Source organism: Nomascus leucogenys, chromosome 13, assembly GCF_006542625.1.
Source record: "Nomascus leucogenys isolate Asia chromosome 13, Asia_NLE_v1, whole genome shotgun sequence".
Classification (NCBI taxonomy): Eukaryota; Metazoa; Chordata; class Mammalia; order Primates; family Hylobatidae; genus Nomascus; species Nomascus leucogenys.
In genome coordinates, this window is record NC_044393.1 from 24,002,347 (window position 1) to 24,074,435 (window position 72,089).

The window sequence follows — 72,089 nt, forward strand, 5'->3', positions numbered from 1 at the left end:
ACCCAAAGGACTATAAATCATGCTGCTATAAAGACACATGCACACGTATGTTTACTGCGGCACTATTCACGATAGCAAAGACTTGGAACCAACCCAAATGTCCAACAACAATAGACTGGATTAAGAAAATGTGGCACATATACACCATGGAATACTATGCAGCCATAAAAAATGATGAGTTCGTGTCCTTTGTAGGGACATGGATGAAACTGGAAAACATCATTCTCAGTAAACTATCACAAGGACAAAAAACCAAACACCGCATGTTCTCACTCATAGGTGGGAATTGAACAATGAGAACTCATGGACACAGGAAGGGGAACATCACACTCCGGGGACTGTTGTGGGGTGGGGAGAGGGGGGAGGGACAGCATTAGGAGATATACCTAATGCTAAATGACGAGTTAATGGGTGCAGGAAATCAACATGGCACATGGATACATATGTAACAAACCTGCACATTGTGCACATGTACCCTAAAACCTAAAGTATAATAAAATAAATAAATAAATAAATAAAAATTAAAAAAAAAGAATGCTGAAGTGATCCTTATAAAATGTAAGTCATGTCTTCTTGCTCCTCTGCTCAAAACCCATTAATTGTTGTCAAAATAAATGTCATTCAAAATAAGTAAAGCCCTTAATGACCTGAAAGCCTCCACTGTCTTGTCCCTCGGCACCATTCTGACTTCATCCTCCACTTCCATTCCCCATTGCTTTCTATGCTGCAGACACGCTGGCCTTCTTAGAAATTCTGCAGGCACACTCCAGCCGCAGGGCCTCTCCACTTATTGTAATCCACTATGGATCTTTCTGTTCTACACTGGTGATAAAGTAATACAATTAAGATGGAAACCAAAAGCTTTGCTTGTAATTTCTTTCCTTCTAAATGGGCAGCAAAATTAGAGATTAAAGGATTAAATTAAAACTACTGCCCAAGAAGTTCCTACACCCAGGAAAGACAGGTGGCCCTCACGATACCAGGTGCTACATTGAAGTCTTTATCTTACTAAGCACTACCTTGCACCTAGAGTTCTTTCTGTACTTCATATATGGCCCAGGCGTTTTCCATGATTCAGGTCAACAAGCACAATCTCACACATATTATGGACTAGATACCATGTTAGATGTTGGGGCACATACTCAATTCTGAGAACACCCACAATCTTGGGGGAGAAACTTGACGGAACAAACATGGAAAAATTCAACTTAACATAAAAAACTATTAATACAAATTAATACAGGAAGTAAAGATCTGTTTTCATTATATCCTAGCATAGGATACAAATATTTATTCTTGTTCGAGAAGAGGATACAGAGAAAGCTTTCTTGAGAAGACGGGATATAAAAGAAGATCTGAATGAAAAGTAATGTTAAGTGGGCACAGATAAAGGACATCTGTGGTATATTGAGTAGCATGGTTTTTGCAGGGCTCTTGAGAGAGTGAGGGGTTGGCAGTTGCAGGAGACATGAGAGAGAGTTATAGACCAAGTCTTGTTCAAGAATCTGGGACTTACTGGGTGGATGAGGGAGAGCCAGTGAAGGCTTCTAAGCAAGGAATTTGTGCGAATTCACATGGAAAAAGTTCTCTGTGATTATAAGGAAATAAATGTTTAAGAGAGTGACAGAAAGACCACTTTTGCACCACCAAAGTATGATGCCAATATAAAATTTTTTGTACCCTCATGATTGGAAAAAAACATCTTTTTTCTTCTTCTTAGATAACAATAAATTATCAGTTATAACTTTATTTCCACCTGTAGGTACTAACTTTTCTTCAGTGCCGAAAGGACTTTCTTCCTTCTCCCCTCCCTCCCTCCCTCCCTCCCTTCCTTCCTTCCTTCCTTTTCTCCTTCCTTCTTTCCTTCCTTCCTTTCTCCCTCCCTCCCTCCCTTCCTTCCTTCCTTCCTTTTCTCCTTCCTTCTTTCCTTCCTTCCTTTCTCCCTCCCTCCCTCCTTCCCTCCCTTCCTTCCTTCCTTTTCTCCTTCCTTCTTTCCTTCCTTCCTTTCTCCCTCCCTCCCTCCTTCCCTCCCTTCCTTCCTTCCCTTCCTTCGTTCCCTCCTCTCTTTGTTCCTTCCTTCTTTCCTTCCTTCCCTTTCTTCCTCCCTTTCTCCCTTCTTCCATTTCTTTCTCTCTTCCTCTCCCCTTCCCTCCTCCCCTCCTCCCCTCCTCTCTTGCTTCTATTCTTTCTCTGTCCTTTCCTTTCTGCTTACGTTTCTTTCTTCTTCTGATATGCTATAATATTCTTTCTTTGTCTCAAATCATATTCTAAAAGGAGAAATTGTTCATAGATAAAATTCCTATATTCTTATTCAATGTCTATCAGTTTATCTTTTATCATTTTCATGTATTTTTTTCTTCCACAGTTTTGGAGAACATTTCAAGTATGCTCTCCATTTCACTGATTCTATTTCCACAAGGATTCGTTAAGATATTTTCTTTCTCTCAATACAGATTTAAAAATCTATGGTAGAGATAAAGTCTAAAGCAGAGTGGAGATAAAAACCAGTCTATGGTACAGAGAAATATGCTGCTAGGTCTTTTTAATTTGATAGGTTTCTGGATTTCTGGAGAGTGAACAGAACACAGGAACGCAGTATCAAGCTGCCTTCTATGTTTCTTTTTCTTCGTCTTTGCTTTAACCCAGACTGGTCTACTTTACAAATATTGTTCAATCTGCCATTTTTCTAACACTATTTTGTCTTTTAAAATTATTTATTTACTACTTTTTAAGAAACAAGGGCTCACTCTGTCACCCAGACTGGAATGCAGTGGTGCAATCATAACTCACTGCAAACTCAAACTCACTCCTGGGCTCAAGAGATATTCTCGCCTCAGCCTTCTGAGTAGGTGGGACTATAGGTTCAGGCCACTGTACCCAACTAATTTATTTTTTATTTTTTTCTCTTTTTTTAAGAGAGGGATTCTCAGTAGATTGCCACACTGGTCTCAAACTCTTTGCTTTAAGTTGTCTTCCTGCCTCAGCCTCCCTAGTCACTGGGATTACAGGTGTGAGCTACCATGCCCGGCCTTTTTGTTTGTTTGTTTGCTTGTTTTTTATTTTTTGTCTTTAGGTTTTTTTAGTCTTTGTTGCTGTTCTTTAAAATCATTTCTTCTTTGTGAATACATTTGTAGGAAGCAAACATGTATTCAAACCTTCCAGCTAGATGCCATTTGAATTTAGATATCTGGGCATACATATTTAAGAGAGAATGAATCAGATGTGGATTTTAATTTGAGAGAATGAGACATAGTTGGAAGTAATTGGCTTCAAAGGCTTACATTAAGTTCAGTGAGAAGTTATTTGGAGATCAACAATGGAATGGGGCATAGCTAAGCACTAGAGGACCACCCATGCTTCCTGCCTTTAATACAGTCACCATTTTCCTGTAGTGCTCTGTCCACATTTAGTTCTTCAGAGTAGTTTCTTAAAACCACTGTATCCAGACTATGAGGCTGGTATAAATAGGAGCCACAGGAGATGAAGGCTTTCAGTGTCCAACATGGCCAATATGTATCTACCCAAAAGAAAAAAAGGTCATTATGTGGAAAAGACACATGCACACACATGTTTATAGCTAGGAGCACAATTCACAATTCACAATTGCAAAGATATGGAACCAACTGAAGTGCCCATTAACTAATGAGTGGTAAAGGAAATGTGGTGTATATACACCATGGAATACTATTCAGCCACAAAAGGGAACTAAATAATGTCTTTTGCAACAATCTGGATGGAGCTGCAGGCCATTATTCTGAGGGAAGTAACTCAGAAATGGAAAAGCAAACACCATACATTCTCACTTGTAAGTGGAAGCTAAGCTATGAAGACACAAAGACGTACAGAGTAATAAAATGAACTTTGGGGACTCAGGAGGGGGTTGGGGGTACAGAGAAGTTTGGAGGAGGTTGAGGGATGAAAGACTATACTGCTCAGGTGACAAGTCCACTAAAATCTCAGAATTCACTGCTGAAGAACTCACCCATGTAACCAAACACCACCTGTATCCCCCAAACTGTTGAAATAAAAATAAAAATAATAAAATGGTCATCATAATCAGTCAACCTACACCACTGGGAGTGCCCAGTCTCCCTACACACACACATACCCACCCACCCCCCTACACACACACACCACGTGGGGGTCACAAGCCCACCAAGTCTGCTACTAGAGCCGGACAGAATGAAGCTTTAGCCCCTTGAGCCATTAGTTCCCTTAAACCTGATTTGCAGTAGTCGCCAATCTTTCTATTACTGTAATTGCTGGCTGAATGAACTGTAATTGTATTAAGAGGTAACTCTGAAATATGTATGTACTTTCTGCTAATTCTCAGAATATGCAAGGAGAGGGGATTGATTCACTGCGTTTGGAAGAACCATTTGGAGATGTTTCCCCTGAGGTCTGTCATTTGGAGGCCTCCTTTGCATTTTGGAGAAAGTCAAGGCCAGATGCTTAAGAGTCTGGGAGACAGACATGCAGGAATCTCTAGGAATCTCAGGGGCTTCTCACAGTATGATTGTAGCAGTGATCTCCCAATGTCAAAGGAGCCAAAGATCAAGTCAGACTCCTCTTTACTCTTGGACACAAGAGAAGAGATTCAGATGAAAGTTCGTGTTCTGATAGCCTACTTTGCTAAGACTCGTGCAGGAGCTTTTCAAATATTCCTTTCAAATGCCCCTGCAGTGTGACTATGCTTGTTTAAAAAGTGAGGAAACAGAGGATAGGAGATGATATACAGCTTGTCAGTTCTTGCCTGCTGGTAATAGAAAATAGAGACTCATATCTTCGTCTGCTGAGTTCAAGTCCATAGCTACTACAGAGATATTTTCACTAACATGAAAGGCATTAAAAATACCTTCAGCTATGGCTCCGGCTAGAGAATAGTGGTGTAGGTTTATGTTTGGGTGAGTGTATGCTGAAAAATGAAGAATTCATTACAAAGAGTTCGGTGTAGTACGTTTGTTTATGATGTTGAATAATTAAATATATCAGATAACCCATAATTTTCATCTCCGGGGCCACCTGCTTCTTTGATAAAGTCTAAAATTCAAGTTTTGGAATTCCTGACTTCTCATTATGGCTGGCTATTGGGCATCCTCATCCTCTCTTCCCTTTAATCAGTGTAATGATACTGATGTCCTTACTTAAAAAGCCAAAAGGGATAAAGTGGGCTAGACTGTTCTGGGGGAAAAAAATAAACCTCAATGTATGAGTCACAGTGAGTAATAACACAGTAAAGGTAACCCAGTTCCTGTCTTCAAGGAACTAGAAATCTAGTGGGTGGAGCACAGAATCAATAAATAAAAAAGAAATTAAAACTCTGACTTAAATATGTTTTTATATGGTATGGCAGAGACTGCTGGCTATCACGCAACCTCTATGTACCTTTCCTTCCTTAAAAACAAGCACAATTGTATGTGGAACAATAATATGTCCAGCTAAAATATTGCATCTCCCAGCCTCCCTTCCAGCAAAATTGGTCATATGTCTGTTTCTGGTGAATGAATGTTCTGTGATACTTACAGGAAGGCTGATTAAATGAAGTGGACTCTTCTATGAGTGTTTCCTGCTGTCCACAAAGTAGCTGTGAGCTGGAATGCCAGCAGCCATCTTAAACTGTGAGGTGACCTCAAAAATAGAAGCCACTTGCAAACACCTAGAACTTGTAGGCACTTGAAGACGTTGCTATTTATACCCTTGCTTACCTCTAAGTTTATCTGAGGCTGCAGTGGATCACTCCTTGCATAATTCAATGGCTTGAATGTTTCTGCTTTTCTACCTGAGCAGGGCCACAGGGGCTTGGCCTGCTCAGAAGAGGGGGTTTGATGCCCCTAGGGGCAACTGCCAAGCAATTAGGAGCCAAAGTCACTGTACAAATCCCTGGGCTCTACCCCTTCCTCAGTGGAACAATTCTAGATACATTCTACGGATCCCTCTGGAGGATCTCCGTTTGCTCACTGGCTCATTCATGTATCCTCTATTGGCTTCTGCTATTCCTGCCTCACTGTTCTGACCCCCTTCCTTGTTCTTCCTAGGGCTACCTCTCAAACAAACTACCACTACTCAACCTCTGGTGTTGAGGTTGGCTTTGGGAGGAATCGTGATATGACAATATAGATTAAATACCGGCTTTGGTTGACCAAGTGACTTCCTCTTTGCCAGATCCATTTACTTTAGTTTGACCTTCCTCTTCCTCATTCTTTCTATAGTTTGTGCCAGCATTGATCTTTTCTTCTCTATTAAAATTCTTGTTTCCTTTGACTTCCACTTTCACCTGCGTGTTCATGCATCCTTTACTTATTTTAGACCAGGAGTCCCCATCCCCCGGGCTGTGGACTGGTACTGGTCCACGGCCTGTTAGCAACCAGGCTGCACAGCAGGAGGTGAGCTGCCAGCGAGCAGTACCACCTGAGCTCCTCCTCCTGTCAGATCAGTGGTGGCATTAGACTCTCATAGGAGCACAAGCCCTATTGTAACAGCACATGCGGATCTAGGTTGCACGTTCCTTATGAGAATCTAACTGAAGTGGAACAGTTTTATCCCAAAACCATCCCCCCACACTGTGGAAAAATTGTCTTCCATGAAACTGGTCCCTGGTTCAAAAAGTCTGAGGATTGTTGTTTTAGATCACTGCCATATCAATCACTCTAACTGATGTTCGACCTTTGAGGTCATTTCATTCTATTACAATATATACACACTCATATGTTTTGACATTCACTGAAACAATAAACACCTTGATTCTCTTTCCATAGCTCCAACCTACCATTCCAGATTACTTTTCTACATCCTCTATAGTATCCAAAGTGCCAAATATTTTTTGGCATTTCATTGAACAATGCCTACCTTTTCCTTCCGATGAGCCTATAGCCCTTCTATTTCTTGTTGCTAGCCCCTTCTTTTCAACATTGATTTATACCTATCCAAATCCTACCTGCTCCGAATGGTCTGCATCATCTATTTCTTCCCCCAGGGTGCTTTCATATTCTCCATCAAAAAGTGGCATGTGTTCCTTGGCATCATACTGTTCTTTGTACCTTCTTACCATTAAAAAATGTATATTTTTTTGACCCTGAGTGAGTCATCGATAAATATTGGTTGAAAAGAATTATAATTATTTTTAATAAAACTTGCCTCTTATTTTACCAACTTCTAGAGGAGATAGCTTTGCCCATAGAGTTTCTACTACCTGAATTTCAAAATCACATACAGGCAAATCATATTTCATCCTATGAAAAAGTAGTTTGAAATATCAGCATGTTAAATCCTTCTCCTTAAATTTTTTTCCGGATGAAACCTACTTTCATGCAGATGCATATGGAAAATCCTTCCCATGAACCTCTATTTTTATTTTATGTTTCCCCTTACAACCAACTAATTACTAATGATCATTCTGTCTCATCCATGAAATAAAATGTAGAGTGAAACTGACAGAGGGGGATAGAAAACAAATTTTATGTCTAACGAGTGGCAAAACATTTGAGTTACCAAAAATTTAGTTAAATGTTTCAAATCTTTAAATATCTGGGATAGTTTGAGGCAGGAATTCTCTCTCTCCATTTTGAAGTAAGTGTACTCATGTCATTCCCTTGTGTACCATGCATTTCTGAGTTCCTTAAGAATTATGATTATTGTGCTCAGGGATATGTGGGAAAAAGAATTATCAATTACAGAAATCAATTTTCTTTCCATCTGACCTTCCTTCTCAAATGTAGCATATAGGTTCCAATTAAAACCTATTTAATTTCCTTGTTCTGGATATGACTCTTTGTGTGAAATATTGTGGACTATTTTCTGATGTATGCTCCTGGTAAAATTAAATACCATACCCACTGGTCACCGGTTCTCCAGGGAGTGCAGAATAGTCTCTCTTCTGACACTGCCTTCTTCCCCCCTCTTCTGAAGGAGCTGCAGTTATGTTCAGTGAAAGAAGCTTCTATTGTTTGAAAGGGATATGAGGGGAAAGTAAAACATGAAGGTAATTCAGCCAGGAGGCAATCAAAGAGTACTGACATTTTGGATGGACACAAGCCAAGAATGGGGGTGGGGCTCAGCAGTTAAAGACAAGAATCTTATGAACTTGAACTTATTTCTCTTGCTTGATAGATCTGGATTCTTGTGTAAGTGACATATTGAGGGGTTGCTTTCAAGAGAAACCTGTAAGGCAACAGGGGAGCAGGATAGAAAAGAAAGAGTCCAGAAGGAGGTTCACCTTACTCCGATGCCACAGAGAGAGCCAGAGGATGAATTCTACTCAGAGAGCTCCCCCATCACTTTTCCACTCCCAGGGGAAGGGAGTTACACTCTTGTATACCTGCATCAGTTACTGGCAATGGGCCACCTCCAGGAAAAGGAATAAAAGTTTCCAGGTATATGCACAAGGAAGGCCCTAACAGCCATGGAAAATCCTCCAGAAGAGGATAAAAGTGTGAGTCATGAGCAGCCAACACCCCCAGTAGAATGAAGTTGAGGGCACCAGTCTGGTAAAGAGAAACTAGGTGGAGGATCACCATCACCTGTCACAGTAATGTATTGCTGAAATAAATTGGGCTGAGTGAGTTCATGCCGGGATTCCTACTGAAACTCATTCGTAGCTAGAGCTACAAATATCTGAGCACATCAGTAATAACTAACAAAATTGCTTGCTCCATAAGAGAGCATCCCACCACTTAGGGAGTTCATACAGAAGACATCTCTATGCACATTGGGAGGGTTCTAGGAAAGTAAGTTATGTCATTGCTCTGCCAGCAAGGGTTACTTTTCACACATAGGGAAGCTTCTGATCTTCCTAAGGATGTGTGCTTAAACCACCGACAGCTGAATTCTCAAAGCTGATCAATGGCCAGGCTCCAGTTCAGGTTATGGTCAACAAACACTATGTCAGGCCATCTGACTTCTGTTACTGTGCCTTGTCTCCTATGATTGATTCTGGAGATTCTTGCCAGCCTATCACAAAGACACCCCAAACTGCATCAGGAGTGGTATTCTCCAGTATCTAGGAAGTACTCATTTCATCACATCTCTGTCTTTGGGAAATGATGGTTTAAACTTACTTACCAGCTATGCCCACATGGGTCACAAGCTGAACTTGTCAGAAATACATTGAGGGTATAGATATGTACTCTGCGTATACACAGATGTTGCCTTTGCTGAGCCGAAAGAAACACTGTGGTCAGAAAGGGCTACGAAAGCCAGTTTTGCTCTGTGGCAGCGTATTTCTCATATGCTCAACCAAAAATCAATTAACCAAGCCAGAATTTCAAAATTTACAGTTTACAGAATGCCAGAGGTGACAAGAGTTCAGGGGTTACCCACTATAACCTTCTCATTTTGCAGATAAGGGCATTGCCATTACTGGCCGTGTGACTAGCTATATGACTATGTAAGTCTATTTTAGCTGTATGACTTTTGCCAAGTTACTTCAACTCTCTATGCCTTGGTTTCCTCTTGTATAAATGGAGTACTTAGCTCATTGAGTTGAAATATGAATTAAATGTGTAAAACTTACAGACTCCTTAGGACAGTGTCTAGCACAAAGGCCATATGTGTTAATTAAATATAAATAAATAACTTGCCCAGGGTCACTCAGTTAATTGGCTTTGTTATTAGAGGTTTATTAAGAGTTTTACTGAATTAATATAAACTATGAATAGACATCAATATTAATAATAATTTAATTATAAATAATTAATAAAAATGAACACACATAAAAACATGTCAAGATATTTTTATATTAAGACCCATCAAAGTTAGCCATAGTTAAAAGCCCTGGCTTTAGGTTCACACAGGGAAGAATTTTGTTTCTTCTTTGTGGTACTCACTGTGTGATCTTGGGCAAGAGGTTCAACTTCTCTAAGATTCAATGTTCTCAAATGTAAAATAGAGATAATAATAACAAAAAAAACCCAATAATTGTTACTCATGGGATTGCTTAAAGATCAAATGTGAGAGCATACTCTTAGCATATAGAACAAGTTTAATCAGTGGCAGCTGTTATTGTTACTATTATAATAATTTATAGTATCTTTCAAAGAATTTCTATTACTCATCTGTGAGCAAGAGCTATACATGCTTAGAGGTTTGTTGTTTAGGATAGTAAAATAAGATAAATTTAGCAAGCTCAGAACCTTTGGCCATATAAATCACTGGTCACTGGCCTATTTGTTCTGAATGCTTTATTCTATAAGTAAGCAAGAATGGAGTCACCAGAGACATCATTCTTAAAGTTCAGAGACAGGCAGTAGCTGCAGCCATAACTTAGAACTGCATGGACACCTGTAGTCCTATTTCCATGCTGGGCTGGCTGTGGACAGGCCTGTCAATATTGTGAGCATTCATTATTGAATACATTTGAATTCACACCATAAGCATTTAAATCTCTTTCAATTAGAAGAAGAATACAGAGGCTGCCCACCCACAATATATATATATTTAGATGGGAAAGAGACCACTTTGGGCCTTCTCAAATTTAGCTCTGGCCTGATGGGAGTGAGTAAAAATAAAAAAATGATCTCTATCCTCAGGGAAGGCAATCTACACATACCATATTCAATGAGCAGAATGTTGATCAAAGTGTGATGCCCATGCTGATGGTGGCACATTCAGTGATTTTAAGTAGAACAGAGATAAATGTCTCAGTGAGAACTACATTGGCCTCTAGTAACAGAAAACCTGATTTAGAAGTTGCTTAAACAAGTGGAGAGTTCATTTTATCCTTGCACAATAATCAAAGACCCTATTCTGACTATATTTCTGTTTGGCCATCTTTTAAAACAATTCTATTGACAAATAAAAAAAATTATATGCATATTTATCATGTAAAACATGGTCTCTTGAAATACTTTTATACATTTTGGAATACCCAAATTGAGCAAATAAACATATAAATTCCTTCACATACTTGTCTTCTGATGTGGTAAGAACACTCAAAATCTACTCTCTTGACAACCATCAAGAATACAGCATATTATTAACTATAGGTGCCATGTTGTACAGTAGATATCTTGAACTTATTCCTCTGACCTGAGTGTGACGTTCAACCTCATGCTGGTTGCCTCAGTGACCCAAAATTGCCACTTCATCTTTAACACTGTGACCGTTTTCAGGGCAGGAAAAAAGAGGACAGGCAAAGGTATACATCAGTTGCCTCACCCTCCTTTTATGGTTTTCCTGGAATCTCTTTTGAGCATCTTCTTTTTATTCTTGTTGCCCAGGACCATATCCACGGCCATCCTAACTGCAAAAGAGGTTGGAAAATGTAGTTTATATCTGTTCACATTGCTACTCTGGAAACAAGCAAAGCAAAACGAAACAAAGCAAAACATGGTTCTGTTAATATATTAGGTTAGAAAGTATATTGGGTAGGGAAAGAGCAATTAATAGTTATGTGTTTATTTAAATATATTTTTAATCTTATCTTTTATTAATGGTGGTAAGATTACATTTCCTTTCTGAAAAATATTTTTTTAAAAATATGAATCGATTTAAGAAAATAATTAATTACTTGAAAGTGCAAGTAATTTGGTAGTAGATGGAAAGTGCAAATTTATGGAGATGGTCTATGAATGATTGGGATTGAGTGAATAAATCCCATCAGAAAACAACAACTATGGTGGGCTTCTGAAGAATACAAGAACCAAAAAGACTTTCAAATTTGTGCTTTGGTCTTTTTTTCGTGCCCAAGACAAGTGGCAGGAAATACATCCATGAAAACAACCACTTTTGCACTAGACTGTAGAGAACAGCAAAAATGTTTGAGGGCGCAGCCTTTGCAAACAACAGGCTAAAACAAAAGCCTCTATAAACTGGATTTCTGAGTCTACAAATCTGTCCTTGAGTGCATTATGCATTATGACTGAAGGCCAGTCTCTGGTAAATGTCAGTGCTTGCCCAGTAATTTCCACTTTCATTGGGTAGCTATGGAGGCTGCTAAATCTCGATAAGAGGTAATGGAGAGGTTCTCCTCATTAGCTCGGCCTGGAGAGGCATCATCCAGTCACCTGAAGTGTCAATAAACACTGGCCTTTAATGGTGTTGGCTTAGTGATAACGACGCTGCACATTTCTGTTTGTCATTATGAGATTTAACACTGGCCGATTCCCTCTGGGTATGGGCTCATTATCAGGCAGGGGAATAGAGCAATTGGTGTCTCTTAGAATCAATCATTGGCCCCTCTACTCTATCTCTTCAGTAATGAATTTGTAAAAGCAAGCCAAGGATGTGTTTCTTATATTCACAGAAATAAACTGTAAGGCATTTAAAATGTAGTGGTTTGAATAAAATCTGAGTGGAGGATAAAATTTAAACTAGGCATGAACTACCGAAGGTATGGTCTCAAGGAAACAGCAAGAACCTAATTAAGAGGATACAATGCAGATATTAAGTCAAAAGTGCACCTAGAGTATGCAGAAGGAAAGAAAATAATAAGATGATCACCTCACCACATGCTGACTAGAAATGAAATATGTGTTGCCTAATAGGAACGAACAGCATTATTTGAATTGTTTTGGGAAGAAAACAACTCCAATGTTAGCAGTTTTAACACAGTCCTGACTAGAGTTCTAGATCCCATTTAACTTTAAAAAAAAAAAAAAAACTGCTTCATTGAGGTATAATTTACATACCATAAAAACCACCAATTTTGTGTTCAGTGTTTTTAAATTAATGTATACATTTGTACAACCATCACTCAATCCAATTTTTAGGACATTTCTATCATTTAAAAACTCTGTGTGCCTATTTGTCATCAATCCCCATTCTAATCCCCAGTCTCTAGCAATCACTAATCTGTTTTTTTCTACATATAGCTTTCTCTTTTCTAGAAATTTCTTATAAACGCAACCATACACTATACAATTTTTATGTCTGGTTTCTTTCACATAGCACTGTGACATAAGGTTAACTCACAATGTGGTATGTATCAATAATCTGTCCTTTTTTATTGCTGAGAAGTATTCCATTGTACGGATCACACTTTATCTGTTGACTGGTTGATAGGCATTTGCATTTTTTCTCACATTTTGGCTATTATGAATGATGCTGCTTTGAATGTTTGCTTACAAGTCTATATGTGAACACGTTTTCATATTTCTGCGGTATATACCTAGAAGTGGAATTACTGGTTTGTAAGGTAAGAATAATTTCAGCTTCTTAAGCAATCATCAAACTGTTTTCCAAAATGGTCGTATCATATCTTACATGGTGTCTATTGGTTAGGATTTAGGGTTCTCTCTCTTTCCTCCAACATGACTATATCGTTTTACATTTCCACTAGAAATATATGAGAGTTCTAGTTTCTCTGTGTCTTCACCAGTGTTTGTTATTGTCAGTCTTTATGATTATAACTTTTCTAATGGGTATGGAGTGGTATTTTCCTAATTGCTAACAATGTTGTGCAGGTTTTCATGTGGTTATTAACCATGTGTACCTTTGTTTGGTAAAATGTCCATTTAAATGTTTTGGTTATTTTAAATTTGGGTTGTTTTCTTCTTTTTGAATTGTAAGAGTTCCTTATGTGTTCTGGATACAAGTCCTTTAACAGATGCATGATATACACATATTTTGCCCCAGTCTTTCACTTGCATTTTCATTTTAATAGTGTCCTTAGAAGAGCAAAATATTTTCATTTTGATGAAGTACAATTTTTTATGTTTTTAATTTTATGAATCATACTTTTTGGTGTTATATCTAAGAAACTATCGCATAACCCAAATGCACAAATATATTCTCCTATGTTTCTTTTTCATTTAGTCACTACTTTTAACAAATAAAATGGTAAAACAACAATTTTTCTGATGTTTGGATCCAATGGAGAAAGTGTAGAGTAATTGACACCTAGTCTTCAGGGGGTCAGGGTGAATTATTTTCTATCTGTAAATCTATGAATTTTTTATAAAGTGTTTTATGAGGATGCTCAGAAGCATGTATTCTCAGTGCTTGCAGAAACAGAGACAAGAGGGAAGACTTTCCTGGTTCCTAGTGGCATTTTCTTCTCACGGCAATTTCAGAGGAAAGAGAATAAAGGAGATAATCGTCTATCCTAAGTGAAAACCTTTTCCTGACCAAAGGAAATCTTCTGTAATGTGACTTAGAAATGATTAGGTCTCCTGTAGATCATCTACAGGGAAATGGATGGTTGGATGAATGGATGATGATAATAAGACCATAACCAATAACACTCATTTATTATTAAAATCATATGCTTTAAAATATTCTATATTAACAAGATAGTTTACTATATGTTTGGCAAACACTGCAAAAGGCTTTCAAAACATTATATCTTATTTAGTCCTACAACATCTCTCTGAATTAGAAGTTTTACTCACTTTATAAAGAAGCTTAAAATCCATGAAATTACAGTAACTAAGTAGATATCTCATATTTAAGACATAAGAGTTGAGATTTGAAGCCTGGCTGGTTTCATTTCTGAGCCTGTATAATCAACCACTTCACTCTGCTACCTCCAGTATAAACTGAGGACCTCTCAGAGTCGCCCTCAAGGCTGATGACTCTAGGAAAAAGTCAATCTTTCACATGCTAGTTTACACACGCACACCCACCCACATCCACACCCACACACACATTATGAGAGTAAAGAAGGTGGATTAAGCTCTGTTCTCATAACGAATTAATTGTTAAAGAAACAAGGCCCAGCAATACACAGGCATGTGAGAACAACTGAACTTCTGGGTGCTCATCTTGGGTGAGACAATAAACAGGAACAAACCTGACCCTGACTTCAACTCATTTGCTGAATGTGTTATATATTGATCTTGGAGATAAAACTAGACTAATGATATGGGTGGGGCTCCTTTAATAAAATTCAAACACATATGGATTCAAATTTTTAAGAAAAGATAAGGGCAGATAATGACATTATTTGATTTTTCACTTATTCCTATAACCACTCTTTTGTTCCGTATGACTTTGCAGTTCCTTTCACCAAAGTTCCTTAAAGTCAACAGGCCAACTCTATCTCTTGCTTTTGGGTTTGCCCATGTAACTTGCCTTAGCTAAGTGAAGGAAGTAGAACTGATTGATTTCTGCTTCCTCAAGTGGTCTTACACATGCCTGCTTGCTTTGTTGAGCCTCTGTTATAAGCAAGGATCTGCCTAGACTAGCCTGCTAGTTCCAGGAGAAGGATGAGACACAGACCCAAGCCATTCCAGATATCTCAGAGGAGGCTAGCCTAGATATGCAGACAACCAATCCTCAGATGCATAAATCCAAGAATGCCAGATTTATTTAGCTGATCACTTCAGACACACGAACAATAAACACTTATTGTATGCCATTGTGTTTTGTGTTTGTTTGTTACACAGCGTCATTGTTGCAATAACCTATGCAAGATGGAAGTGAGTGTTGCTTTGGTATTTTATCTCTGAGAGATGCTTTAACTACTTTTCCCAAGGTATTAATATAAAATATCTGCTCCATAAAGAAGCTGCTAAATGCTAGAGCGACATGACTTTGGAGGCAGGTTCTTGTGCAGCAATGTATGCAAATAATTAGCAGCTCCTTCCTATCATGAAAAAATCTCAGCTTATGTGAATCGTGGGCCCAAGCCCATCGGAGAATTTGGACCTTGTACAGTCAATATTTTAAACTTTCCTTCTGCTACATCCTTGCTGATGAACAGGATCTCCTTTCCTTTATTCTACACTTAATGCTGTTGTATAATCTGTACTTCTGAATCTAAGTAAGAAACCTTCCACAATTATCTGATCATGATGGTGATGCTAATGAAAATAACCACAACAATAGCAGCTAAAAGTCACTTCTGAGCAGCTGTTTACATTTAACATCTCATTAAATCATCACATCAACTCTATAAGGTCATTATGATCAGTAATTTATAGAATGGATTTGGCATTATATTAGCCAGACTCCTATCCTAACTCTTCAGTTGACCATTTGTGTAACTTCGGAAGAGTTATTTAGCCATTTAGACACTCAATTGGCTTATCTGTAAAACATAGATACCTAATCTGCCTACCTCACAGGATGATTACGAGTGTGATACATGCTGATGCAGGTGAGGTTCTAGGCACAGTGTTGGCACGACCTCTGTTCCCTACGTGATAGCTATTACCATCTTTATTTCACAAGTGAGGAAGCTGAGATGTAGAGGGGGTAAGTAACTTGCCCATGTTCACAGGGCACGTAAGAAAGATTTGACTATCCCAACCAAGTACCTCCTACGAATGTGGGTTTCATCACACCCCCTTTCATCTGTTCAGACTGAGATGCCAGGCCTAATCAATCTGGCCTCATATGATTAAGACCATACCTACACAGCTTCATAAACCTTCCCCTTGCTCATCTAACCCAGTGAGGGCAATTACTACGTTCAACAAAAGCTTGTTGTGTTTACTACTTTTACATTCCTCTCTAACATTCTCCACTTTCTCAGGGCATCCTACAAAAGGCAGGTTTCCACGGCCGCTGCGTGGTCCCTGAGATGTCAGCCAGTTACAATGCATAGCACTAGAATGAGGTGGTGCCCTACGGCACTTTGCCTCCTGCAATCTCAGTGAACCCAGATGAGCCCCTCCTCTTAAAGAGGGCTCACTAGCTAATGCTTAGCTTGGCAAGTCAAGAAGATGTGACAAAAGGAATAATCTAGAGCCTGCTATGATCTCTATGACCTCTAGAAAGCCAGATAGACTGCATATACAAGGACTCATCACACCCAACTGTGAGCATTTCAAGTAAGAGTAGAAAACTTAAGTAATTTCAGGAAGAGGGACCAAACAATGAATGTGGCAGAATTGAGAAGACTTCGATTCAGGCAAGTGGGGCAGACCTGCAGCCCTTATGATTTTATGGAGCAATCAGCTGATTAGGCTCCCTCACATCTGTTGTCACTATTCTAGAAGGAAGAAAATGCCTAGATGAGTTTCGCTGCTATGTGCTTGGGTAGCCCCAGCCCCAGGTTGCAGTTACCAAAGCTGCTCCTGTGTTCAGAGGGAATAAGAAGGAATGGATCCAATATTTACTAAGTAGCTTTCCTGCAACTAATATGGGCTCCAGATCATTTCATAGTTCATCTTTACAAGAACACCATTGAGGAAGTTTGTATGACCTTTATTTTACAGATTAATAAGCATAGATAGAGAAAATCCACCAGACATACGTAGCTCCTCCTATACCCCCTATATGTAATCCCATACTATCCTGTGATTTCTCCCCTTCAAAGCAATGCATTCCCTTATGAATACATTTAATGGCTGTCTCTCCAATTAGTAGGGAGTGCCTTGAGGGCAGGTTTCTGTTGGCCATCTCTGCTACTAATTTCCAGGGTCTAGCCTAGGACCTGGCATAAATTAGGAACTCAAGCGATGACTACTGCCTAAATAAATGAATGAATGATAAATAATTCTCTCAAAGTTACATACCTAACAGGGCAAACCTGAAATTTGAATTCTGAAACATCTAACTGTAAATGTAACAGCTTTAGATGAATTATTGAGTCAAGTCCCATGCCCTTTCCACTATCTTTAGATAGATCTGGACCCTGAGCAGAAGCCCTTGTCATGTGGACATTCACAGGATCTCATATAAGTCACATACTTATTCAAACATGTATTCATTCATCCATTCCTTTGGTCAACAAATAGAATGCCTAATAAAAAGCATAGGTTTAAATCTGGAAATGTAACAGCTAACAAAGTATATAAGTCCCCTGAATTCGTGGGTCTTGCATTCTAGTGGAAAGCAACAAAAAACAAACTGGCAAATAAACAATAAACAAACATCAGACAGGAATAAATGCTATGCAGGGCATTAGCTTCATAGGAAGCTACTTTCTTACACAGAGACATTGATAAAAACTTTATCTGTTGCCCATCCCCTTTTTCTTTGCATTTTCTTTGGGTTGCCCTTTCAAAACACATAAAAGAAAGCTCATAAAGCCCTTATTCCAATGTTTGAGTACTAGACAGTCTTGCCATCCTCATCAGAAGTTGCACCATGCTCGCCTTAATTTAATGTGCAGGAAAATTGCAGCAATATATGAGTGGTCCCAATAAGTTTGTTTTTCTAAAGAGTAGAAGATTAGTTGCTTTAACCAGAATCTATTTGATTGATAAGGTACTTGAAATTAAATGTTTTATTTTCTTATGTGTTTAAATGTATTCTTGTCTAATTTTATAACATTTATATTTAAGATTGATACAATCAAACACTCCTAGATATAGAAAGTATTTTAGAAGTAATATTTACTTTATTTTTTTTCCCACTGTAGGCATACTTTATAAATCATCCTTGACAAATAGTTGAACAAGACCTACTGAAATTTATGGTCTGGGTGATTTAGAGGTTGAAGGTGTCACTAACAGGCAAGAGGACACAGGAAAATAATCAGATTTAGGCCATAGAGGAAATACAGGGAGGGCATGGTAAGATTTGTTTCAGAGCAGAGCTTCTCTGCCTCAGAACTGTTGGCCAGATAATTCTTTGTTGTAAGAGGCTCTTCTGTTCTTTTAGGATGGTTTGCAACATCACTGGCCTCTACTCACTAGATGCTAGGAGGATCTCCAACCCCAGTTGTGATCATCAAAAAATGTCTCCAGATTTTTCAAATGTCCCTGGGGAACAAAATCACCCCCCAGTTGAAAACCACTGATTTAGGCATTTTGAGATTGAGGAGCAGGAAGAGAATCCAGATGGGTATGTCTAGTGAAGAGTTGGTAGTGTTAGAATGGGGCAGTAAAAGAAGTTAGGATGTAAAGATGAGGAGACGGTCACCTGAAAATAATAGTTGAAGTCAGGAAATGATGAGACACTAAGGGAGAACTTGCAAATAGACAACAGAATAAGTCCAAGGTCAGTTTGCAGAACAGTACTTACTTTTGGAAGATGAGTAGAAAAAGGAGAGGAAAAGAAGGGAAAGGAAGGGGTGGTGCTGGGCTGAGGAGTCAGAAAAGAGGAGAGTTCAAGGTCAGAAAAGCCAAGAGAGAAGGGAGTTTCAATTATATTATTATGTATGTTCCAAGCATTTTAGAATATTTGAGCACACTTCTCTAGATTTGTGATTTTTGTTTTATAATCAGATGGGAAAAAATATATGGCTAAATATCATTTCAGTAAATGACAGTTGGTATGTAGGTCCTGAAAGAAGTAGGACTCCCAGGGTCACAAATATAGAAATCTAACTCCAGGTTGTTAAATAAAAAAAGGTGGCCAGGCATGGTGGCTCACACCTGTAATCCCAGCACTTTGGGAGGCTGAGGCAGGCAGATCACGAGGTCAAGAGATGGAGACCATCCTGGCCAACATGGTGAAACTCCGTCTCTACTAAAAATACAAAAAATTAGCTGGACATGGTGGTGCACACCTGCAGTCCCAGCTACTCAGGAGGCTGAAGCAAGGGAATCGCTTGAACCCTGGAGGCGGAGATTGTGGTGAGCCGAGATCGTGGCATTGCATTCCCTGACAACAGAGGGAGACTTCTTCTAAAAAAAAAAAAAAAAAAAAAAAAGGATAACTTGTCTTAGTAGACAATGACAAATAAAAAAATTTAGGCCTCAGAGAAAAGCAGAATGGGGAGTCACTCTTCTCTCTCTACTTATCTGTATTGTTCTTGTTTTTAGATTTTCTGCATTTTTAAGTTCATAGGGCAGAAAAATGGCTGCCACCCCTGGGACATTATATTTTCTTCATTCAACAAAGCATTAGGCAGATCCATATCTTCTTAACCATGATTCTAGATTCTCAGGAAAAGATTCTAATTGGCTTATGGTGGTGCCCATCCATGAACCAATGAACCATGGCAATGAATTCACAAGAAAATGTTCATGGTAATTTTGCCAATGGGAGGTTTATGATGGGCATAGAAGGAAAAAGAAATAAGAGGCAATTCCAAAAAGAAGGACTGAATCTATCTTCAGAGTTGTTATGAAAAGCTGTAAAGAAGGAGAAAGTCATTGAAAGTTCTGATCTATGGAATAAGAGTATGATATCCTGAAAGTTGAGTTTAGAGAATATGAGATGAGAAGTTGTCTATGGTATCAATAGAGAAGAAAAAGGTGCTGAGGGGAGGATAGAGATCCCAGGAGGGGACAATGAAGGCCTGTATATGGTGAACAGCAGCAGGAATGGAGGAGAATGGATGTTGACCAAGGACAAGTTCCACAGGGCTTGATGACTGACTGTCGGGTGTGAACAGGAGTAAGCATTCAAAGAGGCCTTCAAGGCATCTAAACTGAGTGATTTGTAGGAAGATGATTATTTGAACTTAGTAATGAGATAGAGGAACTAGAGAATGAATCAATTTGGAGAGTAAAGGCATACAGATGTAAAGGATCTGTATTTTTAATATGTGAAAATTCCAAATAAGAAAAATGGCCCCGCTTCAAACACAGATATTCGTCACAATTTCTTCTATTAATTGGAACTTTGCAGTTGCTTGAGAAGGACTTTGCATATGTCATCTTACTTGATGAAGGTAATGAGGTAAATGAAACTCAAAGAGATGAAGTTACTTGAAAAAATTTAGAAAGCCAGTAAAGGGTTGATGAAAGAAATAAAGCTGGCTAATCTGACTCTAAGGCGCTACCTCTTTCCTTGAAAACACAACTACCCTCACTGAAAACAAAACTGCAGACTTTCCCACATGTTAATCCTAAAAGTAGGCCCCTGGGGAGGGAATTTCAGCTGGGTAGGAAAAGATAGTCTCTTGTTTTAAAGCTACTAAGTTCATAGTAGGAGGGTCAGGCAGCTTGCCACCCTGAGGGCTTCAGGATGGGTAACCACAAGGCCATGATAAATGTGCTTATTTATCTTAATTGCCAATTTACCCAAAGGCAACAGCCATCTAAGGACATGAAGATCTGGCCAAGGATATGGTCATGTGGAAAGGAAGGGGTAGAAAGATGGCCACAGGAATGCCAGCTGTTTTGCCTAAGGCTCATAAATCTGTCTGCATGGTGACTCTGCTGGCCTAGAGATCAGAGGTCTCTGGCCCAGGGCACTGTCTCCAGGTCCTGTCCAGACATCCCTGAGCTCTCTTTAAGGACAGACTGTAGAAGCTAACCGCCAGGGCTTGGCTTGGCCCCAGGGTATGTCACAAGACCCAAGTGGGGAAGCACTGGAGCAGCCGCACAGCCCCTCACCCGATAAGTGACAAGAGTCTAATAGCAGGTTATGCTTCTTGGGATTTGGCTTGAGTGGATATTCAACCCTGAAAGTCCTCCAGGCCGGAATAAAAAGCAAGGCAGGCAGGCCAAAACCGGGTGGTCAACATGAACTAGCCTCTTTGTTAGAAAATAGGAAGCGTAGCTTTCCATCGAAGGACTACGTTCCCCTGGACTGTCCTGGTTCTGTGGAAGAAGGGTTCTGTCCTTTCAGCTTGGTAGAAGAAACAAATAGAAGTGCCTTTAATCTTCTGGTGCTTCAGCATCTGTGTCTCAGTGGATAACATACACATTTATGCACATCCCCATCATGCCTAATGCTGGCTTCACCAGTCCTCTCCATATGGAATCTAGAAGACATTACTTTTTGTCTATCAATTTATTTTCAGTGGCTGTATAACACACATATTGTAAAGGGCACAAATCTTAAGTATGGATTGATAACTTTTTTGTGGACATATATCCTAGTAACCACTCAAGTCAAGATATAGAACACTCCACCAATGTACAATGTTTTATCATACACTTCCATAATCAATACCCTCCCCCTATGCAAAGGGAGCTGCTATTTTAATTTCTGTCATCATAAATAATGTTTACATATTCTAGAACTTCATATAAGTGAAATAAGACATTTTTTATTTTGGCTTATTTCATGCAGCATAATCCCTATGTGATTCATGATATTGTGGCATTTATCAGTGGGTTGCTCATTCTTACAGCTATATAGCAATTCATTAGATAAATATGTAATGATACATGTATCCATTTCCCTTTTTATGGACATTTGGGCCATTTCCAGTTTTAGGGAGTTATGACTATGGGTGCTATACACATTCTTGTATAGATCTTTTGGAAGACATTTGAAATTTCTGGGCTATAAGACTTGGGAGTAGGTTTAACTTTAATAAATATTTAGACATTACCAAACAGTCCTCCAAACTGGTTAAACCAATGTGTACCCCATTAGCAATGGATGAGACTTAGAATTACTTCATCTCCTTGCCAACACTTGATCCTAGTTTTTCAAAATTTTAGTCATTTCACAAGACATGTTTCAAAGCTAGAAGAGATCTCATGTTATCAGCCTCTTTATTCCTTCTTGACATATATCTTTTATTTTTCTCTATTTTTGTCTTCTTTGGTGGCAATTAACTTTTTAAATTCAAATATAATTTATCCATTTTTGTAACCACAATATGGATAGAAAAGATGTTACTTTGTTAATGTGATGTTTGACAAATTAAGAAATAAATCACTAATTGAATGGATCCAGACTTAACAGAAAATAAAAACTGCCAATATGCTGTTGAGTTATACCCATGGTTCATCAACTGGGACAAATCTTGGTCTTTATGTCTGACAAATATTCTGTTAGATCAACCCTTGAAGAGTAAGATCATTTTAAATTACATTAGAGAGATGGACAAGAGTTAAAGTTTAAATGCTAGCAACTATGGTTAAAACTTTGCATAAATTATCTTATTTAATCCTCTCAATAACACTGAGTTTGGAATTTTTTTCCTCAACTTACACAGGAGGCTTAGGGTTTATGTAACTTACAAAGATCCCTCAGGTAGTGTGAAAACAGAGTTGCAACTTTAACTTTTTCTCAGTGTAAATGTAAAATTATTCATCTAAAAAAAAAAAGAAAGAGAGAGAAAAAAAGAGCTTTTACTATTATCTTGCTCGTGGAGATTCAGTCACTATTCATCAACTGTGAACATGTGATTAAGTATGTTGGATAGCTAGATATTAAATCAACTTCATGAGGCTTTAGATCATTTCAGGGCAGTTGTAACTATTGCCATTAAATTGATTTGCATTGTAAATGAATAAGTTATCATTTCAATTTTGTTAAAAAAGCTATCATAACACTATGGATTGATTTCAGATCATTAAACTGTACATAGTTGTTTCAGTTATTTATTACTGCGTAACAAATCACCCAAAAATTTAGTGGCTTAAAAGAACAACAACCTTATTTGCTCATGATTCTGTCATCTGGACTGGGCTCAGCTGGGCAGCTTGTCTCTGCTCCATGTGGCATTAACTGCATTGAGTCATGTGTTTGCAGTCAGTTGGCAGCTCTACTAGGCCTAGATGATGCAAGATGGCCTCATTCACAAGTCTGGCACCTCATTTGGGATGACTGGAATAGCTAGGGTCTGGCTGTTTTTTGCTCCCTTTCAGGGCTTCCATACCCACATGGCCTCTCCTGCTTAAGGAGTGTATGTCAGATTTTCTCATGACATGAGGCATCTCACTTCCGTTATATTCCCAATACAATGTATTCAAATTTTCATGAACAGTACACTTAAAATTGTTATGGGACTCTAAATTATTGTTTAGGATGATGATCCCATCTTTTGCAACCTAACAGGTAATAGGTCTTCCAGCAAAGAAAGCATCCCATCTTCAGCCTCTAGCGATGAAAATGGGTGTATATAGAGCATAATGACTGCATCTCCTTGACCTTTCCTGTAATGATCCCATCTTCATACGCACCATATGCAAGGGAATGATTGCATCTCTTTCTGCAACGTAATTATAACAAGTTTATCAGCAATGCAACAATCCTAATTTCCACCTGAAATGCAATTGATATCATCATTATGGGCAATATAAGGAGCATATCTCTACCATAAATGTAGATAACACATTGTCTTTTGCACACTAGAGATTGCATTTCTTCAGGAAATGCAATAACAGTTCTGTCTGTAGTGCAATGATCCCATCTATTTGTGCAAGTTAATTATCACTTTTCCACTTACCAAGCCATAATGATAGGTATTCCTATAGGCCAATGATTTCATCTCTGCCCTCAGGGTAATGATCACATATGCAATGTGAGATAACAAAATTGTCTTCAGGGCAATGATCAGATTCTTTTGCATAGGGTAATGATAACATATCCACTTTAACCTAAAGATAGTAGGCATGTTGTCAGTGCTGTCATGCCAAATTCCCATGCAGTGACTATGGGTGACAGACATTAATGCAGCATGTATTCACATCTACCTGGATGTGTAACAGTGAATTTTGTAGGAAGTCAAAGTCCCACTTAGAGGTAGCATAGCGACCGCAACAAAAGTGCTAAGAACAAATAAATATGAATTTAAATAGATGCCACCACGTAGTCCATGTGGGTTGAGGCCTATGGCTTAGCTTCTCTGAATCAGGTTGCAAAACTGAGAATGATAACAGCTTTTTCTGTAAAAATATTAGCATAAACATTACATTTCTCAACTTACAGCCTAGTCCTTAAGTCAAGTTTATTAATTTTCTTCTCCTTCCCATTGATCTCTGGACCATATCCTTGTCCAGAATCCCCCAGGATCTGAATCCATTAGCACCTCTCCTTAGTCCAGCATCAACTAAAATTTGCACATACTTATTCTTAAGCTCTTCCTCTTATCCTTTCTTCTGATATATTTTTTTTCCCATTTCTGCCTGCAAATGTGCTTCTGCCTCTGTATTAGTCCGTTCATGCACTGATATAAAGAAATACCTGAAACTGGGTAATTTATTTTAAAAAGAGGTTTAATTGGCTGACAGTTCCGTGGGCTGTACAGAAAGCATGACTGGGGAGGCCTCAGGAAACATCATGGTGAAAGGAGAAGCAGTCACATCTTGCATGGTCAGAGCAGGAGGAACAGAGAGAAGTGGGAGGTGCTACACACTTTTAAACAACCAGATCTCACGAGAACGGCAAAGGGGAAATCCACCTCCATGATCCAATTACCTCCCACTAGGCCTCTTCTCCAACACTGGAGATATAATTTGACATGAGATTTGGGCAGGGACACAAATCCAAACCATATCAGCCTCCTGTATCTTAGAATGCTATTTACGGACTCTGATTTAATTAGTTCCATTGGAAATACATTTTCTCAGTTTCTAAAATTGTTCTGCCTGTTTTCTTGCTTGCTGACCATCATCCGTCTACATATTCAAGATAGAAACCTGGACAGCAACACACTTCTCACTGTAATTTACTCTGTATTTCCAATCAGGCACTTTGTGCTGTTGATTCAACCCCGTTAATGTTGACTGTTATGCTGACCTTTAGTCTGTCTCCATTGCTACCATCTTAGTCCAGGCCTTCAGCACTGTTCCCACAAGTGGATATCTAACTTGTCTTGAGTTGTGAGAATATTTTCTAAGGAAAAAGGAAGAGATTTACAGATATTAGTGTATTAAAGTTCTGAAATGTCATTAAGTCATAAATAACAAGAAACTGGAAAATTTTTAAATGGACAAAAAGTCTTTGCTAGGCATTTTCCAGAAAAAGTATTAATATTCTTGGTAAGCAAAGAAGTTTTGCCAATTAACTATAAAATTATGAATGCCTCAAGAGAAAAAATAGGAAAATACATCAACAGGCAATTTATTAAATAAGAAATTCCAATAATTAATAAATGTAAAACCATTTTAATGCCTATATTAATTTTTTAAAGTCCATATATATAATATCAGTTATCAAATTTTCAAAGATGAAAATAGACCATATTTCACAAAAAAAATAACTGTCCAATAACTTCCTTGTAAGTAACTTGTCCAAGTCTTTCTCTCTACAAAGATAGATACACAAATAGACAAGTAGATATAGACATAAACATACGTGTAAAGAGAACTTATAGGGCTCGATAGGAAAGATAAGTTTCAGAAATCTCAAAAAAAGTAAGCTACTATCAGTAATTGCAGTATTCAAAAGAAAATTTTAAGAAACTATTATACTCAAATATGTAGAAAGATATGACCCTTAAATGTAGAGAAAAGAAATAATTAAGGAGACAGTGTGTGTTCCTTAATTATTTATTTTCCCTGCATTTCCCTACACTCACCCACACACACGTTTTTAGAGATAAACTGAATTAAGGATTAGTGAACATTTTTAAAATCCCAGCAATATTCACAGCACAGAAAAGAGTATAATTGAGATTGTAGGGATGTTGAATCAGTAGCGAGGAGGATATTTTGAGAAAACATCTGAGAATAAAAAGTAGGAGAACAATGAGATAAAAATGGCAAGAAAGAAAATTTTAGAATGAACAAAGAATAGAGACCTAAAATAGAAATAATAGGTTCTCCTGAGGAAAGAGTCTTGGAAAGATTAGGAAAATGAAAAGAAAGACAATAACCACATTCGTAATAAGAGACATTTCCTTAATATGGGGGAGAAACTGTATTGGTAAATTGCAGAGATTTACTGAGAAGTACCTAAAAATAATAGAATTAATGGTCTATATTCTTCACCTTTTTAATGATAAGGATTTTTTTAAACGCTAAAATCATTTTGGTGAAAAATAATAAAACTTACAAGAATTTTTAAAATATATAAATACAAATATGTTGACATCTTGGGAGGAACAAAAATTTGTCTAATCTGAGGCTTTTAATCTAAAACCTGAAATGCTAGAAGACAAAATAGCCATGTTGGTAAAGTTTTGACAAGAATAAGCTGTGTACTTTTTTGTTTGCTTTTTAAAAATGTGTTTTATTTATTTTTGCTTTTCTTTTTAATGAATGAATCCAAGTTGCTTTACCCTAAAGGAAAAGATAATTCTTTGTAAAATAAAAAATACATAGAAAATTATGCTGTTCTTGGTTGCAAGGAGCCAAAGTATGGGAAGAGAAGAAAATACATTTGAAAAATGTGCTTCCTTTTGGTTGAGAAAAGAGACAAAATTCATATCAAATAAAGGCGAAAGAGGGAAAACAACTTTCAGTAAAGCACAAAAAAACAGTTTTTAGAAATCCAGTCCTATTTGTTTTCTGCCTGGTTAAAATAAGTGCAAATTTCAGCATTTTGCAAAGATATGTAATGTAAAATTAATGTTAAAGTAACACAAATATGTTCCTAAACTTTAATTTTCAAAACTTAGAACTGTATGTTTGTTTCTACATGTACGTAAAGAAAGAAAAATAAAAGTGAACTACATACTTTGTCTCAGCAGGACACCAATTGGTAGTTTCCTCTAAAATGACAATGAAGGTGAGAGAGGTTAAATCATTATTTTCAAATGGCTAAGATAATGGCCATTATCCTTAGCAAACTAACGCAGGAACAGAAAACCAAATACTGCACGTTCTCATTTATAAGTGCGAGCTAAATGATGAGAACACATGGACACACAGAGGGGAATAACACACACCGGGACCTTTCAGAGGGTGGAGGATGGGAGGAGGGAGAGGATCAGGGAACAAACAACTAATGGGTACTAGGGTTAATACCTGGGTGATGAAATAATCTGTACAACAAACCCCCATGACATGTTTACCTAAGTAACAAACCTGAGCTTATACCCCTGAATTTAAAAGTTAAAAGTTAAAAAAAGAAATGGCTAAGATACTTTTTAAGTAGTGTTAACAGTATGCTGGAGAAGTGTATGGTTTTCAAAGCAAAAGGAAAAACTAGAAAAAAAAGTTAGGAGGGATTATATATATGAATGTGTGTGTGTGTGTGTGTGTGTGTGTGTGTGTACATTATAACATTTAAAGCATTGCACAAGGCAAAAATGCTGCTATCACCATGATAATTCACCAGAAGATCAAAACAATCACAAAAAATCTTAGCAGAAAGGAGAAAAAAGTCACAATCATTGAAGGGCAACAATATTGCCTAAATGGAAGCCCTCAACCAAATCATGTGCTTGTCAACTCTATAACTTATTTTCTTTTACTCCTGAATAGAAAGTCCATCCTGTCATGGCCTCTTGGTGAGCTAATGATTTCTGAAATATATATCTTGTCTTTATAAGAGGTCTTTTGTCTCACTACACCTCCCAACTCCCTTCCCCTCCCTTTAACTGTGAACTAGACTTAGTAACTTTCTTATAAATATTAATAACAGGGTAGAGAAAGGGGGAAATAATAACTTTCCAGCGGGGAAATTTGGAGACACTCGTTAACTACATAATCAAGGTTAATATGACCAGTAATAAGACATTTTAATATCACGTGCTGCTGATAAGATGTGATGAGATGATGTATTAGGCCATTCTCACATTGCTATAAAGAAATACATGAGACTGGATAATTTATAAAGAGAAGAGATTTAATTGGCTCACAGTTCTGCAAGCTGTACACGAAGCATGATTCTGGCATCTGCTCAGCTTCTGGGGAGGCCTCAGGAAACACAATCATAGTGGAAGGCAAAGGGGGAGCAGGCATATCACATGGCCAGAGCAGGAGCAAGAGAGAGAAGGAGAGGTGTTACACATTTTTAAACGACCAGATCTCAGGATAAGTCACTCATGTCCTCCTAGGACAGTACCAAGGGGGCTGGTGCTAAATCATTCATGAGAAATCTGCCCCCATGATCCGGTCACTTCCCACCAGGCCCCACCTCCAACACTGGGGATTATATTCTAATACAAGAATTGGGCAGGGACTCACATCCAAACTATATCAGAAGGGTACATGACCTCTGTGGTATTCATTCCCCCAAATTAATAACCTCAGTCTGTTCATGGAAAACATCAGATAAACTCAAAATTAAGGTCATTATACAAAATATCAGACTGGTACTCTTCAAAAGCATCAAGGTCATGAAATTCAAGGAAAGACAGAAACTCTTCTAGACTGGAGAAGACTAAGCATACATTACTAAATGCAATATGTCTTGGATTAGATCCAGGTCCAGAAAAACCAAAATGGGGAGATCCAAAGAATGCCTATTAAATTAGTTAATAGTGTATATGAATGTTAATGTCTTAGTTTTGATAAATTTACCGTGGTATAGAAGATGTTAACATTAGAAGCTAGGTGAACTACACTTTCTTTGCAACTCTTCTGTAAACCAAAAATAATGGCAAAATAATCTTTTTTTAACAGTTCATAGAAGGCAACCTATGATTATGATTATTATTATTATTATTTAATTCCAGGATACAAGTGCAGAACGTGTAGGTTTGTTATGTAGGCACAGGTGAGCCATGGTGGTTTGCTGCACTTATCAACCCATCATCTAGGTTTAAAGCTTCACATGCATTGGCTATTTGCCCTAATGCTCTTCCTCCCACCAGCCCCCATGCCCCTACTGGCCTCAGTGTGTGTTGTTCCCCTCCCTGTGTCCATGTGTTCTCATTGTTCAACTCCCACTTATGAGTGAGAACATGAGGTGTTTTGTTTTCTGTTCCTGTGTTAGTTTGCTGAGGATGATGGCTTCCAGATTCATCCGTGTTGTTTTAAAATATGCATGTGTGTACATGCTTGAGCCTCCCAGACCTCCCATGGACCTGCACAATGCTAGAGACAAGGCAACTCTTGATTAAATAAACAGACTTTTTAGTAACCAACACACCATTCCTAAAAAATCAAGAAGCACCAGGAAAAGGGTAAGTTTTGAAATTGGCCTCTTCATAACTTTTCTCATTGAACTCTTTATTACATTTATGTATATGTATACATTTTCCTTGTCTTTTATTTTATTTAGGCACTTTCTAGAGTTCAACTGTCGCTCGGGGCATCAAACTAATTTTCTCCTCAGCAATGATTGCAGAGCTGCATGCGTAATGAACCCCGCTATTGCTCTTGTTATTAAGTAGGCCGTTTGGGAACACGGATGGGAGGGAGGCCACAATCTAAAAGGCAATGGCTCTTCCTAGTTCTGCCTGCCGCCACTCATAGACTGAGACCATTGCACAAAGAAAAAAATAACACGTAGAAAAAGAGGCAAATGATCCTGCTCCTTGATGTGAGGAAATGTCAAGGGTTTGCATTGGCTTTAAGGCACTGACTTTCGTTATTTATTTAATGCAAAATAGAATCATTCTTTATTGACCACTTGAAAAGACTGCATATATTGAAAACCAACACCGTGTCAGCATTTGCCTTGGGTATTTTATGAATGTTGCCTCATTTAATCCTCACAGCAAGTCTATGAAGATAACGAAGTCATCCTGTTTATAGTTAGGAAATTGAGGCTGAGAGATGCTAAACGACCTGTCCAAAGTCTTCTACATGGTCTGCAAGCGGTCAAGTCCAGTAGAGTGGTAGACTATAGTCTAGACATCCCAAGGATGTGCTTTCATACCTTTGCAGTTATAGGAGCAGGAAGCTGTCCTGTTTCCTGTTTTTCTATGTGGTCATAAACAGCAGGGTTCCCAAATTTTAATGTGTATTTGAATAAGCTGAGACCTAATTAAACTGAAGATTCTGATGAAGTAGGTGTAGAGTGGGTCCTGACTTTCCCATTTCTAATAAGCTCCCAAGTGATGCCAATGCTGTTGGGCCATGGTTCACACTTCCAGTAGCAAGGATGAGGGACAAGACTGAAATCTATTTTTATGGAGTCACACCTTAGATTTAAAAGGGAAATGTGGAAATTAATGGTAAAATTCAAATATAGTGGTTAAACATTATCTAGTATTAAATTATTGGCTGTACAGCCTGGCCAACATGGCTAAACCCTGTCTCTACTAAAAATACAAAAGTTAGTCAGCAGTGGTGCCAGGCACTGTAATCCCAGCTACTCAGGAGGCTGAGGCAGGAGAATCATTTGAACCCCAGAGGCAGAGGTTGCAGTGAACCGAGATCACGTCACTGCACTCCAGCCTGGGTGACAGAGTGATACTTGGTCTCAAAAAAAAAAAAATTACCAACTCTAGTTAGATTTTATAGATTGAATAAACTTATCCTACCTAGGGCTTACAGCTTAGGGTAGACCTCAAAATAAATCAGGAAGAATAAAAACCACTATAAATGCATATGGTTTCAGGGACAGAATAAGAAGGAAAAGGATTTCTGTAAGTGTCTTCGTGATCTCACATGTAGCCATGCCCAGCTTCTTATCCTCTAGTCTTCCTTAAAAAAACACTAAAGGACCAACTTGTTCCCTTATTAGTAATTTTTGAGTATGACCAAGGGAGACTCATCTGTTAAAGAATGGAAGGAAAGACTTATACCTTAGTTGTTACACTTTGGGAAAGCTTCTCTAAACTCCAATAGCCTATCTTTAAAAACAAAGTTAAGTACAGTATCAGATACATAAAAAGTGTTCAGCAAATTCTTGTTCTCTAGCATGTGTCTCCTCCCCAGTTAATTTTCTGTACTCCTCACTCTGTCTTTCTCAGGTATATATGTTACAGACATTTTCTTCCAGTCTGTACCTTTGCCTTTTTGTTGTCTTTTAATGGCACTTGCTGAAAAGAATCTAATTTTTATGAAGTCCAGTTTATCATTTTATTTTCTTTTATAGTTAGCGTAAACCATTTTCTATCAAAGAAATTTTTGTCAAATTCAAGTACTTAAAGATTTTATCTTGTATTTTATTTTAAAACTTTTGTAGTTTTACGTTTTATATAGGTATATGATCCATTTTGAGTGATTTTACACAGAGGATGAAGTAAAATTTGAGATTTTTTTTTCATGTGGATGTTATTTCAGCACCATTTTTTGAACAACTATCATTTCCCCCATTAAATCAACTTGGTATCATTGTCAAAAATCAGTTTAGCTCATATGTGTTAATATATTTCTGGGCTCACTATTCTTCTATTGATTTATATATCTATGCTTACATCAATATCATGCCATCTTGATAACTAGTTTTATAGTAAATCTAGAAATCAAATAATGTATTAAGTAGCTCTCCAACTTTGTTATTCTTTTACAACATTGCTTTGGCTATTCTTTAACTTTCCGTATAAATTAAAAAATAAAATTTTAAATATCTGTAAAATAGGCATGTGGAGATTTTGAATGGGATTGTGTTGAATCTCTAGATCAACTTGAGTAAAACTGGCATTTAAAAAATTTTAGCCTTAAAATCCACCAAGATTTATTTAGTGTTTTTCAGTATATAGGGCTTGCACATATTTTGTCAATTTTCTTCTCAATATTACATTCTTCTTGAAGCTATTGTGACTGGTGTGGTCTTAAATTTTGTTTCCATGTGTCTTCAGCTATTATATAAAATACAATTGATTTGTGTGTATTGAGTTTGTATCCTGCAATGTCACTAAATTCACTTGTAGGTTTTAGTATTTAAAAAACTTTTTTTTCTAGAGTTTTCTATATGGAGTCTCATGGCTAGGCTCTCCAGGATTATGCTGACTATAGGTGGTTAGAGGGGTATGCCCTTACATTTCACCATCAAGAGTGATGTCACCTCCAGATGTTTCTTAACACCTACCAGATCACTGAAATTAAAACCCTTTTTTTCTTTGCAGTATAAGAAGTTGAAGCTATGAATTTCCCTCTAGTACAGATTTATTTACATCCCACAAATTTTGTCATGCTGTGTTTTCAATATCATTTAATTCAAAATATGTTATGTTTTATGCTGCTTTTTATTTGAACCATGTATTTAGAAGTATAATATTTACATTTCAAATATTTAGTGATTTTTTTCAGAAATCTCTGTGCTATTAATTTTTTAATACTGTTGTGTTAGAGAATATACTATGTAAAATTTCAAATATTTTAAACAGAATTGTTATGAACTCATTATATATAATATATAATCTATATTGGTGGATGTTCTGTGAGCATTTGAAATTATGTGTCTTTGTTATTATTCAGTTTAAAATATATTTTAATCTTCCTTGTTTTATCCTATGTGTTCTCACTGTTTAACTGGTTTTCTGTTTCTGTGTTAGTTTGCTGAAGATGATGGCTTCCAGCTTCATCCATCTCCTTGCAAAGGACATGATCTCATTCTTTTCTATGGCTGTGTAGTATTCCATGGTGTATGTGTACCACATTATCTTTATCCAGACTGTCACGGATGGGCATTTGGGTCTTTGCTATTGTAAATAGTGCTGCAATAAACATATATGTACATGTGTCTTTATAGTAGAACAATTTATATTCCAAATATTCATAGTATTCCGTGATATCTATATCTATATCTATATCTATATATATATATATCTCACATTATCTTTCTCCAGACTATCTCTGATTGGCATTTGATGTCTTTGCTATTGTAAATAGTGCTGCAATAAACATACATGTACATGTGTCTTTATAGTAGAATAATTTGTATTCCTTTGGATATACACCCATTAATGGAATTGCAGGGTCAAATGGTATTTCTGGTTCTTGATCCTTGAGGACTTGCCACACTGTCTTCCACAATGGTTGGACTAATTTCTATTCCCACCAAAAGTGTAAAGGTGTTTTCCTATTTTTCCACAGCCTCCCCAGCATCTATTGTTTCTTGACTTTTTAATAATTGCCATTCTGACTGGCTTGAGATTGTATCTCACTGTGGTTTTGATTTGCATTGCTCCGAGAATGATCCATTATGTTGAGCTTTTTTTCATGTTCGTTGACTGAATAAATGTCTTTTGAGAAGTGTCTGTCCATATCTTCCGCCCACTTTTTAATGGGGTTGTTTGTTTTTTCTTATAAATTTGTTTAAGTTCCTTGTAGATTCTGGATATTAGATCTTTGTTAGACGGGTAGATTGCAAACATTTTCTCCCATTCTGTAGGCTGCCTGTCACTCTGACGCGAGTTTATTTTGCTGTGCAGAAGCTCTTTAGTTTAATTAGATCCCATTTGTCAATTTTGGCTTTTGTTGCAATTGCTTTTGGTGTTTTTGTCATATAGTCTTTGCCCACGCCTACGTCCTGAATGGTATTGCCTAGGTTTTCTTCTAGGGTTTGTATGGTTTTGGGTTTTACATTTAAGTCTTTAATCCATCTTGGGTTAATTTTTGTAAAAGGTGTAAGGAAGCCCTCCAGTTTCAGTTTTCTGCATATGGCTAGCCAGTTTTCCCAGTACCATTTATTAAATAGGGAATTCTTTCTCCATTCCTTGTTTTTGTCAGGTTTGTGGAAGATCAGATGGTTTTAGATGTGTGGTGTTATTTCTGAGGTCTCTGTTCTGTTTCATTGGTCTCTATATCTGTTTTGGTACCAGTATCATGCTGTTTTGGCTACTGTAGCCTTGCAGTGTAGTTTGAAGTCAGGTAGCATGATGCCTCCAGCTTTGTTCTTTTTGCTTAGGATTGTCTTGGCTATATTGGCTCTTTTTTCATTCCATATGAAATTTAAAGCAGTATTTTCTAATTCTGTGAAGAATGTCAGTGGTAGTTTGATGGGAATAGCATTGAATCTATAAATTACTTTAGGCAGCATGGCCATTTTCACCATATTGATTCTTCCTATCCATAAGGATGTAATGTTTTAGCCAATATCATATACTGAACAGGCAAAAGCTGGAAGCACTCCCTTTGAAAACCGTCTTAAGACAGGATGCCCTCTCTCATCACTACTATTCAACATAGTATTGGAAGTTCTGGGCAGGACAATCAGGCAAGAGAAAGAAATACAAGCTATTCAAATAGGAAGTCAAATTTTCTGTTTGCAGATGACATGATTTTGTATTTAGAAAACCCCATCATCTCAACCAAAAATCTCCTTAGGCTGATAAGAAACTTCAGCAAAGTCTCGGGATATGGAATCAATGTGCAAAAATCACAAGTATTCCTATATACCAATAATAGACAAGCAGAAAGCCAAATCATGAATGAACTCCCATTAACAATTGCTACAAAGAGAATAAAATACCTAGGAATGCAGCTTACAAGGGATGTGAAGGGCCTGTTCAAGGAGGACTGCAAATCACTGCTCAAGGAAATCAGAGAGGACACAAACAAATGGAAAAACATACTTGAGTATTTTCTGGAAAGCTTTCTGTTATTGATTTTTAGTTTAATTTTGTTGTGGCTAAAGAACGTGCTCTAAGATCTCAATTTTTAAAAAATCGAGAAAGATTTTATAATCTATTTTGGTAAGTATTCAATGTACACTTTAAAATGTGTGTGTTTGTTGAGAGTGTTTTTTGTTTTGTTTTGTTTTTTGCCTTACTGCTTTGTCATGTGTTGCGTCTCCTCCTTTTCTGGAACTCCCACTGGACTCAAGAGTGTTTGACATTTTCACCATGTCCTATGTGTATTTTGTGCATTAATCTTACCAGTTAATTTCCTGTATTTATTAATCATAAACATTTTTAAATTTGTTATCTATTAATTCCAATATTTGGCTCTCCTATGGGTCTGCTTCTAGTCTCTTTGTTTCTCTCTCTCTGTCTTGATCATTAGTTATTTTTCCTTCTATCCCTATATGCCCAGTAATTATATTTTATTAAATAATGGATATTGAGTTTGAAAAAGTGTAATAATTAAGGCTCTGCATGGCTTTATATTCTTCTAGAGAAGATCTAATTGTGTACCTGGTAGGCATTTAGGTTAGGGAAAAATCACCTTAATCCAAGCAGAGAGCAAAGAGTCCATTCATGAAGATCAGTCTTTGTAAGAGCTGAATCATCTCAAACCCTAATTCTTGAGTAGTCATCCTTGTGGGGTATCAACTGAATGCCCAGGGCATTCTTCTCTTTACTAGGCCATGTAGAGAAAAATTATGAAAGGTTATAAAATATTTTAAAATCCAGGTGCCCAGCCTTGGAAATATCAACCCCCAGCATTCTGATTTTGGTACCTTTAGATTCCTCATTTCAAAGCTGACCAACTCATATTTGTTGTTGGTTCCTTTACTTCTTGTTTGTTTGCTTTGTGTGTGTATGTGTGTGTGTGCATGTGTGTGTCTGTGTAGGGGAGGGAAACTGGGGGATGCTTCTGGCATCTTTCCTAATAATTGTGGAATCAGCATTTTCTCTAAAATATTTACCTTCATAGACTGTTCATTGTACAGCAGGAGGGTCTCTCAGAACTTCTTGAGATTTATAGTTCTAAAAATAGAGATCTCTCCAAATACCAGAATTTGTCAGTTTCATGTATATCTAGTTGTTTTTCTTATGTTTTGTTTATGTCTGCTTCTGGAATGTAAGCTCCATGAGGTAATAAAGTTTGTCTATGTTGTTTTATTTTTTCTCCACAGTCCAGCATAAACACTTAACACACGATTATCATTCATTAAATGTCCGAATTGGATTAATGGATGAAAGGATAGATGTGCAGATGAATGGACAGAGACTAACAGCACTCTTTATTCCCACTGCCTAGCAATGTACTTAATATCTTATAGGCACTTAAATGTATGTGCTGGACAACTCAGTTGTACACAGATGAAGGAAAAATTGATGGCTCATGTAAAGAGGACTGCAGAGTCTTTTCCCAGTAGGTTGATCCCATTTAGAATGGGGCCCTATGAATGAATCTCAGCACTTTTGTGGCTCACCAAAGACAAAGCATAGGTAGTTATTCAGTAAGTGTTTGTGATAATGGAAATCGGCTAAATTCAGTCAAACTTCTCATAGAGATGCCTTCAGTTAGAAGCTGTTTTCTTAGCATTTTGCTTTAGACGCAATCTATTGCTTCTAGTTTTCCCATGTGTGTATAAACACAAAAGTACATTGAAAGTCACCACTTGTTGAGTACGAGCCTGCAAGCAGAGACTAATGCTCTTACTTATCACTATATCCCAAGGACCAGGACAATAAATAGTTTTAAACAAAATTAATAAATGTGTGACAGGTAATGAATAAATGAAGATTCCCTGTTTAGTAATAGCAGATAAAAAAGTTATCTGAACAATAAACAAGGCTCTTTACTCAAAAGCATGTAAAAAATTCCAGAAACGAAATAGTATGTAAGCTTGCAAACCAAAAGTGTGGCTATGGCTCAAGTTACAAGAGAGCCTGGGCTATTCAGCCTTTAAAATTCTGTTTACTTTTGGAATATCACCTATATAGAATACAAGGGTTTCATTTATTTCTAGTAATCTACAGTAATCTATTTATGTCAATGGCTGCTGATGTTGGCAAGAGTCTGCTGTTATAAATACTTTACATCTAATATTATAAATACCCATTGCAGGTGACCATATGTGTATGTTTCTTTCTTCCAAACTTGAATTTATTGCTCATAAAACTTACATATCTATTTTTCTATCATTGATATGAACATGGTAGTCTACATTGAATGTATGTTTAAAATATTCTTGAAATTCTCTTACCTTTACAGAGACACTGCATATGACTTTCATTTTCTAAGTTTGTACCCCATTTCTCCTACTCTTTGCTTTACACTCCTAGATGAAAGGGACCCTCATTGCCCAGGCTTTCTCCTCTTTCATCAACTATGATTATCTTGATTTTCAAATCATATGATGGGATAAACAATGTCTGGTAGTTACTTAAATGATCTGGAAATTATGCATCCCACCCACTACCACTTTTGTCATCTCTACAAATGAAAGAATCAAAAAAACTTCCCTCTTTGGGTTCTGACCTTGGAAACACACCCACAGCTTTTATCATCTCCCCCAGCCTTTCCTGCTGGGAGCAGCCCAGCAGAGTCCCCCAGACAGCTGTTAGAGCTCAGAATCAATTTACTTTGGGGTGAGGACTTGAGGGACACAGATGGGTGAATTACAGGTGTTCAGCTTAGTGGCAGGCCCTGCTTGGCACAGTTTAATATGAGCTCCCACTTGTTTCAACTGCAGGACAGCAAAGCTGTCACTCTTTGCCCTGGAGAGGGCTGGCGGGTTTTGGCTGGGTGCCATATGCAATCCTAGTTACAAGGTCAACTGCATATTTTTGATGTTTGGAAGCTGTTAGAAGTTGAGCTAGTCGCTGACTATACCTTTAACTTGGATCAGGTTTCTCTCTTTAGATTTTTACTGAGACTCCAGAGTGACTATTTGTCCCATTCAGAGGCACTATCCAAGAACCTATTGTTGTAGTTTCTGCTCCACGTTTATGTCAACCATGCATGTTTGCTTCATTGCTTTTTCTATTTTCTACTTATTTTCCATTTCTAGTCTTTTATTCCATAACATACCTCATTTCTTCCCTATAATCAGTCCTGATCCTTTCAGGCATTCACTTAATGTATAATTGATGTAAGAACTCTGAAAATAAGGGGAACTCAGTTCTATGAAAACATTTTAGGGAGAGGGAGAATGGTTTAGGTTCCAATGGGTTGAATACTTTTCCAAATCAAAATCTACAAAGATTGGGCAAATCTACAAGAATTGCCCCAGTGTCTTAGCCATTCTAGACCTCAGTTGATCTCATCAGCATGTGGGGATTGAGTTCCAGGCAAATTATTCTGAAAACCAGAATTGCTTTGGAAATAGAAAAACCATTTCTAAGGCAATGAAGATATAGGCCCTGGAACAGGATTCATTTCCCTACATTCGCATGCATTTATGGTTTGAAATCAGGCCAGACATGCCCTATCCAGGCCATAGCATGACCTCTGCAAAATCATATCTATCATTGAAAAGGCCCTGCTTTCCGTAACTCCTTCTGATATGCTGCCAAAAATTCAAACAGCTATTCCGATTACACTTTAATTGGTACTTTATATTCAACACATAAGAAAACTCACCATAAACAAAAGCTGTTCTTTCCTGAACTCTGTGAAGTTAAAGTATCTGGATTGTGTGTTAACTATATAATATTTATGGAGTTCAGCTTGTGGGTGAAGTCAGCCAAAGCCCATTTCTCCTCCTTAAGACCCTATATACTAAAGAATGCTTTATATATGATGATCTTGAAATCGCTTTGAAATTCCCACCCCTCAGAAATTCTTACAATTTTAAAGAACAGAAGAAATAATAAATAGCTGATTGAGCTGACCATTTTTTTGGTTTTTCTTTTTATTCTTTGAGAAATCAATACTAATATAGTTGGCATTTATGTAATCAACCTTCTTCCAAGAATCTCGAAACACATATAAACTCTGCTGGTTGGTTACTTAAAAGTAATCACTTGCCCTGAAACCATAAACCAGGTCACATATGGAACTGGTTGTAAGAGTCAAATACTAAGCCCTAACATTTCTACCAGTTGTTTATGCCAATCTGTTACACTCGTCATTCACCTACATCCATGCAAGTAGGCGAGGACCATTAGGGAGTTTGAGATGAAGAGAGCAATTTATGATGTGTGGACACATTCAACCAAATTACTGAGCATCTCCTCTGTGCTAGATCCTGTACTATGCATAAGGGACAGTGATAAATAATAGGTGGGCTTTGCTGTCTAGAAATTCACCATCTCTAATGAGTAACAATTATGAAAATCAGCATGTAATGAGTACCTACTTTGTCCTTTAAGCCCTTTATATGCATTAATTCACTTAGTCCTCATAGTTACTTTATAAAGTAAGGTCTAATATTACACCTAATAAACACTGTCCACCTAAATATTAAAATGCTTATATTTAGCCTCGGTTGCTTCGGATTATTTTTAAATATTTCTTTTCAGACAGACTTCAGGTCCCCATTGTATCCCTTCTTGATCTCCTTTCCTAGTCTCCTTCCCAGAAGACAATTGCCTTTCTACAGTTGATGTATAAATATGTTCTGTATATCTACACACACACACACACACAGCATATTGTATTGTCTTGTGTGTTTTTGAAATTTGTGCAAATAGTATAATTTTTGAATGTTCTTCAGCACGTTGGTTTATTTACTTGATTTTGCATTTTTGAAATGTGTGTATGTTGAGTCAAAAAGAAATTGTGTATAAATTGTAACAGGTATATAGTATGCCATTATATTAATACACACAAGTTATCAATCCATTCCACTATTACTGGGCATTACTCTAGTGGATATTTCCAAATCACTCCCAAAAATTGTTGTACTGTTTACATTCCTACTGGCAATAGATGAATGTTCCAGGTACCCTATAAGTTCAGTGGCACTGGGAGTTGCTAGAAATTTAATTTATGTGAGTTTGATGGATATGAGAAATATTTTGTTAATAACTGATATTTTCATCCATGTTTTTACCTAATATTGACTAATATACACTTTTTATGCTGTCTTTTTTCTGGTTTTTGATATAAAGGCTACATTATTTTCAGAAAATTTGTTAAAGAACATTTCTTTATATTACGTACAATGGTTTTAGAAAATAAGAATTTTTGTTTTTTGAAAGTGTAGTTAGCCCTTTATAAAACTATTTTACAGGGTGAAAAGTTATAGATTAGTTAATTATTGGCATTTTGTAGTTTCTATTGTTTCATAATTCAATGTTACTTTTGTTATAAAATTTTAATATATTATCAATTTATTGTATTTCTTGATTATGTCAAGATTTTAAATCAATTTCTATTATTTCTTATTTGTGCAAGTTTTTATATTTCAACTTGTGCCTTCTCTTTCTTTGGCCAGTCTCTCAAGGGACTGTTTTATTAATAATTCTGAAGAATGAGCTTTTGTTTTTGATACTTTTCTCCATTGTTTGATGTTTACTATATATTTCTTCTTTTCTGTCATTAGCAGCTTCTGTACATTTTGGGGGAGGATCTTGAGAGGACACTAACACTTTGGACTGAAACTTTAAGGGTTGAAGTCTGGTAGTTAAGATGACAGTTTTGCATCATTCTGCTCTACAGAAAACCTAAAGCATGAACCTGTATTAAATGGTCAAAAATAGTGTGCCCAGGATTCTGGCAAAAGCAATGAATATATTTGTTGGAGGAAGACAACTTTAATCAAGTCTTGAATTTATTACTAAAAGTTAGTTTTTAGAAACAATGTCCAGCACATAATCAGAAATAACTGGATACGTGAAGAGTTGAAATACCATAAGAAAAAAAACAGCAAAAATAATACAGTATAGGAACAAACACAATAAAGTCCAAAAAATAGAATTACTAGGCAGACTATGTAACAACTGTGCTCACTATGTACAATGAGATGAAAGTCAAGCTTTAAAATGTTGGCAGGGAACCGGCAACCATAAAATGTGATATCATAGATTAAAAAATTAACAAAATATACATTCTAGAATTAAAGTAAAATAAAAAGATCAAATTAACAGCAAATTAAGAAGAGTTGATAGAGAACTATTGAACAAAAGATTGGTCAAAAATCTATGAAAAATCAGAAATTAAGAATAAATGAAAGATTGAAAATATACCAGAACACCTAACAGATATAGATCAGTACAATAGAAATTTCTGCAATAATAAAAACATTCTGTATCTTTGCTGTCCAATTCAGTAGCCACTATACACATGTAGCTGTTGGGTACTTGATATGTGGCTACTGAGACTGAAAAACTGACTGTTTAATTTTATTTAATTTTACTTAGTTAAGTTTAACTTTATATACCCCCATGTGGCTAGGGACTAATATATTGAACAGTACAAATATGGCGGAGACATATAGAAATTCTAACATATAAGAAATAAAAACACCAAAAGCAAAAGAAGAGAGAAAGTGAAGCAGATGTAATGTTTGAAGAGGTAAGGGTGTAAAAGATTTCATAGCTGATGAAAGACACTAATTCACACATTCAGAAAACCCAAAAATATCAAATGATTTTTAAAAATATTTCAGGCATATCATAGTGATTCTAAAGAAAACCCAGTACAAAGAGAAAAATTTTAAGAGGAGGCAGAGAAAAGAGGAGAGATTACTTTCAAACAAATAGCACTTACTGACAGTTGACTTCTCAATTACAATGGAAACAAGAAATAGATACATTCAACGTGCTAAAAAAAAAAAAAAGGAAAACAACAACAAAAAACTCCCATCCTGTAGTTTAATGCCCAGAGAAATAACTTTCAAGAATAAAAGTAAAATAAAGTCATTTTATTTTATCATCAAAATCAACAGAGGCAGTTTAACACTAGCAGATGCTACCAATGGGAATTATAAAATATTCCCCGATGAAAGGTAAGACATGTAAGAAGCAAAAAGAACTATGAAAATGATAAATACATGGGTAAACTGTAAGAGAAAAATACTATAAAACACAAATGATAATTTCTTGCAGACTCTCATGTTTTTTCTCTCTCTCCCTCTGTACTCCACATGTTATGTTGAAGTTGTTTACCTACACTACTGAAATTCATGCTTTTTTTGGACAGAGGTCTATGTTAAAGTGTCCAATAAGGCAGCACAACATTAATGCTGCTTGTAAGGAGAAATGGATGAATGAAATAGAGCAAAGGAAGTTATTTAGTTGTTCCCTGGCAATGTGGCAAGAATATTAAAGCACAATGAGTTTCAGAGAGAGGTTACAACTTTGAGGAGTTCAGTCCCAAAATGGTCACTTGTGGCACTTCAGCATTTTCAAATAATATTACAGACTTGATATTTCTGATTTATGATTCTGATAATAAAATTCCTGAGATCCCAATCTAGATCTGGGCTTTGGTCAAGCTACCAAAACTTTCCAATCCTCATTTTCTTAACCTTTGAACTCATTTTGCGTGGCTGCTGTGCAGGGAACCACACTTGGCTCCTCTTCACTAACTTCCCTGAAATGCTAGTGACTCCTCGGCAATGTGCTCTCAGACCTTTTCTCTGACTTTATTTATTTATTTATTGTTGTTGTTTCCTTTCTGCTTGGGTACTTCCTGAGGAATACATTCAAGTCTATGGTTTGTATCCTGTTTCTCTCTCTCCCTTTGTCTTTTTCATCAATGTTTTTTGAGAACTTTTCAAATTGTACTTTATGTTCACATCTTAAGTTCAAGTACTGTTAATTCTTTATTTACCACCTCAAATGCAGACTTTGTTTTTGCATGATTTGAAGTTTTGTCTGATCCTTTTACTTTTTCTTATGTCATTTTTAAGACTTGTCTTTGAAGATTACTTTGTAGGTGTATTTTATATCCAATTAAATATATTTAAAAATTTTTTCAGTTTACTCATCCATGAATGAGTGGACATTTATCAAGAGCTGGTGTTTGTCAATAAGGGTACATGGTCTTGATTTGTGAAAAGAAACTCATTTAGATATTAAGGTTGATTAGCTTATTGTTCATTTCCTTACTCTCTTCCATGGGAGGAGTGTATTTCCCTTCTCCAGAAGACAGGTTAATTGTACAATAACTAGAACAACTTCCAATATCATATTGGAAAATAATCAACTTTCCTATTATTGAGTGCTGCTGCAGAGGTGGCTTTTTCAACTCCAACTGCCATTCTGAAGAAAAGACATGCACAACAAACTACTACCTCTGCAATGTACTGTTACCATGAGTTTTCCTCTCCACATTCTTGCCAAAGTAGTGTAATTTTGCAGTGTACCATGGCAATACGTGCTAAGAGCTCTTCTTTTCTAATTATCTGGTTGTTTTCTGGAAGTTGAAGTCTCCAAAAGTTGTAATAAGGAAATAAAAATACTTTGCCTCACCAGCTGGGTGCTATGGCTCATGCCTGTAATTCCAGCACTTTGCGAGGCCAAGGTGGGTGGATCACAAGGTCAGGAGTTCGAGACCAGCCTGGCCAATATGGTGAAACCCTGTCTCTACTAAAATACAAAAATTAGCCAAGCATGGTGGTGGACGCCTGCAGTCCCAGCTACTCGGGAGGCTGAGGCAGGAGAATCACTTGAACCCAGGTGGCGGAGGTTGTAGTGAGCCAAGATTGGGCCACTGCACTCCAGCTTGGGAGACTAAGCGAGACTCTGTCTCAAAAAAAAAAAAAAAAGAAAGAAAAGACCTTATCTCAAAAAGGTAGCATTCATAGAAGAATTCTCCAGTTTTTTTCCTTGCTTCAGACTTTTCTGGGTATTTGTTTGTTTTTTTGTTTGTTTCAACAGTAACTATGGGTTCACTAAGGTTAGACTTTCTCACCCCAGGCCATTTGAATTCATCCTATATGGGTTTTGGTCATTGTATGCCCTTTACTGTTCTTCATTTGTGTTTTATATTTTGGATTAGAGAGCTGTATTAAGAACTTCTAGTTATATGACATTTAAATTGAAGAAATTTCTTATGTATCTAACTAATAAAAATTTCCCTCTCTCTTAGAATATTCTGTATTTTGTACTTTTTATTGGGTCAAGGATACTGTTTTCCTTGTTGTCATAAATTATTGAAATTTAACTGTATACAAATATGGATTTTTAAAAATAAAATTGGGGTGGAATATAGGATTTTAGAAGCTGTGGCTCTCTGATGTTTCCAAGGATTCAGCGTGGGTCACCAAGAGAGCATTTATTCTAATATTTTATTGTAAAAAAATTCAGACGTGCAGCAAAGTTGAAGTAATTTTGCAAGGAACAGACTCATACCTACCATCTGTATTTTACCTTTAACATTTTTTTCTACTTGTTTTATGGCATGTCTGTCCATCGATCCACCAATTAATTTATCACAGTTTTGGATGCATTTCAAAGTAAATTGAGAAAACTAGTATACTTCTTCTTAAATAGTTCTGTATAAATATTATTAGAGTTTATTATTAGTTTACTTTTTTCTTTATGTAAAAATTTACATGTAAGGTACATGTACATTTATTGAGTTTTGCAAACACATACACGTAACACAGACCCCTATCAAGTTACAGAATATTGCCATCAGCCTCTTATTCTTTCAAAAAGTTCAATTTCAGGATATTATAATCTGACAAAGTTAGAAAGGAGGCAATTTCCTCCAGAAATACCCACAAGGCTAACTCAGTTTCCCCACTACATTTATGTGCTGGTAGAAAAGGAACTCTTTCTTCCCTGTAGTTTCTTAGATTTTGTACTTTTGGCACAGAAGTTAGCCCTTGGGAGTGTGGAGAGTAAAGAGCCAAATGGAAACAGAAAAAGCCATGTCATCATTAAAAATAAACAGAGACACAAATATGTCAGAGGGCAGAGGCAGGCACTTCATTGTGCAAGTGATTTATGAGGAAGCTAATTTTAAACAAGCTTGGGCTGCGTGGTGCCTTGCAGCCAAACAAACAGGCAAAGCGCCCTTTCGACAGCAGCCGAGAGCTGCTGATCTCCTCAAGGAATAATCTCATTTTCTTGGTGGTGTAAAAGGCACTAAGTGGCTGTTTTCTGTCTAAGGAAACCCTGGCTGAGTCATTGAAGGCAGGCCCTGTTAAATGCCAGAGAGTAACAAGACAAAGGCCTGCCCTCTACAGGTTAAACCCACAAAACAAAACACTGACACATTAACAACAAATACAGCAGGAGGTTTCCCTCTGTTTATTCCATGTCCTACATTTTTTTTCCCTTAAAATGGCACTAGGATATGAGAGAGAGGGATTGGCCACCCAGGAAATTAGTACATAGCTCTCTGGCCTGGCTATTCATGTCTGTTTTGTAACACAGATCAGGCAGGCGCTGAGAGTTATCCCTGGGGGAGCCAGCCAAGGAACTGAGAATGTAGAAACAGGAGAGGCAAGCGGGCCAGGCTCATATGTGGAGGAGACATTGCAAAGTCGTACAAGGCAGCCAGCCTAGGATTAGTAGAATCTATCTTTAGATTGGAGGACTTAGGCTATTAGTTTTCTCTGCCTTCAGGTTTGAGGCTTTTCGAAATGCCAATGCTGAAAAATCTGTAGTTCAATAGTCTGCTGCATGGGAAATTCTTATAGCCAAGCAGTTAGGGCTGTGTGTGTGTATGTGTGTGTGTGTGTGTGTGTGTGTGTGTGTGTGTGTGTGTGGTGTAGGGATTGATTGTCAGCAGTAATTTCAGTGAATGAACATTTAATACGGACCCTCAATATATAAGGTTCAAAAGCCACGTGAAAGGTATAAAAAGATTGAGGTGCTAGATTAAAGAGAGAATTTCTTTAGGAAAATGTGTTGGAGTATTTTTCCTACCGCCATTCCAAGAAGGGGGGGTAGGGGATGTGGTCCCCTTGCCTCAAGTCTAGTGAGAGAGTCTGGAAAAACCCAGTTAGGGAGTTAGATTGCTTCCTTTGGATGTAGCGAATAGTGTGGATGTTTCACAGGGTTCAACAACTAGTGAGGCCTGAGCACTGACAAAGGAGAACTGAAATCATTGTGCATTTGGAGTCAGCTCTTGCAGGGTCTGGCTTTGCCAAGTATTTTCTTTTAGGTTCCTGAATAGTGGGAGGTCTGGAAGTTCTGGGAAGAGGCTGAGGAGGCAAGGGTATTGGCAGAGGATTTGACGGCAGCTCAGAGCAGAAGTTATTTACCAATTGTTACAAAAGGACTTCAAACATGCAAAGCCAGTTTGCCCTACTAGGGCATACCAGTTAACTAGCAGACCTGAACAGCAGATGGAGTAGGGGCTGCTGGGGTTACAGAGTACCTGCACTTCTGCCAAGCACTGGTAAAGGTGCATGTTTCCCGTGGAGATGTCAGCAATGTGAGCAGGAGGAAGAGAACTGGCCTTTATCACCTTAAAGGGACTTTACCCAAGAAGGTTGTCTGGAAGGGAGATAGGACAACAGCTGAGACATTATATGGTGGAGAAGAAACCCCCAAAACCAAGGTGCTTTTATGCTATAAACTCTCTCAGCAGTCTTTGGCAATAGATGACCCCTTCTTAGGTTACTGTTTTTAAGTACATAAATTAAATCCATAGAATTAATTGCCAAATGAATCCTCTTTAAGTAGAGTTATCAAAATATTTCAAAATTTTTATAACATTAAGTAACCAGATTTAGCATCAGTCCTAATAACTATCATTATTTTCATAATTTTAAAATATTGATAAGTGTAAACAACATTTTGAAGTACCTTCACAATTGCAATGTAATATGAAACTATCTGTATATGGGTGCTCATCAATTAGGATATTTTTAAGCCTCCACCTCTCTTCTCTCCTGGCTTCAACCAGGAGGTTCAAAGTCAACACCAGGCTGTGGTAGGGGATGGAAGGAGATAACAGAGTAGAAAAGACAAAGTCCCTCTTTCCCCATCAGTGGATTTTCAACCTATTTCAGGTTCAAGTGAAGGTACAGGCTTTAACTTTGAGTGAAGTTCAGAATTTCAAATATTACACTGGACTCGGGATATTCATCAACGAACAGACACTATTTTAGGCAACTAAAATGCCTGGAGTTTCTCTGCTTATTTCAGAGGGAATCAGGAAACTGTGTGGTCTTTTCTGCCCAGGAGTTCATCCAGGGTTAGGGAAAGGTCTGATCCATGGCACAGGTTTGAGTGAGCAATTACGGGGGAAATGAAGTTGCTTTGGTATTGCATCCTGTGAGTCCTACTGGTCCGATGTACTAATCCCATGAAGATGTAAGGTGTGTGTGTGCGTGTGTGTGTGAGTGTGTGTCTGTGTGTGTGTGTGTGCTATTAAAAAAATAAACACTTTCTCTGCCTGAAAAATAGTACATTATGGTGAGTAGGAGCATGGTCAATGAAACAAAACTGCCTGTGACAAAATTCTAGTGGGACCACTTACTGCAAAACCTTGAATAATTTCCTTCACCCCTCTTTGTCTTAGTTTACTCATCTGTAAAATGAGGCTATTGATAATGTTATATGTAGCTCATAAGGATAAAAACATGATTAAATGTGTTAATTTACACAAAATTCTTAGAACACTGCCTGGTGATGTTCAATTGTAAGCTATGTTGTTATCGTTGTTTGTTGTTAATTGAATTACTTTTCCCCCTGACATTTGCAATGGCCTCTCAGGAACCTCTGTCGAATCCTAGAAATCTGAAAAATAAGAGTTGGATACCACAATTTTAGAACATCTGTATTTCCCTCCTAGAGGATGGGTATTTTGGCTAATTCTACACTCCATGCTCTAGTGAAAGAAATGTCTCAACCATCTGGAACATCTGTGTCCCCAGCACTTCCCAAGAGACTACACCTGACCAATCCCCTCCCAGGCAGGCTCTGGGTCATAGTCCAGGCATTTTTGTTGTTTCATCATCTCAGATAAAAGCTGTCAGGAACCCACTATGCTATAAGATAAAACCTTCAGAAGCTGTTTATGTAGAAAGTAGTTGTTAAATATTGCAGGTAGCTAAGGGCCTTTTCAGTTGCTAAGGGAGGTGTTGTACTTAAATTTCAGCAACAACAAACCAAACAGCTGTGGATACACCTGACGTGTGGATGGATGTTTCTGGCAGTTGTGGTGGAATCGAAAGATTATTGGGCCAGGGTCAAGCAATCTTAGATTTAAAATACTGTTTATCACTCACCAACTGAGTGAAATTTAGTATGCTCTTTAATGTCTCTGAAACTTAGTTTCCCTTTAAGCATAACCCGGATAACCAATAATTTCTTTGTGCAAATGTCAGAATTACATGAGATAAGGCTTAGGTGTTCAGTTGGTGTTGACACATTCCCTCCACCCTTTACATGAGAGGAATGCTATTCAGATGTCAGCTGCAGATCTCTGTTCCACTGGAGAGGAAGCTAAACATGACTCAACCTCCCTTCTTCCCACCTAATGGATTCAATGGTCTGTGGAAGTCTTAACACTCTTCAGTATTCCTTGTGAATTCCAGGTGAGGGGGTGGAAATGGCGAGTCATATTCCTCCAGGTGGCTCAGCATTGCAGGGTCTTATGTCCAAGCATGCTATCTTTGTATCACATCACTTTACCCAGTAGAAATGATCAGCCCTCTCTTTAGTTTTCACAGACAAGAACAGGACCTCTATCTATTCTTGTGCTGCATTAATCAGTTACATATATTATGTTCAAAATGTAGAAGGCAAAGTGGAGTGGATGCTCACTTTCTGGCAACACAATAACTCATCATTCTTACATACCTTTTGGCCATCCTGTCACTATTAATAGTCCCTGGGCCCCCCAAATATAATCACATATACTCCCCATTTTGTTAGATCTTCTCCCCTTCTCATCCTCATCTCTTTTCTTTATACCACCTCGAGCAACTATCAGCAACAGCCAACATGATTCCCGTCTTGCTACTGTAGAGTAGCTTCCCACAGTCTTTGATATGCTGATACTTAACTGCTATTCCTGCTTGTGAGTGTATCTGTTAGTTAATGCTGAGTAATAAACCATGCCAAATTTCAGGGACTTTAAAATAAACACTTACTGTTGGTCACTAATCTATTTGTGAGTTGCATGTCTCTAGGTTGGGCTCAGCTGATCTCAGCTGGCTTTGCTCACTTTTGCAGTCAGGTAGGAGTTGGCTAATCTAGAATGGCCTCAATTGAATGGTTGGCTGAATACTGGCTATGGAAATGCACATGCTTGGGTCATGGGTTGCATCTCCTCCAGCAGAGTAGCCTGGATTGATTCACATAGCAGAGCAGGGTTTCAAGAGAGCCAGCACAATGCATGAAGAAGCCTTTGAGACCTAGCCTCGGAGTAGTAGATTGTCACTCTCACCACATTCTATTGCCAAAGCAAGTCACAAAACCAGTTTAGATTTAATGGTGTACAAATAGATTTTTCTCTCTAGGGGAGGAGCTGCAAAGTCATATTGCAAGGGGAGTGAGTACAGGGAGGGAAAATGTTTGTGCTATTTTTTGCAATCACACTACGGCTCATCCATGCCAAAATGCCTCTTGAAGGTATTTTCACAAGAAAAATTTCCTCCATGGGAGAAGTTATGGTGCTAACTCTCGATATAATAAAAACATCTTTTTTTAAAACACATTAGAGAAAAATGACTCAGCTTCCTTTGAGAAAGACAATTGCAAAGGTCACTTTGCTTGTTATCTTGTGTCCTGTTTCTGGAGAAGTGATAGCTGACACCTAAGACCTACTTGTTGCCAAAGCTAGAGAAGTTTGCTTTCCCTTGAGAGAAGGATAGACTGAGAAAAGTATATGAAGACTTTAAGGATAAGTGATTCTGTGGCATCTGGAGCACTACTGTATTGCTCCACAAGGTGCAAAATAATGGCTTACGGATTTGAAAGATGACATAATAACACTTTGTCAAGTTGTAAAGAATCACTGAAATACTGTGTCTTCTCCCTCCTCTTCTCTGCCTCATTTCTTGAAGCTTAACACAATGGTGGGTATTATCGTAGTCATTAGGGTGCCAGTTGGGACATCAGTGTCTATTGTTTTAAAATTTTGCTGCTAATGTCACATATTTTCTGTATGATAATTGAACCCAACTATCTTATCCAAGAAATTTTTTGAAGTGTAGTTAAAAATTAGTAAAGCCTGTTTCATTAGCCATGATATATAGTTTCAGTGAATTTGATGTAAACTATTAAAACATTTTTTGTTAAGGAAAAGATATCCCTTTGATCTAAGAAATAATTTAAAGAAGATGCAGGCAAATTGGCCCTCTTATAGATAAAAACTAGAAAACTTACTGGGAAACAATTTAGCTATAAACTATTTAGCTAAAAATTGGCCCAATAATTCAAATTCTGATTATAAATAGGAAATATATCTAAATATGTAAATAAGCTCTATGCACACAGCATACCCTGAAAAATAAATTCATTACTATGAAAAAGTATAGCTTGACACACAACTTAAATTATATTTTGTGATGATTTTAATGTATAATTTTCATTAGAATAAATTAACCAGAATTAAGAATATACCATGAATTTTAAGACGTCTATTCATCCTGCCTATAATGTACCTAACATTTTTCTGTGGTGAGAAATGGTTTCCAAGAAATAAATGAATAAATAAATCTAGACACACATTATTCCTCTGTCTTGTTTTATTTCTATTATTTATCTATTCGTTTATTTGCTCATTCATTAAATTCTCATTGAGGCCCTACTATGTGTCAAACACAGTGTTCTGTATTTTAAGAAGGAACTTTATTTAGTCATTCTAATAACGGAAGGTTAAGTATTGTTCCTCCATCTTAGAGATAAAGCAATAGAAGCTCAGAAAATGTAAATAACTTTCCTAAGCAAGTAACTAAGCTAGGCAGAATGCTAGTTTAGATCTTGCTGACTTCAAAACCTGAGGCTTAATGATAAATAAATAGACAATGAACTCAGTTTCACACTATGTACATGTGTGCTCTGACACACTAAACATATTACATGCAAAATTGTGAGACTGCCAAGGTCCCTATATAGCAATGTGATCTTTCCAGTATTCAGATGGTTCAAAAAAAAATAAGACATAATTTACTAATGAACAATAACAGGAACTTATTGAAAATGCAAATCTGGTGCCTAACTCAAGTAGATAGCAAAAATTATTTTTTTCTTTTTCTTTTCTCTTTTCTTTCTTTTTTGTTTTTATTTATTTATTTATTTTTGAGACAGTCTCCCTTTGTCACCCAGGCTGGAGTGCAGTGTCAGGATCACAGCTCACTATAGCCTGTCAACCTCCTGCAGGCTCAAGAGATCCTTCTGCCTCAGCCCTCCAAGTAGCAGGGACCACAGGCATGTGCCCTCATGCCTAGCTAATTTTTGTATTTTTTGTAGAGACAGGGTCTCACTATGTTGCCCAATCTAGTCTTGAACTCCTGAGCTCAAGTGATCCTCCTGCCTTGGCCTCATAAATTGCTGTGATTACAGGGATGAGCCACCACGCCCCATCAGCAAAGATTCTTTGTTAATGTATAGTTCGGTGTGATTATCTTGGCCTGATATTTTGGTTTTCCACTAAATAAACAACTTTCAGTGGTCTACTTTCCAGCTCAGTTTATGATTGCCAGTTCAAGGAATCAGTTACCAGTTCATGGCACTTAGACATTCAATAAATGTTTGTTGAATACCATAAAATCAAGAAAAAATTTGGTTAACTTGTGTTTTCTTAGGTTCCAACACCTTCTTTTTGTGGTTCAGTTTCTAATATCTACCCATTCAATACCATTAATATCATCACTTCTGATTTTATTGTCTACCCATCCAAATCCATTAATATTATCACTTCTGCTTTTTATAATTGTTTTAGCATTTCTTAAAGTTCTAAATCAGCTCAGAAAACTTCCCAGATTTTAGGTATTTATATATTAATTTATTATTTGATTATTCTTTATAATTTTCATTTTTATTTCTTATAGTTCTCTCTATTTAGTAGCCTTTCATCAGATGTTAAAATATCCTCCCTGGTATTCATCTTTTGAGCAGGCATGATTGGTCAGATGATGAGAAAACTTCTTTTGTGGGTGCCCAGACATTTGCATATTAGCAAATCAAGGTCTGGAAAGTAAATCATTTGGCCTAATCAGAAATGGAGATCTCTCAAGGACAGACACAAACTATCTGACAAATCAGAAGATCCAGGAAGAAAGTGTCTGAAGCCAATGGGAAGCCAGAAAACCCTGAGCCTCACACCACACCCTTTTGGAAATTTATGCTGCTGTCTCTACATATTGAAGTGATTTCCCATCTATCTTTTCTTCAAACATGAATACTAAGGATAATTCCCCACTTTTTGCTTTTATTGCAATCCATCAATACTCCAGATACAGCACTAGTTATTCTAATTATTTACTCATAGTTCTGTGTCCTCTATTGGGAGTAACTTGAGGGTAGAAAGTGTGCTTTCTTTCCATCAATATCTCTTAATCCTAGCCATGACTGGACACTCAGCTTGTTCAGAAAATGTTTGTTGGAAGGGTGAATGAAATGTCCTTTCCTGCCAGAAGTCACATGAAATATCCCCTTAGAACTTCATTGGCAGTGATTTTGTTATATCCCCAACTCTGAGCCAATCACAGTGATTAAAAAAAAAAAATCTGGACCAAGTGTGGCAGCTCATGCCTGTAATGCCAGAACTTTGGGAGGCTGAGCTCAGGAGTTTGAGATAAGTTTGGGCAACATGGTGAAACCCCGCCTCTACAAAAAATACAAAAATTAGCTGGTAGTGGTGGCGCGAACCTGTGTTCTCAGCTACTTGGGAGGCTGAGGTGGGAATGGCTTGAGCCTGGGAGGGGGAGGTTGCAGTGAGCCGAGATCATGCCACTCCACTCCAGCCTGGGCAACAGAGCAAGACCGTGTCTCAAAAAAAATTAAAGCAAAACAAAACAACAAAAAAATTAATCTGATTGACTTAAGCCAGTCTAAGCCCACATCTACATTTGAGGCTGGAGTCCCTCGCTATCTAATTACAAAAGCGGGAATGGAAAAGAAGTTAATCCCCAAAGTAGAATCAGGACACTATGATTACTTGAAGAGAACTAAATGTGGGGGCAGCAAATAGCAGACATCTAATACAGTAGGTTATGAGGTAAGTATGATGTTAATTGACCTACTCAGATGTGCGTACACCTAAGAGCTTCTAATTTTGTTAATAATTGGAATCAGTATGCCAATAAATGTTATAATCTGACCTCCATATTCCATGTTTTGTAAAAATTAGTTTTATGTTGGTATTTCCCATAAATTGCAGCTCCTAAACAAGTTTTACATCAGTTATTATACTTTGCAGGAAGGCTCAATTAGTTACTGTGTCTTTGGTCTGTGTTTAGCCTGCTACTCCAAGATCTGGCTGGAGCTCTTTGCTGATGAGTGCAGGTCCATATTCTACATGATATCTCCCCATCGTCCTCTTTGTTGCTCTTCTCTGTGGCAGCTGTCCTGGCCCTTTCCCCCTGGGCTGCCAATATTCCAGCCACAAATAAGCCACTCTTAATGACTCATATTAAGACTCTGGAATGTGGTCCTAGATCAGTCTCGATCTGTGAATCAGTTACCAAATTTACAATAAAATAAAACACTTTCTCTACCAGCCACACTTTCTCTACCAACCTTAAGATGTCACAGAATACAGAAATAACACTTAAGTTTTTTCAGATTCATCAATAGCATCAAGTTAAGCTCATCCACGTAAAAATTTTTTAAATATTAAGGGATTTTTAAATGCATATACTGATAAGAAGTGTTACTATTAGCAATAGAACAATGTCAAAGTGGCATAAGAAGTGGAGAATCTGACAATGTTATGGAAAATGTCCTTGGAGTAGAAAAAAAGGGGTGTTTAAAAATGCAATTCACAGGGTTGGGGCCAAGATGGCTGACTAGAAGCAATGCGATCAGAGGCTCCCATTGAAAAGAAACATAATGGTCTGCAAATCCTGCACCAGCAACTGAGGTATCCAGGTTCTCTCATCAGAACTGACTAAGTGGCTGGCATTATCCACAGAGAGGAAAGAAGACCAGTGTGGTATGGAACTGACAGCCACATGGGGCAGGGGAGCAGTCACCTCCCAGGCAAGAGAGGCAGTGATTGAGCCTGCTACCTAGCCTGGGAAAACAGGCTTTTCCACAGAACTGTGCAACCCATGGATCAGAATATCACACTCATGAGCTCATGCCACCAGGGCCTAGGGTCCTAACCACAGAGCCATGCAGATTCTCAACAGCGACTCAGCTAGAATCTGCTTAAGCTTGCCGAGGTCCCAGTGGGGAGGGGTGACCAGAACCACAGCTGTGGCTGCTTGCTGTGTAAGCCATTTGAGCTCCTTCAGGGAGGGGCAATAGCCAACCCTGAGACTGATAGCTGCCTAACACACTAAGCTCCCAGGGCAGGGGAAGGGCGGCAGCCATTTCTATAGCTCCAGGCCGCACTTTTCCCCTGCTGGAGCCAGGGAGGCTGGACCGCTTAGTACCAAGAGGTATCCCCCAAAGCCCAACACACCAGCTGTGGCAGACTGCAGACAGAGTGCCTCTTCAGGCCCTACCCTGACCCATCCCTCCACACTGGGCAGGTTCTCCCTGCAAGAACTTTAGCAACTCCAGCCAGGGACTCAGGGACAGAACTCTGATCTCCCTGGGCCTGAGCCCCTAGGGGAAAGGGTGGCAGCAGTCTCCAGAGACCAGCAGACTTAGTCTTTTCTCCTGCTAGTTCTGAGGAATCCAGGGAGCCCAGACGAGTGGGTTTCCCCCCAGCGAAGCACACCCCTTCCATGAAGGGACAAAGTGCTACAGTAAGCAGGTCTTGCTTCCCATGCCACCCAACTGGGTGAGACCCTCCAAGAGGGGTGGTCAGACACCCTATACAAAAGCGTTCTTACTAGCATCATGTTGGTGCCCCTTGAGGTCAGAGATCCCAGAGGAAGGAGCAGGCAATCACCTTTGCTGTTCTCCAACCTTCTCCAGTGACATCTCCCAGTGCAGGAGCGAGCCAGATGAATAGGGTCTGAAGTGAGCCCCCGGCGAACAACAGCAGCCCTACAGAAGAGGGACCTGCACATTGCAAGTAAAGCAAACAGAAAGCAACAACAACAGCATCAACAAAAAAAAAAAGTCCCCACAAAAACCTCATCCAAGAGTCAGCAGCCACAAAAATTGATACTAGACAAACTCATAAAGCTGAGAAAGAATCGACGAAAAAAAAACACTGAAAACCCAAAAGGCCAGAGTGCCTCTTTTCCTCCAAATGATCACAATGCCTCTACAGCAAGGACGTAAAACTGGACGGAAGATGAGATAGATGAATTAACAGAAGTAGGCTTCAGAAGATGTGTAATAACAAACTCCACTGAGCTGAAATAGCATGCTCTAACCCAATGCAAAGAAGCTAAAAACCTTGATAAAAGGATACAGGAGCTGCTAACTAGAATAACCAGGTTAGAGAGGAACATAAATGAACTGATGGAGCTGAAATACACAGCACAAGAACTTCGTGAAGCATAGCTGAATCGACCAAGTGGAAGAAAGAGTATCAGAGTTTGAAAACCATCTGGCTGAAATAAGGTGTGCAGACAAGATTAGAGAAAAAAAAAAAAAATGAAAAGGAACCAACAAAACCTCCAAGAAGTATGGGACTATGTAAAAAGACTGAACCTATGATTGATTGTAGTACCTGAAAGGATGGGGAGAATGAAACCAAGTTGGAAAACACACTTCAAGATATTTTCCAGAAGAACTTCCTCAACCTAGCAAGATAGGCCAAATTCAACTTCAGGAAATACAGAGAACACCACTAAGATACTCCACGAGAAGACCAACCCCAAGACACCCAATCCTCAGATTCTCCAAGCTTGAAATGAAGGAAAAAATGTTAAGGGCAGCCAGAGAGAAAGGCCAGGTAACCTACAAAGGGAAGTCCATCAGACTAACAGCAGACCTCTCGGCAGAAACTCTAAGTCAGAAGAGAGTGGTGGCCAATATTCAAAACTCTTAGAGAAAAGAATTTTCTATCCAGATTTTCATATTCAACCAAACTAAGCTTCATAAGCAAAGGAAAAATAAAATCTTCTCCAGACAAACGAATGCTGAAGAATTTTGTCCCCACCAGGCCTGCCTTGCAAGAGCTCCTGAAGGAAGCACTAAATATGGAAAGGAAGGCCGGGTGCGGTGGCTCACACTTGTAATCCCAGCACTTTGGGAGGCCAAGGTGGGAGGATCACGAGGTCGGGAGATCGAGACCACAGTGAAACCCTGTCTCTACTAAAAATACAAAAAATTAGCCGGACGTGGTGGCGGGCGCCTGTAGTCCCAGCTACTCAGAGAGGCTGAGTCAGAAGAATGGCGTGAACCCGGGAGGTGGAGCTTGCAGTGAGCCGAGATTGCGCCACTGCACTCCAGCCTGGGCTACAGAGCGAGACTCCATCTCAAAAAAAAAAATATAAAAAAAAATATGGAAAGGAAAAGCTGGTACCAGCCACTGAAAAAACACACCAAAATATAAAGACCAACAACAGCACGAAGAAAATGCATCAACTAGTGTGCAAAATAACCAGATAGCATCATGACGACAGGATCAAGTTCACACATAACAATATTAACCTTAAATGTAAATGGGCTAAATGCCCCAATTAAAAGACACAGACTGGAAAATTAGATAAAGAGTCAAGACCCATCACTGTGTTATATTCAGGAGACCCATCTCATGTGCAAAGACACACTTAGGCTCAAAATAAAGAGATGGAGGAAAATATACCAAGCAAGTGGAAAGCAAAAAAAAAGCAGGAGTTGTAATCCTAGTCTCTGACAAAACAGACTTTAGCCAACAAATATCAAAAAAGACAAAGAAGAGCATTACATAATGGTAAAGGGATCAATTCAACAAAGATAGCTAACTGTCCTAAATATACATACATTCAATACAGGAGAACCCAGATTCATAAAGCAAATTCTTAGAGACCTTCAAAGAGACTTAGACTCTCACACAGTAATAGTGGGAGACTTTTACACTCCACTGTCAATATCAGACAGATCAACAAGACAGAAAATTAACGAAGATATTCAGGACTTGAACTCAGCTCTGGATCAAGTGAACCTAGTAGATTTCTACCGACCTCTCCACCCAAAATCGACAGAATATACTTTCTTCTCAGTGCCACATGGCACTTATTCTAAAATTGACCACATAATTGGAAGTAAAATACTCCTCAGCAAATGCAAAAGAACTGAAATCATAACAAACAATCTCTCAGACCACAGTGCAGTAAAATTAGGACTCGGATTAAGAAACTCACTCAAAACCACACAACTACATGGAAATTGAACAACCTGCTCCTGAATGACTCCTAGGTAAATAATGAAATTAAGGCAGAAATCAAGAAGTTCTTTGAAATCAATGAGAACAAAGAGACAACATACCAGAATCTCTGGGACACAGCTAAAGCAGTGTTAAGAGGGAAATTTGTAGCATTAAATGCTCACATAAGAAAGCTAGAACTATCTCAAATCAATTCCCTAACATTACAATTAAAAGAGCTAGAGAAGCAAGAGCAAACAAATCCAAAAGCTAGCAGAAGACAAAAAATAACTAAGAGCAGAACTGAAGGAGATAGAAACACAAAAAAATCCTTCAAAAAATCAATGAATCCTGAAGCTGGTTTTTTTGAAAAAATTAACAAAATAGATAGATTGCTAGCTAGACCAATAAAGAAGAAAAGAGAGAAGAATCAAATAAACACAATAAACAATGATAAAGGGGATATCACCACTGACACCACAGAAATACAAACTATAATCAGAGAATACTACAAACACCTCTGTGCAAATAAACTAGAAAATCTAGAAGAAATAGATAAATTCATGGACACATATACCCTCCCAGACTAAACCAGGAAGAAGTCAAATACCTGAATAGACCAATAACAAGTTCTGAAATTGAGGCAGTAATTAATATCCTACCAACTAAAGAAAAGCCCAGGACCAGAGAGATTCACAGTTGAATTCTGCCAGAGGTACAAAGAGAAAGTGGTACCATTTCTTCTGAAACTATCCAATCAGTAGAAAAAGAGGGAATCCTCCCTAACTCATTTTATGAGGCCAGCTTCATCCTGATACCGAAACCTGGCAGAGACACAACAACAAAAATGAAAACTTCAGGCCAATATCCCTGATGAACATCGATGCAAAAATCCTCAATAAAATACTGGCAAACTGAATCTAGCACCACATCAAAAAGCTTATTCACCATAATCAAGTTGGCTTCATCCCTTGGATGCAAGGCTGGTTCAATACATGCAAATCAATAAATGTAATCCATCACATAAACAGAACCAATGACAAAAACCCCATGATCATCTCAATAGATGCAGAAAAGGCCTTCAATAAAATTCAACATCCCTTCATGTTAAAAGCTCTCAATAAACTAGGTATTGATGGAATATATCTCAAAATAATAAGAGCTATTTATGACAACCCACAGCCAATATCATACTGAATGTGCAAGAGCTGGAAGCATTCCCTTTAAACTGGCACAAGACAAGGATAACCTCTCTCACTACTCATATTCAACATAGTATTGGAAGTTCTGGCCAGGCCAATAAGGCAAGAGAAAAAAAAAAAGTGTTTAAATAGGAAGAGAGGAAGTCAAATTGTCTCTATTTACAGATGACATGTTTCTATATTTAGAAAACTCCATAGTCTCAGCCAAAAAACTCCTTAAGCTGATAAGCAACTTCAGCATAGTCTCAGGATACAAAATCAATGTGCAAAAATCACAAGGATACCTATTCACCAACAATAGACAAGCAGAGAGCCAAATCATGAGTGAACTCCCATTCACGATTGCCACAAAGAGAATAAAATACCTAGGAATAGAGCTAACAAGAGATGTGAAGGACTTCTTCAAGGAGAGCTACAAACCACTGCTCAAGGAAATAAGAGAGGACACAAACAAATGGAAAAACATTCCATCCTCATAACTAGGAAGAAGCAATATCATGAAAATGGCCATACTGGCCAAAGTAATTTATAGATTCAATGCTATTCCCATCAAACTATCATTGATAGTCTTCACAGAAGTATAAAAAACTACTTTAAATTTTACATGGGACCAAAAAAGAGCCTGTATAGCCAATACAATTCTAAGCAAAAAGAACAAAGCTGGAGGTATCAAGCTACCTGACTTCAAACTATGCCACAAGACTACAATAACCAAAACAGCATGGTACTGATACCAAAACAGGCATATAGACCAATGTAACAGAACAGAGACCTCAGAAATAACACCACACATCTACAACCATCTGATCGTTGATAAACAAGCAATGGGGAAAAAAATTCCCTACTTAATAAATGGTGCTGGGAAAACTGGCTAGCCATATTCAGAAAAGTGAAACTGGACCCCTTCCTTACACCTTATACAAAAATTAACTCAAGATGGATTAGAGACGTAAATGTAAAAACCAAAGTCATAAAAACCCTAGAAGAAAACCTAGGCAATACCATTCAGGACATAGGCATGGACAAAGATTTCATGACGAAGATGCCAAAAGCAATTGCAACAAAAGCGAAAATTGACAAATGGGATCTAATTAAACTAAAGAGCTTCTGCACAGCAAAAGAAACTAGCATCAGAGTGAACACGCAACCTACAGAATGGGAGAAAAATTTTGCAATCTACCCCTCTGACAAAGGTCTAGTATCCAGAATCAGACAAATTTACAAGAAAAAACAAACAACCCCATCAAAAAATGGGCAAAGGATATGAACAGACATTTCTCAAAAGAAGACATTTATGCAGCCAACAAACATATGAAAAAAGCTCAACATAACTGATGTTAGAGAAATGCAAATCAAAACCATGATGAGATACCATCTCTTGCCAGTCAGAATGGTGATTATTAAAAAGTCAAGAAACAATAGCTGCTGGTGAGGCTGTGGAGAAATAGGAATGCTTTTATACTTTTGGTGGGAATGTAAATTAGTTCAACCATTGTGGAAGACAGTGTGACAATTCCTCTAGGATCTAGAATCAGAAATACCATTTGACCCAGCAATCCCTTTACTGTGTATTTACCCAAAGGAATATAAATCATTCTACTATAAAGACACTTGCACATGTATGTTTATTGCAGCAATATTTACAATAGCAAAGACACAGAACCAACCCAAATGCCCATCAGTGATAGACTGGATAAAGAAAATGTGGTACATATATACCATGAAATACTATGCAGCCATGAAAAAGAATGAGAACATGTCTTTTGCAGGGACATGGATGAAGCTGAATGTCATAATCTTCAGCAAGCTAATATAGAAATAGAAAACCAAACACTGCATGTCCTCACTCATAAGTTGGAGTTGAATAATGAGAACACATGGACATAAGGAGGGGAACAACACACACTGGGGCCAGTTGGGAGGTGGAGGGCGAGGGGAGGGAGAGCATTAGGACAAATAGCTAATGCATGTGGGGCTTAAAACCTAGATGATGGGTTGATAGGCACAGCAAACCACCATGGCACACGTATATCTATGTAACAAACATACATGTTCTTCACTTGTATCCCGGAACTTAAAAATGATGCAATCTTTCAGCTTCAAATGAGGGATTGATCTTTTGAAACTGTGTTATAAACACAAGGTGGGAATGGCATGGAGTGAGAATAGAGATTTTGTTGGTGAGGGTTCCTAACATACTTTGAAAAGGATGTGTGGAGGTCATAATTTCAGTTATTGGATTTGATTCTTTGGGCATAAAGCCTCAGTAAACATATCCTTCATGGGAACCAAGGAGGATTGCTTGCCCTTTTGAATGAGGCTTCTACGGACAAAACCCTGTTTCTCAGGGTAAGATGTGGTTTTGAACATCCTGGAAAAATATACCTACACCTGATTCATTGGAGCAGCTCTGGCCAGGATAGGGTTTCAGCCTTGCTTGAACTGGCAGCCCAGATGTTCCCCCAGAACCCAGCATAACCCCATGGTGCTAAGGAGTCACTCACCATGCCCCACAATCCAAACAAAACCTTCTTTGTGAAACGGGAAGGGAGCGTCAGGTTGCGCTCCCAGCCAGCTGCCAATCCCTCTCAGCTTGGGACCCTTTCCTCCTCTCCCCAGGGCTCCATCAAAACTTTTAGCAGAAATATTTGCCTCTAGGAATCTACTGTGTCAGAAACCTGACAGCTTGTTTTTATATATATTTTGTTACACTCAAGCATGGGTACTATTTTAGGAGAGAAATAAAGAAATAAGATGAAAAGTCTAATAGTTAAGCTTTGGTTAACTTTCTGTGTTATTGTTATTTTTTTTGTCCTAGCCAATGCACAGCTCTTAAATGAGCTTATTATATTCTCTAAAGAGTGGTTTATCTGAGTTAATGGGTTATTCACAAGGAGACTAAGAATGCAGTTATGGTGGTGAATAACTTAGGTACATAGAAGAAAGAAGTTCTTCCTCCAGGTAAGACATTGCTTCAGATCCTGGCTCAAGAAGTGTCACAGGAAATATGTGACCCCTCTCTCTCTGATTTCTTCTATTCTTTTTGATGGTTGATTAAACCTGAGAGAACCTTATAGGAACTTGGCCATAGTAATATAAGCCACAAAGTTACAGTCATAAAATAGCAGTACCAGTTCTTCTTTGTCTTGTCTTTGTTTCTTGAATCTCTTAGATCTCAGGAAATATATCATCTAGATATTGCTGTGTGACAAACCACATCAAAACTCAGTGGCTTAAAACAATAGCATTTATCATTCACAAGTATATGGGTCAAGTAGATGGATCCTCTGATTTCATCTCTGCTCACTGATACATTCATTGCCAACTGTGGTAAACACCTCTTCTCATCTTGGCTGGACTGTTTCATATGGTTGGGATGACCTTGGATGGGACGACTTGGCTCTTTTCATCTTGGTTTCTTATCCTGCAGCAATGTAGCCCAGGCTTCTTTACGAAGTACCTGAGGTTTCAAAGGAGTGTTAAAAAAGAGCCCAAGTCTTCCTGAGGCTGCGGGCAGATCCAGCACAATGTCATTTCCTGCACATCCTGTTGGTCAATGCAGAATTTAAGGCCAAGCCCAGAGTCTTCTATGAGGACACAACAAAAGTGCATGAACACAGGGGGCATGGAAAACTGTGGCCATAATACGGGGTTGGATGTGACTCCTCTTTGGAAGACTCCTTCTGTTTTTGACTGCCTGCCCTAGAGCTGAGTGGATAAGTTCAAACGGGAGTGAAAGAGAGGAAACCCAGCTTTACTAGTGCATGATGTATTTTGGTTCACATCTGGCCTATGTACACTGATTAATTGGTTAGAAGCCATTAACAGAGGTGAGTGATTAGGCTCTGCCTAACCTCCAATACTTAGAAAGAAAAATGAACAAAAAAAATCAAAGGAAATCAATGGTTCTTCATGCTCACTGGTGCCACTCTCACCTGGATGGTTGCCAAAGACCCCTGACAAGTCTCCTGTCTCTAGTCCTTGCTTTCTTTGTTCTCATAGTTGGCTCCCTTTCACTGAGACTTAATTCTATCATAGCACTCATTCCATATTAAATTTGCCTATTTACTTATATACTCCCTCTTCAGACCATACGCTCCATGTAGGCAGGGACCACACCTGTTGGTTACATTTTTTTCCCCAACAATGAGGAGAATTTTTGTGATCCATATAGGAGGTAATCAATAACAATTTGGCAAATGAGTGAATTCAAGGATAAATGAGTGGCTAATCACAGATGATGTTGATTTTGATTATTTCACGTCTGTTGATTTTGATTATTTCACATCCTTACAAGGATGGAAACTAGATGCACACAAGAAAGGAATGATTTCTCACTTAAGGAATTACAATAATGTTCCTGCCTCGCATGCCTCTAAAACAAAGCCCAAACAAATCAAAGAGCACAAGGATCTCTTGTAATTACTGTGGTGATATTTTCTAAATAAATAATTGGTACCCATGACCCAATAGGCCTTAGTACAATAAAGGGGTCCTAGTATAGAATATTTGAGATCAAGAATGTCTCATAAAATTTTCATTGAAAATCCAACTCTACTTCCCTATAAGGCAGCATAACTCCATGGATTAGAAATGACTTGCTGCTCCTTCCACAGAGTCAGGCAGGTGTTTTTAAAATTTTATCTTACCCCTCTTCCACCCTGCATCTCTCTATCAGCAGTGGTTCTCTCAGGACTACTAGTTAAATTCTTATCATCCCGTCATTTTCATTCCTAGAGAAGATCAGCAGGGGTGTTTGAGATCATTCGTAAAATGTTTCATAAAATCATTTATTCTATGGTAGGTTCAGCCACCTAGAAGTCTTTTGTGTCATAGTTAATCTACTGGGAAATTCTCCCGACTTATGTGAATTTTACAGAAAGTGTCAGGAAGACAGAAAGGCCTACAGTGGGGCAGAAATCTGCCCAGATTTTAGGAGAAGCATTCATACCAGGTCAGCTTCCATTGTTTCTGGCACTTGAGTTTTGTATGCAGTTCCTCTTAGCCTGCAACGAGAGGGGAGATGCTAGAGCAGTGAATAAGGGTCAATAAGATTAACTAAGGGAAACATAAAATCTAAGGTTCCTAAGCCTCCATTCCAGAAATTCTGCTTTGATATGCCTGGAATAAGACCAGGAATTGGCATTTAGCCAGATACCCAATGAATTTTGCTGCACTGACCCCATATTGAAAAATACTGGTACAAGGAAGTTAAGTTATTTTTTTTTTGGTCTTTTAAAGTATAATGTTATGGTCATGTACATTTGATTGAAATAAGCAATTGGTGGGAAAAGTTATCTTCCACAGGCCCTTGAATTGTAGCTCTGATGTAATATATTTCTAAATTTTCATTTATCTGGAAAATGAATGAAACAAAGCAAAACTAAAAGTGTATTAACTTGACATATCTGACATGTTCTCTTACATTTTCATGCAACATAAGTTGTGATGGCTTTATTCAAGACCTTCCTTAGTCTAATAAATATATTTGTAACATTTCCCAAAAATATAGCATGACTTCTAATACTCTTATTGCCAGGGAATGGAAAGAGAGATAAATGGTTAGATAAATGATTGTTCTAAGGTTAGTGCTGTACCAGGAACATATGCTTATGTGGGCCAGTTGGTGGAAGGGTAGAGTTTGAATTGGACCTTAGTCCTTGGTTACTATTTGATGATAGTATTTATCATGAAGCTGTCAGGAAGACAGTCTCATAAACTTGCTATTGGGAAGAAACCAAGCATGCTCAGTTGAGCCACTAGAAGTTTTTCCTTTTGCAAAGGGATCTGATGGCTTTTCTGAAAGAGTCAATGAAAAGAAAGCTTTAAACTTGAAATTGGATACCAAGTCAAATAATTTCAAGTGGAGAAAGGAGCCAAAACCTGCCCCAGAGACTGAAGGAATGCCCAGGTGAATGAAGTCTCCCTTTGACAGAGGACACGCCTGAGATGCCCAGGGCCGGTGCTAAGTTCATGGTTGGCTAATAAAGATGGAGGATGTGTATAAGGCACCATGGCACTCCACCTTATCCTCAACACGTAGATTTGTTACAAGTTTCTGGGGAAGTAAAAATGGAGCTACCAACTGAAAGTTTACCAAAAGAGATAAACTGTAGTGTGGCTGTGGAAACCAAAGCCTATTTTCATATATCCTAGGTTTGTGTCGGTGAATGAGCTGTGTGGCCTGAGCAAGTTTCTAAGCCTAAATGCTTTTGTTTCATCACTCCTCAAGTGAGCATAATGATGTTATGAGGACTAAGTGAGATCATTTATACTAGAGTGCTTAGCACACTCTTTAGCATATAGTGAGCACTCAATAAATATTAGCTGTGATATTGTAATATAATAAGAAATAGATATTTGGTCTCTGACTACAGTCCCTGGCATAGCGCTTCTAAAACTCTTATAATTTCCTAAGCAATAGTGGTGCTAGGACAATCTTTTGTTCTAGTATTTTGTCTTTGATCCCAGTTCCTGACACAGAGTTCTTAAATCCCTTGGTGTTTTCTGTGTGATAGGAGTATTTTCTTTCTAATGAGGCTACTATTTCTGGGCTCCTGGTTGGGGGCTGTTCAACAGAAAGCCCAAGCCAGGATTAGAAGCCTGGGGCTTACAGCCTCCATTCCCATTCTCCAGGGGGAGGCAAGGGGCTAGAAATGGACTTAATAGTCGATCATGCCTGTGTGGTGAAGCCTCAATAAAAATCCCTGAACTATGTTGTAGCTGCCCAGATACCTGGACACATGGAGGTGCCTAGAGGGTGGTACCCAGAGAGGGGATGGGGGAGCCATGTTCCTTCTCCTAGACCTCTCCCTGTGCATCCCTTCCATCTGGTTGCTCACCTGTATCCTTTCTAATAGCTTTTATAACAAATGTGTAAACATAAGTCAAATGTTTCCCTGAGTTCTGTGAGTTGCTCTAGCAAATTAAGCCTGAGAAGGGGGTCATGGGAACGAACCCCCAACTCATAGCTGATGGGTCAGAAATATAGGTGAAAACCTTCTATGTGTGACTGGCATCTGAAGTGGGGATCAATCTTGTGGGACTGACTGAGCCCTTACTTGTGGGATTTGATGGTATCTCTGGGTATATAGTGTCAAAATTGAATTGAATTAAAAGACACCCACTTCGAGTCTATGCAGAATTGCTTGGTTGATGTGTTTTTTCCCCCGGAAAAAACTCCACACATCTGATATTAGAAGTGTTGTGTTGAGTGGTGAGTGTGAATAGGAAAAAAACACTTCGGGTTTTTCTTATCTCTTTAGAGTAACTATTGTTATTATTAACATTATTAGCAGAAGCAGCAGTAGCTCTAATAGTGGTATGTATATAGAGCATCCGGGGCCCTGACACTCTAAGTCTCACTATCTTGCCAGAATCATAGCCTGCCTTTGAGAAAGCAACCCCAAGCAGCCAGAGAGATGTTCTTTTGTTGTTTTTTTTGAAAATGTTTCCACATTTAGATAACCACGCCTGGCCTCTTCAGATTAGGGGGTCTGTTCTTCAGAAGTGCCTAGCTGACGTTTTACAACACAGCAATTATCTTTTAAAAAGCAGCATTACGCCCCACCCTACCAGAAAATATAGTCTTTAATTTCAAGCGCCCTCTTCCAGCTTGGTATGAATTACATTGTATCTGGATGGAATTCTTTGGAATTTGTAAAATAAAGTGGATTTGTTTTCCTAGAGTAAAATGTAATGAAAGTTGTTTTTTAAAAAAATTATTTTAATGAGTATCATATTCCTATCATAAAGAGTAAGAACTGGAGAAGATTTTAAATGTGCCTAAAATAAAAACAAATTTAAAAAAGCAGTGATGTCCAGCGCTGACAAAATTTTTGTAAGGTTTGTCTATTTATTCTTATGGTGACATTGCTTTAAAAACCCATGCAAGCTTTTATGGGAAGCAACATGACAACATGTAACAAATGTAATAGAATCAGTTTTATTTTATTCAGTCATTTTTCTCAGTGGAATTTGTCCCAAGAAAATAATTCACCAGAACCAAAACTTGAATTCATAAGAACATATGGTTCACGGACAGAACCTAAAAATTTGATTACAAGAGAATGGATGGAATGGTGGAATTTTCACTCACTGGAAAAATATGTATCAATTAAACACTGGTCACTCTGAAGACTCCAAATATAGGAAAAATATGTAAACTATGAAGTAAAATGAATGAAAAAGGCAATGAAATATAGAATACAAATTGCATTTATAATTATTTACAGTATATGTTCACATACATACAAACTCAATGGAAAACACAAATAGAAAATCATCATTGCGCAGAAAAATATAACATATTTTTCTCTGTTATAAACTTCCTTTTTTTGGCTGGGTGTGGTGGCTCATGCCTGTAGACTCAGCACTTTGGGAGCCCAAGGTGAGTGGATCACGAGGTCAGGAGTTCGAGACCAGTCTGGCCAACATGGTGAAACCCCGTCTCTACTAAAAATACAAAAATTAGCTGGATGTGATGGCATGTGCCTGTAATCCCAGCTACTCAAGAGGCTGAGGCAGGAGAATCGCTTGAACCTGGGCGGTGGAGGTTGCAATGAGCTAAGATTATGCCACTGCACTCCAGCCTGGGAGACAGAGCGAGATTCCGTCTCAAAAACAACAACAACAACAAAAAAAACTTCCTATTTTCCTACCAAATAAACCTTATTTTTTTGCCATTAAAAATTGCAATTAATTTTAGAAAACTAACAGCTGACAATTATTTGAATGATCGGTGCTGCTTATATTTAGAAATGTATATTCTCCAAGATTGTGTGAACACGGCCTTCATAAAGGCCGAGACACAGGTTTGTGAAGACATCTTGTCAATTCTTGATTAATTATCTGTCTCTGTCTTTCTTTCCCCACTTCCCCCAAACCCACTAGGTAATTTAGTCTTATGTCACCTCTCTTTATGTCCCGGGACCAGGCCAGCCTGGTTACACCTCCACTGAGACTTTGCAAATTCTCAACTCAGCCAACAGCTGGAATAATTATTAAAAAGCCCCACTGGGGCAAATCTCAGTGTAATGATGGTGAAATCACAGCCATGTTGGTATTTGGGGGGGACATCTTTTGTTTTTCAAGTGTAAGATGTTTCTCCTCTTCCACTCCAATTTTCTGAGAGGAACAGTGGGCACTGGGTATGCACAGTTTGGAACATGTAAGTAGATTCTGCTCTGACATCTGTAAGGCCTCAGGGAGCCTGCCTCCCGGGAACAGGATGGGGAGCCTTCCCATATGTGGATTTGTCTGCTTTATTTATTCATGTCTGCATCTGTGTCTGTGTTCTTGTGTTTTGTTTTGTTTGTTTTCTGCTTGGCTTAAAAGCTTCTTGTCCTTAGGGATCCAGGCCCCACCCCAAATGTCTTAGGTCGTACTGGATCTTGGAGGTAGGAATCCAGAAGTCTCCATTCTCTCCTTTGGTATAGTATGAATATCTGGGATGAAGTATTCCTCTCTCTGTCAAGCAGCAGGAGTTTCACTGAGTTTCTGCTCATGCTTTGTGGTGGCCAAGAATGCTAATGATTCCATGTGAAGATAGAGAAGTGACATAATAAGGGGCTTTCTAATCATTATAGATTCCTCTAAATGTTAGAATCCACTCAACTTGCTATTATGTGTGTTTTTTTCTTTTTTTATAACTTACTGGTTAGACTGCAATGCAAATGACTATGGCTTGTAGGCTGCTGGCTAAAAGAAAAGGAAGAATAGCATCGAAATAAGATGAGAAAAGAATGCTCAGCAGAGTGGCTTCATGACCAGAGAAGACAAAACAAAAATTAAACAATATAGGAGTGAAAAGGGTGTAGATGAGTCTGAGCTCCTAGCTACGTGATTACGAGCAACTTAACCTCCAGAAACCCTGCTCCTCTTCCAAGCCTTTGCCCACTGGTGCTGAGAGGGTTAATGCTTTCCTGCTCCATTGGAAGCGGGAGAGAGGCAGCTGGTGGGTGCTGGGCTTGGCACAGGGCATCAGGGCTCACCGTACCCCTCCTCCTCTGGGGCTGCTGGATCATCTCATTGCTGAGCAGCTGTTGTGCTCTGGCTGCCAGAACAACCTTTGGAAACCTAGTCCCAGACGTAGCAGGGGTGCTGCTCCGGCCTATGAAAGGCAAGCCCAGGAAGACTTGGGAATTGCACCTTCTATGGGTAATGCAAAAGCAATATTTATCAAAGAGCCTCAGTCCCAGGCACCCCAGGCTCTCTTGTCACAGTGCAGCACTTGGCTGCTGGCTCCCCGCAGTGTCTTCACTCCTGTACTCGTAGAGGAGGATTGATACAGTGATCAGACAAGTTCCCCAAAAGGAGAAGAGAATGAGGCAGTTTCTAGGCTCCTGCTAATGCTGACTGGCATACAACCAACTCAGAATAGAATGAGTTTACAGAAGTAGGAAACATGCAGCAAAAATACTGCTAGGCTGGTCCTAGCCCAGCCAAAGGGGTTTGAGAGTGACAAGTAGGATTCTCTAGCTTTTTTTTCTGGGCAATGACCTGGCTCAGACCCACCACAGTTCTGGGTCTGGCCAGCAGAGTGGATATGAGAATGAACTCAGAGCCAAGCCACTTAATTTGAATTTTGGCTCTGCCATTTATTAGCTGTGTGACCCTAGGCAAGTTACTTAACCTCTTTGGCTTTCAGTTTCTTCAGTAGGAGTAATAGTCTCATAATCTCAAAGGATGAGCAAATGAGTTAATATATGTGAAGTGCCTAGACTGGAGCATTTTATAAATGCTTTTAAAAATAAAGTAAGAATCACCTTGTTTATGCAGGCATTAAAGATAAGTCCCTATATGGAGCAAAGAGGAGACTAAGCCTGTACCTGTTGGGCTGGTGGCACATTCTGAGCTGGAAAAAGGAGGCCAGCAAGGAGGGAAAATAGCTTCAGTGGTGAATGGAGTAGCTGGAACAGAGTCGGTGAGAGTCAATTGTGCACACATCTTCCCAACTCCATGTTAAGTGACATCACCTTGGTAACTTGAAATTGAACATGGTGGAAGTATTTACACTACAGAAACTGGCAAGTGGCAGATGCTACACCATCATACAGCACCTTTATAGCACATATTTCTGAAGGCCTAGAAGACAGTGGATTTTCTGTCTCCCAGCAAAGTTTACCTCTGTCTGACTCAAATCTACTTCAGCATCTCTGGGCTAAGAAAAGAAATTCTAAACTTACCGTGTAATAAAAGGTAACATTTCTTGAGCACCTACAATAGACCAGGCATTGTGTTTTTTTTATTGTTGTTGTTTAAACAGTCTTACTCTGTCGCATCCAGGCTGGAGTGTCGTGGCACGATCTCGGCTCACAGCAGCTTCTGCCTCCCAGGTTCAAGCGATTCTTGTGCCTCAGCCTTCTGAGTAGCTGAGATTACAGGCAGGTGCCACCACGCCCTGCTAATTTTTGTATTTTTATCAGAGACTGGGTTTTGCCATGTTGGCCAGGCTTGTCTCAAACTCTTGGCCTTAAGTGATTCATCCGTCTCAATCTCCCAAAGTGCTGGGATTAGAGATATGAGCCACTGTGTCCAGCCCACTGTATAGATAAATTGCATGCATCGGATCATTTAATAATCAGAGCAACCTTAGTAGTATTTCTATATACAAGTGAAGAAAATGAGGCCCAGATTGGGTAAACAACTTATGGAAGGGAGTGGCTGAGTTGTGATTTGAGCCCACCTAGTATGCATCAGCGGGTTGGCAAAAGTAAATTCATTACCCACTTGAAATATCATTATCTCATGGCATCTAAGAATTCCATATTGAACACACTGCTCTGTGGATTGTAATGGAATTAGAATGACCTTCTAAGGAAATATGTGGTGCTTCTGAGATCTGTTTTAACATGGCTAGAAGTTGTTCTTAACATAAATCAATCATTCAACATAAATATGTTGGATATTTTCTATGTGCAGGATGCTGTCCCAGGAACAGAGGTTACTAAAGAGAAGTGTGTGACTTGGTTCCCCGTCTTACGGAACTTGCAGACTTTTCAGTGAGGAGTGGCTTGAAGGGTTATTCCTATCCCAAGGCAGGTCTTCTGGGTAATTTTTAAGTGGTTGAGTTCCCTGGAAATCAGGGTGAGTAAGGAAACTTGCCAAGTCTCAGATCCTTGTCTGCACAGCAGGATCACAGTTGTACAACTGCCTCAGAGCTTCATTGTGGGGATTTAACGAGAAGGTACATTTATAATCTTAGTTCAGTGCAAGGCAAATAGTAAAACCTTATACCTCATCAATATTAACTGATATTCATTATTATTGTTTGAATTGTGAAAACAATTCAATACTATAAAATGTCTATTGAGACTTCTCATGTCAGAGCAAAGACAGAAACTACTAGACCATATTGAAAGGAAAAAGACTTAAAATAGCCTTTCATTGCTCCAGAACATTTAGAACCAGAGGGGACATAGCATACAGTTTAGGAAGAAAATCAGCTTGAATTCTAGCTCTTACACTTGTATGGCCTTACAGTTAGGGTTTTGACTCTTCTCAGAGTAGTCCTTCTAAGAGGTTAAGTCAGATGAAATTATGCATGTGGTAAAAACTCTCTGATAGGTCTCAATTTCATTCACCTAAAATGTCCTGGCCAGGCACAATGGCTCACGCCTGTAATCCCAGCACTTTGGGAGGCCGAGGTGGGCGGATCATGAGGTCAAGAGATCGAGACTATCTTGGCCAACATGGTGAAACCCCGTCTCTACTAAAAATATAAAAATTAGCTAGACATGGTGGCGTGTGCCTGTAATCCCAGCTACTCGGGAGATTGAGGTAGAATTGCTTGAACCCAGGAGGCGGAGGTTACAGTAAGCCGAGATTGCACCACTGCACTCCAGCCTAGCGACAGAGTGAGACTCCGTCTCAAAAACAAACCAAAAAAAAAGAGTTCTGGCCAGGCACAGTGGCTCACACTTGTAATCCTAGCACTTTGGTAGGCCAAGGCCAGCAGATCACCTGAGGCCAGGAGTTTGACACCAGCCTGGCCAACATGGTAAATACCCGTCTCTACTAAAAATACAAAAATTAGCCAGGAGTGGTGGCATGTGCCTGTAATCTTAGCTACTCAGGAGGCTGAGGCACAAGAATCACTTGAACTCGGGAGGTGGAGGTTGCAGTGTGCTGAGATCATGCCACTGTACTCCAGTCTGGGCAACAGAGTGAGACTCTGTCATAAATAAATAAATAAATAAATAAATAAATAAATAAATAAATAAAAATAAAAGTCCTTATGATGGCCTTCAAGGTCCTATGACCTGGTCCTGTTACTTCTCTGGCCTCTTTCCCTCTCTTCCCATCAGCCTTTCTGCTCCACCTACACTGGCATCTGTGCTGTTGATCCTGCCTTGGGGCCTTTGCCTTTGCTATTTCCCCCGCCTGGAATCTTCTTCTCCCAGATAGCCCCATGGTTCTTTCCTTCGTCTCCTTGAAGCCTCTGCTGAAATATAACTATCTCAATGAAGCACACCCTGATCTCTCTATTTAAAATCACAATCCATCACTCCCGTCCACCCTGTGTCTACAGGTAGCCTCCACCCAGATCTCTTATTTCACTCCCATGGCACTGTTTGCTGTCTAATACCCTGTCTAACTTACTAATTTGCCATGGTTATTATTTGTTTTCTGTTTTCCCTACTGGAACATACTCTCCTTGAAGGCAAAGTGATCTTTGTCTATTTTGTTTGCTGATGTATTCAAACTCCTAGAAAAGTGACTGAAACACAGCAGACACTCAATAAATGCTTGTGGAATGAACAAATGAATTACTTAACCTCTGTAAACCCCAATTTCCTCTTCTTTA

The 72,089-nt window shown here is 38.3% G+C and overlaps 1 long non-coding RNA gene across 1 annotated transcript; it reads right to left on the minus strand.

Moving 5' to 3' along the window:
- Positions 1-23,044: 23,044 nt before the first annotated feature.
- On the minus strand, positions 23,045-27,112 carry LOC105740684. The gene is made up of 3 exons (XR_001116757.2): positions 27,082-27,112; positions 25,117-25,296; positions 23,045-23,671 (listed from the first exon to the last, which is right to left on the minus strand). It is a non-coding gene; the product is annotated as an uncharacterized LOC105740684 (long non-coding RNA).
- Positions 27,113-72,089: the final 44,977 nt, after the last annotated feature.